This window comes from Phyllobates terribilis, unplaced genomic scaffold (genome assembly GCF_046119375.1).
Source record: "Phyllobates terribilis strain yellow unplaced genomic scaffold, ASM4611937v1 Scaffold_3__8_contigs__length_932513732, whole genome shotgun sequence".
Lineage (NCBI taxonomy): Eukaryota > Metazoa > Chordata > Amphibia > Anura > Dendrobatidae > Phyllobates > Phyllobates terribilis.
The window spans coordinates 549,933,713-549,994,660 of NW_027362763.1; the positions used below are offsets into that span (position 1 = coordinate 549,933,713).

The 60,948-nt window shown below is 45.3% G+C and overlaps 1 protein-coding gene across 2 annotated transcripts; it reads left to right on the forward strand.

The window, feature by feature from the left end:
- Positions 1-23,943: 23,943 nt before the first annotated feature.
- On the forward strand, positions 23,944-60,516 carry FUCA2 (alpha-L-fucosidase 2). Of its 2 annotated transcripts, XM_073671373.1 has the most exons (7): positions 23,944-24,245; positions 35,930-36,117; positions 37,564-37,903; positions 38,163-38,373; positions 50,021-50,211; positions 56,505-56,610; positions 59,581-60,516. In XM_073671373.1, the coding sequence occupies exons 1-7, from the start codon at positions 24,058-24,060 to the stop codon at positions 59,764-59,766; spliced, it is 1,410 nt and encodes a 469-aa protein (XP_073527474.1). In that variant the 5' UTR covers positions 23,944-24,057; the 3' UTR covers positions 59,767-60,516. The 2 variants fall into 2 exon arrangements, with proteins under 2 accessions (XP_073527474.1, XP_073527475.1); XM_073671374.1 differs by lacking the exon at positions 56,505-56,610.
- The last annotated feature ends 432 nt before the right edge of the window (positions 60,517-60,948 follow it).

The following is a 60,948-nucleotide window of genomic DNA, read 5'->3' on the forward strand; positions in this document are numbered from 1 at the left end:
AACAGCTCTGCAGACTCAACCATCTGTTCTACCCCATACTCAGATGGGCAGCTGGAGACTAGGGAGCTGTGAGGAAGCAAGTGCGATTGGGGTGACACCTCTGAGGACTGGAGTATTTGTGATGTTGAAGTTGAGGTGGAGGAGAGCACACTTAAAGGAGCACTTGATATCCGTTGAAGCACCTGCTGTTTTTGTGCCTCATCTGGAATTTGTAGCGATTGGCGTGGCCGTAAGAAAGGGATCTTATCACATTGTCCGCTAAAAGAAGTAGACATCTTAGTTTGGCTGGAAGATGGTCTTTCTTCTGCAGATGTTACTGTTGCTTTAACACCTACCCCACGGACACAACCTTTTTTTCCCCTTCCCAACAAGCCTATTCCCCTTTCCACCAGCAGCAGGCCTTTTTCCACTCATTTTGGTGGTTAACTAATTGACAACTCTGGAGTTGTTTGCACAAAAAACAATGGATGGGAACCGAGCAGAGCTGAGTGGCCAAACTGTGGTATTAGCCCAAAAGTATTGGCTGGATTAGATGCAGATAAAAATTATATTGAATTTGCAACCTGGTGGAGGTTAGTATAGATGGACTAATAGAACAAGTCCCACACACTGCTACAAGCCGAAATATTTTTTCAGAGCTAGATGCAGAAAAAAATTATATTGAATTTGCAACCTGGTGGAGGTTAGTATAGATGGACTAATAGAACAAGTCCCACACACTGCTACAAGCCGAAATATTTTTTCAGAGCTAGATGCAGATAAAAATTATATTGAATTTGCAACCTGGTGGAGGTTAGTATAGATGGACTAATAGAACAAGTCCCACACACTGCTACAAGCCGAAATATTTTTTCAGAGCTAGATGCAGAAAAAAATTATATTGAATTTGCAACCTGGTGGAGGTTAGTATAGATGGACTAATAGAACAAGTCTCACACACTGCTACAAGCCGAAATATTTTTTCAGAGCTAGATGCAGATAAAAATGATATTGAATTTGCAACCTGGTGGAGGTTAGTATAGATGGACTAATAGAACAAGTCACACTGCAAGAAGCCAAAAAGGATTTGCTTTGCTAGATTTAGCCAAATGCTGTGAAAAAAAACTTGCACAGTACTGGCACAGACCTGCCTGGCAAGAAGTGATAGGAACTGATGTAACCTAGCCCTCAAAAGGACTGCAATTACAATTAGTCTTTACTCCCAACCTATCTATTTAAGAGCACAGACCTGCCTGATAAAAGTGATAGGAACTGATGTAACCTAGCACTCACAAGGACTGCAATTACAATTAGTCTTTACTCCCAACCTATCTATTTAAGAGCACAGACCTGCCTGATAAAAGTCGTAGGAAATGATGTAACCTAGTCCTTAAAAAGACTGCAATCACAACTATTCCCTACTCCCAAGCTATCTGTAGATTTGTGCGAAAAATTGGCTTGAAATTAATAAAGTATAGCGCACACAGCAACAGCGGTGCCGTCTAACACGCAGCTGCAGCAGTGAGAAAATGGTGGCGACGGGGAAAATGGCTGGGTCTTATAGGGCAAGGACATGTGACATACATTGCCAATGACACATGCCCTTGCTTGTGTGAAAAAAAGCAGTTCGCTCCGTGTGTGCGCTGCTGATAGACTGACAGATTGCACCTCCCCACTGTAAATGTGGGAAAGAGAAAAAAAAATGGAGATCTTCATTATTTCTGCAGAGATCCATCCCCTGCCCCTCCCCCCGCCCCGCTGTACACTCAAACTGCGTATTAACATTAATTTTCAGCATTACTGAGAAAAAAATCCAGTTATGATTTTGGTGCACGAACAGTTATCGAACATAACCTCGAACAGCCGAATTTTTTTCAAATTGTTCGTGTTCGCCGAACGGCTCGAACACCGCCCAAAACAGCTCGAATTTGAGATTGGCGAACAGTTCGAGTCGAACACCGCTCATCTCTACTCTTTACTCTATCAATAGAACAAAAGGCACCACACCACAGGACACATAATGCCTTCCTGCCTCACAGGTTTTATGACTCCACAGCACATGGTCAATCTCTTTGATGTAGTCCTTTGATGAACTTTAGTGCTATACAGGGTATGTGGATCAAATTGTAAGTTCAGTCATTCATATTACACGTATGATAGATATTGTCCCTGTTGGGTTCCAACATACGCCCCTTTGTGTCTGAATGACACACAAACTTATGACCAGGGCATGATAAAATAGCGCTCTGCTCCAGGATCATCATCCATTTACTCCATATGTAACTGCGCCAGGGCACCATCAATGTGAGATAACTAACAGGGACAAGGCATAGAAATCGCTGGACTCACAACATTCACACCTATCTAGATGCATTTTATACTTCAGCAATTATACAATTTGTGACAGATGTACAGGAGCACAAATATAAATAAGGTATAGAACAATAATAAAAAATATATATAACAATATATGAAAATGTCTACATGTAAAATGTGCATCCAATGAACACATCATAACTTCAACAGCTATACCTTTTAAAATAAAATTGGTGCTTTGATGTAGTTTCAAGCACTCCAAATTTATAATATATTCAAGAAATAATGGTCATGATATTTACTAGTTCCCACCTCCTATAGTAATATGTCAAAAAAACTGACCAGCACATCCCAAATGTGAACAGGTGCAAGCTGCAGAAACTGCATAAGATATATAAAAAGAAAGCGCAGCAGCACTCCATTATGGCCAAGATACATAAAGACAATAAAACCATTTAATTTAAACTGTGTTATTACTCAATAAGCTTTTTGACATATTACTATAGGAGGTGGGAACTGCCTCCTGTTTGACCTTGCACTCCCCCCATTTAACCAGCAGGTGATGTATATTCTATTCTACCAGCCCATTTAAATTGTAGGTGTTTTAGCCCAGAAGTGACATGTTCTGTCCAGAGTTATAGGCTTGTAGCCCAAGAGAGGCATGTAGGCAGAGTAGTACCCATCAGATGGGAGGTCACCTTGCAGCAGTTAATGGGCACACATGAATTGGCCAATTTATGCGCTAAGAACCTCCATTTTTTGTAAGTAAAGCTTATTAAGTAATAACACAGTTTAAATTAAATGGTTTTATTGTCTTTATGTATCTTGGCCATAATGGAGTGCTGCTGCGCTTTCTTTCTATATATCTTTTGCAGTTTCTGCAGCTTGCCCCTGTTCACGTTTGGGATGTGCTGGTCAGTTTTTTTGACATATTACTATAGGAGGTGGGAACTGCCTCCTGTTTGACCTTGCACTCCCCCCATTTAACCAGCAGGTGATGTATATTCTATTCTACCAGCCCATTTAAATTGTAGGTGTTTTAGCCCAGAAGTGACATGTTCTGTCCAGAGTTATAGGCTTGTAGCCCAAGAGAGGCATGTAGGCAGAGTAGTACCCATCAGATGGGAGGTCACCTTGCAGCGGTTGATGGGCACACATGAATTGGCCAATTTATGCGCTAAGAACCTCCATTTTTTGTAAGTAAAGCTTATTGAGTAATAACACAGTTTAAATTAAATGGTTTTATTGTCTTTATGTATCTTGGCCATAATGGAGTGCTGCTGCGCTTTCTTTTTATATATATATATATGTGTATATATATATATATATATATATATATATATATATATATATATATATATATATATATATATATAAACTCCGAATGTAGCTGTTAAAATAAATAAATAAATAAATATATAAAAATTAATAGTCCTGAACAGTGAGAATGTGAAAAGCAAAATATTGTGACTCAATGTATTGCACAGGATGACAAAAACAAAACAGACAAACATAAAACAATTAGGGGTAACTCAACTTTATATGTCTTATGATGAATAAAGATTTGTAAAGTGGTCAGTGATGGTGCTGTAGATCTCACACAGAAACTACAGCTTTGCATTGGTTGACATTATCATATAAATTATCTATCCAAATTCAGGTCCTGATTGAAGACTTTTACCTGTGAAACAAGATTAAGAACATACATAGAAAACAAACAAACAACCATTAAGCAAACACAATACGTTCATTCATCACAATAGGATGATTACTTGTTTAATTGTTTGCAAACAATTATTTAAACCCTTAACTTTGAGCTCATTGTCTAAACCACGTGGATTTTAATTACATATTGGCCATATCAATGTATACACAAAATTAATAGCTGTAGAGAGAAATAACCAGTTTCATCTATGGACACAGTACTGTATATGACCTGATGAACAAACACATTGGTTAGTCTCCTTGCTCTGATATCACGTGCTAAATGGTCTCCAGTCTAAAAAGAAACACAGACATAATTAGAACACAAATTCAAACCAAACACAAAACATAATTTTATCCGGTCCATTATCCGTATGCTATTGATTCACATCTACTATGACAGCCAAAGTCTCTCCGTGTTTACCCAACCATATTGGCGCATTGGGTTGTGCTATTTAGCAACAGGGGTAGGGCAATCTGTGACCAACTCCAAAATAGCCAGAATGGTAGAGTTACCCATGGATCAATCACAGGGATATTAGCACCTTCCTTTTGTTGTTTATAATACGGAGTATCCTGCTCTCTTCCCGTGTTGTCCTTATTAGCATTTGGGCTCTCCATTCTATGTCCTTTTGCTGCAGGTGTAGCAGGGTCAGCTTCTATATTACCTATCTCCTCACATGACTCTGTGAACTCTGTGTTATTAGAGGTAGATTCTTCCTCATCAAACTCAATACTATCAATCCCCTGGTGAAACAAATGGATATTGGGTTCTGGGTACATGTAAGGTGTATTACAATACCGTTTAATATGTCCAGGCCTCCCACATCCATAACAATACCTAACATATCCTCTTCTCCTAGGTCTATGTACAGCAGATATATTTGTGGATGTCTCATACTGCTCCTTAGGCTCATTACACCAGTCCTAAGTGTGATGAAATGCCGGCCGGTGGGTGCAGCTCTCCGGTGCCCCCTTACCTCTCAGGTGAGTCAAGGTACTGCACCTAGAGTAAGTAGTGCCAGAAAGCTGCTACCAGCGGGGGAAAACACAGTGGAGTGTTGTCGCTTACACATCACCAATCCATGACGCCACGATACAGGCACAACTCTCTGGCACCCAATTGCCTCTCAGGTCAGTCAAGATACTGCACCTAGAGTGAGTGGTCACCGGAGAGGCCGTCCTGTAGCCCACTGGGTATTTGAGGCCCTCTGCAGCGAGGGCGGTATATATATTTCCCTGGCTGCACCAGTAATATATATCCACACCTCCGACCATCACTGCCAGACTTCCTCAAATCCCCCAGATGGTATGCTGCCACCAGTTCTCGTTTGATACAAGCCCGGTCCGTTAATAGACTTGTATCGGGTCAGGAACCAACCCAGTAGCGTTTCATCCAAGCGTTTCCGGACCAATGGATTCGTATATGCAGTGTAAAGGATACAGCCCACGATTAATTTATGATTTAATCGATTATAAGAATACACTAGATTACAAGGCTATACAATTAACTATACAACGGTATTTGGCCAGAATAAGAGATATAACAATTAGAAATACAGAACACAGAAATAACAATGATAAATCAGTTACCGTTCTTGTGGTGCAAGGGAGGCTTTGCTATCCCACAGGTTCAAGCTTAGTTGCAGTCGTCCAAGCCTCAGTAGCACATGGCAAAAGTGCTCCTCCCACTCAGAGACCTGGACCCGACGTTAGGAGTTGTTCACATCATCTCCTGGGTCAAAACTGAAAGGGGTTTCTGGCTGTCGGCTATACTAGAGTCCTGTCACGCCCACTCTTGATGATTTCAGTTTACTAAGCCCCGCCCCCCTACCAATGCCAGTTTTGGCTCCATTTGAGAAAAGTACCCATAACTTTCCCTGGGGTGATCTCATCGTATCACCAGAGGTCTCGTCGTGATCCTACTCTTCTGGGGAAGCCATTGACTCTAAACATGCCTCCCCAGGGACCTTGTATATGATTCTTCTAAATATCTAGCTTTCCAGGCCACTCATGGATTTATAAGTCCCATGATTGTGTCCGCGGGCACCTTCCCCACATGATACATTTTGTTCGGGTTCCCTAACTTGTATCGTGTGGTTATGAATTGATAGTATATCTGTAGCTTTTGGCGGCCATTTTCCACAACGAAACACATGATTTCTTGAGACAATGGAGAGGTTTTCAGGCTTGCACAAATGGTTCACTTCTGGTTTCCAGTGACATCAAGGTGTTAATTACCCCCTAGGGTCTTGCTGACTCTGTCCTGCTCAGACACAACAAAGCTGGCCCATCTATTTACCATATCAAAGAAGTTCCTGGAGACTGATCTCCAGAGGTGGGGGGCGAATTGCTCTATTTATCAGGGGCTGGAGAAATGTGACATGGTAGGAGCTGTGTGATGGATTTTTAGAAATGACAATACGGAATATCTTCAGGTATGACGTATCATACCTAAGATGGCGGCTAACTTTCCTGACACCTCCCCCTATAAGATGGCGCAAGGGGGTAACACATTCCTGTGTTCTCCCATGCGTCCTTCTGCACCCTCCCTTGCCGGGATAACCCGTCAACGTTACCGTGGTCACGGCCTCTTCTGTGGCGAATGGAGAAGTGATACTGCTGGAGAGCGAGGCTCCAGCGTAGCAACCTTCCATTCGACCCAGACACCGTGTGTAACCAGCTGAGGGGGTTGTGGTTCATCTCCACAGTGAAATGGCTCCCGTACAAGTAGGGCTGCAGATGCTGCAGGGCCCATACAATTGCCAGGCATTCCTTTTCCACCGTGGAGTAGGCCACCTCCCGTGGCAGTAGCTTCCTGCTCAGGTACAAGACAGGATGTTACTGGACTGTCGTGTTGACCTGACTTAGCACAGCACTGAGGTCAAAGTCACTGGCGTCGGTCTGTACCACAAAAGGCCGGTCGAAGTCGGCAGCTTGAAGTACAGGGGAGCTACTTAGGGCGGTCTTGAGTGCCCTGAAGGCTGTCTCGCAGGCGACAGTCCTGTCGACTGCGACAGGCAGCTTCTTCTTGGTGAGGTCCGTCAGGGGCTTGGCCAAGGTGCTATAGTGTGGTACGAACCTCCTGTAGTACCCGGCAATCCCCAAGAAGGACAGCACCTGCTTTTTGGTCCTGGGGGTGGGCCAGGATGCGATGGCATCCACTTTTCCAGGTTCTGGCTTCAGAACACCCCTGCCTACCCCGTGACCCAGGTAGAGGACCTCACTCATGCCCAGCTGGCACTTTTCCGGCTTGATGGTCAAGCCTGCCCGGTGGATCCGGCCAAGCACCTGCCACAGGTGCTCTAGGTGATCCTCCCAGGTGGGACTGAAGACTGCAATATCATCCAAGTACGCAGCTGCGTACCCTCCAAGTCCCTCAAGCAGTGTATTGACCATCCGCTGAAAAGTGGCAGGGGCATTCCTCATGCCGAATGGCATCACCGTGGACTCGTATAGTCCAAAAGGGGTGATAAAGGCAGAGCGTTCCCTTGCCGCAGGGGTCAGGGGAATCTGCCAGTATCCCCGGCTCAGATCCATGATGGTCAGGTACTTAGCCCCGGCCATACGATTGAGCAGGTCATCGATGCGTGGTATGGGAAACGCATCGGGGACCGTCACTGCATTGAGCCCCCAGTAGTCCACGCAGAACCGTGTAGTTCGGTCCTTTTTAGGAACGAGGAGTACAGGTGAGGCCCACGTGCTGTTGGATGCCTGGATCACCCCCAGCTTCAGCATCTCGCCTATCTCTTGGCGCAGGTTTTCCTGCACCTCGAAAGAGACCCGATATGCTGAACGCCGGATCGGCGGGTGATCGCCGGTGACCACGTCGTGGACAGCCATCTCAGTCCTTCCGGGCAGGCTGCTGAACAGCTCCCGGAAGGAGTGCAGGGTGGCCTCCAGCTGGGACCGTTGGTCCTCCGTGAGCTGGTGGCCAACCCTCACATCCTCGATGGATCCACCCGCCTTGGCTTGGGCGAGCAGAACCAGGAGGGTTTCTACCTCTCCCTCCTCGGGAAGGTTGCACACTGGGTGGGCATACGCTTCTCGCTCATGATGAGCCTTCATCATGTTCACGTGGAAGGCCTTCCTCCTTCCACGGGCGTGGTCCAGGGTGACCAGATAGGTGACGGCGTTGAGTTTCTGGTGCACGAGGTATGGACCTTCCCAGGCTGCCTGAAGCTTGTTCTGTGGTAAGGGGACCAGTACCCACACTTTTTGACCCACCTGGTAGGTCCTCTCACAAGCATTCTGGTCTTACCACAGCTTCTGGTCGGCCTGGGCCTGGGCCATATTGTCCTGCACCAGCTTTGCCAAGGCCATCATCCTGTCCCGGTGGCATGCGACATACTCGATGACCGACACCTCCGAGGTGGCTAAATCCCCTTCCCATGCTTCCTTCACCAGAGCCAGGGGTCCCCGTACACGTCGCCCGTACAGGAGCTCAAAGGGGGAGAACCCCGTTGAGGCCTGCGGAGCCTCCTGGTAAGCAAATAGCAGGTGCGGGAGAAGACGTTCCCAGTCACTCCCGTAGGAGTCGGCGAACATCTTAAGCATCTGTTTCAAGGTGCCATTGAACCGCTCACACAGGCCATTAGTCTGTGGGTGATACGGGCTGGCCACCAGGTGTTGCACCTGTATTTGCTTACATAGGGACTCCATCAGCTCCGACATGAACTGGGTTCCCTGATCGGTGAGCATTTCCTGGGGAAATCCTACTCTGGAGAAAATCTCCAATAAGGCGGTTGCCACTTTGTCGGCCTTAGTGGACGACAAAACTATCGCTTCCGGGTACCGGGTGGCATAGTCTACTACAGTCAGTATGGAGCGTTTCCCGCGGGGGCTAGTGGGCAGGGGTCCCACGAGATCCACCGCCACCCTCGAGAAAGGCTCTCCAATGATTGGCAGAGGTATCACTGGGGCTTTGGAGCGCCGCCCCGACTTCTCCACCCTCTGACAGGTGACACACGACTTGCAGTATGCCGTCGCCTTGGCTCCCATCCCAGGCCAGTAAAGATGCTGAGCTATCCTGGCTTTGGTTTTAGCGATCCCCAGGTGTCCGTCCATCGGAATCTTGTGTGCGAGCCGCAACAATTCCGCCCTGAAAGGATAGGGTACCACTAACTGTCGGTCCCTGGGCCATGCCTCTGGTGAACCCTGCTGGACCGTCATCCGGTACAGCCGTCCCTGGTCCCAGACCACATGCTTGCCGTCTGAGTCCTGGGGAGGCTGTGCTGCCCGCTCCTTGAGCGCTTTCAGGCTGTCGTCGGCTTCCAATGCAGCCCGAAACTCCTGACTCGATGGGGCAAGAATCGAAGAAACTGCCACATCTTCCGTCAGCACCTCCTCCGGACATGTCTCCTGGCCGCTGTCTGACCCAGCGGCCACTTGGTCAGAAATGGGAAGCCTTCGGACCTTTGCGAGGCTCCTTGGGCTCCGGTGCTCCCACTCCTGGTGACAGCGGCTATGACCGCTGTGACCGTGGGTAGTGCCCGCTTTCCCTCGGTTTCTGACCAAGCCGCCAGATCAGGCAGGCTTCCTAGGCATGTCGACATCCCGGACGTGGGGAACTCCTGTTCTGGGGCCTTACCTGGCGGTTCCTCTCCTGGGACACCCCCACCCCCCATGGCTTGCCCCCCCCCCCCCCTGCAGAGGCCCTTGACTCAGCGGCATAGATTCTCCTGGAAGCCCTACACTGCCGGTAGCAACCTTCCTCTCCATCCCTGAGCCTCCCTCTACAGGATCCTGCCCCCCTCCTCCCTCACCGGAGAACAAGAGGTCCCTGTGCGCTGGCTGAGCACCTCTGGGGGCATCCTCACTTTCAGCACCTGCTCTCACTAACAACCCTGTTTGTGTTGTGTCTGTGTGTGTGTTACTCTCAGGTTCCACTCCCTCCTCCTCCGCAGGAGACACACTCCATACAACATTATTGGCGTTAGAAGCAGATAAATCAAGACATTCTGGGGAGCCGAACTTGAGGGTTAAGTGGGTCCATACTGCGACAGTAGCCACCCCAAGTCGGTCCCTAATAAAACGTTTGCAGGAATATTTGGTGTTACTCCCACCTCCCGCATCCCCCTCCCGGCACCCCAATACAAATACACCATGGCAACAGGAAGTGCCGGCTCCACGCCTCCAATCCCGGAGATGGAAAGGGTCTTTCCTGGTACAAAGTCTTGAGGGGACACCACCTCAGGCCGTACCAGGGCTCGTTCAGCGCCAGTGTCCCGCAGTCCCATGACTGCAGAACGGCCTATGGTGACGGGTTGGATATTGTCCAGGGACCTACCACCACCCCCTCCCACACACAGAACATTGGGCGCTCTCTGGGACTGGGATGGGGGCCCTGGGGACACTCAGCCCTAAAATGTCCTGGCTTGTTGCAATGATGACAACGTCTTACGTCTGTTCCTTGCCTGGAGAGGGCAACAGGGGGATACACCCCTTGTGTACTGGAGGCTGGGGAAACAGGGGCAGGATTGGGCTTACCCCCTCTCTAGGTGCTGCTGGCAGACTTCTTCGGCTCAGGCGCCCTGTTATTGGCATACTCATCTGCCAGGGTGGCGGTAGCAGAAGCCCCCGTTGGTTTTCGGTCACGGAGGAACTGTCGGAGGTCCTCTGGGCAGTTCCACAAGAACTGCTCCGTGACGAATAGTTCCTGGACCTCCTGGCGGGTAGTAAGCGCTAGACCCGAGGTCCAGTGCTCTGTGGCTCTCAACAGCACCCGCATATGATCGGTCCAGGTGTCCTTGGGGCCACGCAGCAGGTTCCGGAACTTCTGGCGGTACGACTCCGGAGTGAGGTTGCACTGCAGGATCAGGGCCCGCTTGATGCTTTCGTAGTCCTGTACCTCCCCGGCAGGTAAGTCCCCCAAGGCATCCAGGGACTTACCCCTCAAACGGGGGGTCAGGTATCTTGCCCACTGATCACGGGCCAGATAGTGTTGAAGGCAGGTCCTTTCGAATGCCAACAGAAAGGAGTCCAGGTCTCCATCTTTCTCAAGCAGGGGGAAGTCCTCGGCTCGGACTTTACAGGTCTTCGCCTCCTGCTGTGCTGGAGGTGCTGGAAGGAATCCATACTGAGCCAGGGCCAGTTGATGCTTGCGCTCCGCAGCTCGTTCTGCACGCTCCGCCTCTTCTATTCACCGGCGTTCATCCATGAGGAGCCGAAATGTGGCGGTGTCCCCAGACCGCTGACTGGCCAGGGCCGATTGCAGGAGGGCATCCATGCTGGACAGGCTGTGGTGGGCAGTCCACTGCGGGACCGCATACTGGGGACTGGCTCCTTAAGGTGCCCGAGCTAAGCTCCTCCCCGCCATGAGTAACATTGTCCTCCCCCACCTGCTCACCGACCAAAGCATTGGTCTTCTCCTTCAACTTGTTCCTGGTGCCTTCCGCCATCTTGGTAACCTTGGGTCACTGACACCGCTGCAACCCTGAGTTTGCACACACCTTGTTATAATTTTACTCTGACCGTCTAGTGTTGGGCTGACCTTAAGACTCCAGCAGTGGAAATTACCACTGGCAGTCTTTAGTGTCTGTGAGTAGGGATCCCACGTACACTATACTCTGCAATCCCACCACTCTGCCACCAATGTGATGAAATGCCGGCCGATGGGTGCAGCTCTCTGGCGCCCCATTACCTCTCTGGTGAGTCAAGGTACTACACCTAGAGTAAGTAGTGCCAGGAAGCTGCTACCAGCGAGGGAAAACACAGTGGAGTGTTGTCCCTTACACGTCACCAATCCGTGACGCCACGATACAGGCACAACTCTCTGGCACCCAATTGCCTCTCAGGTCAGTCAAGATACTGCACCTAGAGTGAGTGGTCACCGGAGAGGCCGTCCTGTAGCCCACTGGGTATTTGAGGCCCTCTGCAGCGAGGGCGGTAAATATATTTCCCTGGCTGCGCCAGTAATATATATCCACACCTCCGACCGTCACTGCCAGCCTTCCTCAAATCCCCCAGATGGTATGCTGCCACCAGTTCTCGTTTGATACAAGCCCGGTCCGTTAGTAGACTTGTATCGGGTCAGGAACCAACCCAGTAGCATTTCAGCCAAGCATTTCCAGACCAATGGATTCGTATATGCAGAGTAAAGGATACAGCCCACGATTAATTTATGATTTAATCGATTATAAGAATACACTAGATTACAAGGCTATACAATTAACTATACAATGGTATTTGGCCAGAATAAGAGATATAATAATTAGAAATACAAAACACAGGAATAACAAGGGAGGCGTTGCTATCCCACAGGTTCAAGCTTAGTTGCAGTCGTCCAAGCCTCAGTAGCACATGGCAAAGGTGCTCCTCCCACTCAGAGACCTGATCTCCAGAGGTGGGGGGTGAATTGCTCTATTTACCAGGGGCTGGAGAAATGTGACATGGTAGGAGCTGTGTGAGGGATTTTTTAGAAATGACAATAGGGAATATCTTCAGGTATGACGTATCATACCTAAGATGGCGGCTAACTTTCCTGACACTAAGTATATTCACAAAGTTTCCATAGGAGCTGCTATTCCTTAGAGCAACCCTTGTGGTGTAATCTACATTACAATGATTTGCCATTGAATAGAGAAAATTAGCATCATCCTGAGACATATCCAGACAGTTGTAAACAGTCCTATACAAGGCCAGATAATCATTACAGAAGAGCAGTGGATCATATCTCCTGAATCTGGTCATTGCTAGAACATTTTCACCTCTAGTGTCCCGTCCACCTATGATACGTTGCAATTCCTTCCTTCTTAACTCTGCACCTTTAAAATTATCACTCATATGTGCAGATGAAAGCTGTGCTGTAAGTGGCCCTGGAAGCCAAGCTTGGAACAGACACCAAGCATTTTTATTGTTCAGACTATACCGCTGGACCACAGCCTCAAATCTATTAGAAAGAAGGACTGTAGAAATATGTGAGTCAAACTTACCAAGAAGTTGACACAGATGAAGTTTGTCAGAAATGGTGAGCAATGGGGCACTATCAATCAATGGAGAACTACACCTGATATCCCTTGTATCCTCATTAGAAAGAGTACAGACATTCACTGTCTCAAGACTGCATTTCTTTGATGTAAGAAACTGTATATGTTGTTCTTGGTTATGCAGTTGACACTTAGCTTCACCCAGTTGTCTCTCCAGTGTTGCAATTAACTTCTCCATTTGACTATTTTTCAGTTCTAAAGAGAAAACCTGATTTACATGTGAAGTGACACTCAATCTGCACTCCTTCAATTGTTCTTCCAACTTCTCATTTCTCACAGCTAATTCATCCACATGTGAACGTAAACCGTCCATTTCACTAGTTGTATTATCAGAAATTTCAATAACAGACTCACTAATTTTGTCTATATCCTCCTTGATTTGTAACCTTTGCTTCCACCAACTTGCTTCTTTCATTTCACTCAATTCCTTCATCTTAAGCAACACTGAAATCTCATTGCTTAACTTTTCCTTTTTCAATTTCTTACTGAGAACTTTATTATTTAACTTATTATTATAGATCTTACATTGTGATACCAAGTCCTTGTATTGGACTTCTAAAGATTTATCTGCACTGACATGGTAAATAGCAGATGCATACTTCTTCACATACTTTTCCACAAATTCCATTTTCAGCAAACTGTAAACACTTACAAACAAAATTAAAACTGAAGCACTAGGCCTTACACTAGGAACTTCCCAAAGGTCTAAATTTTTCACTACTTCCACACTTTCCACACACACAATTCCAATCTGATTCTGATATAAACTATTCTATCAAATACAAATGATATTTCACTTTTACTAAATACATCCAACGACACACTGTTAACAAAACACAATACTTGATACCCAGCAACACCAAAATCATTAGGATCAGCATACAAAAAAGTTTACAAGGAAATTCTTAACTCACCAGTGTTTCCTTTTCATCCAAGATCTAGACTCCTTGGTTCTGTGATCTCCACGCCTTTTCCAAATGTAGACTAAAGCAGATTCATTTATTGTGGATTCTCTGTGGAATTTAATCACAGTCCCATCCAGGGTGCCATATGTAGAATCTGCTGAGTTTTGGGTGCCAGTTAATATTAATTAACAAGAGCTACTGGATCTTTAAAAGGGGATTTATTACAAATACGATATTTACAATAACATACATAAGGGAAACCTAACTAAGGGACAAGGGAACAGGTAAAAGGAGAGGGTGGTAGAAGATGGGAAGTGAGAAGAAGAAGAAGAATGCCTAACTAGTTTGATGTGCTACCTTTATATCAGTTACACAGTCAGACATGGCCCATACATTGCCCATCCCTGTAACACCTCCAAATAATGGTACCATCCAATCAGGTCACAGTCTTTGAAGTTCTCCAGAAACATGCACATGGCTGCTGATGTAGACACTCTTCTGAAGGTGGCGCTCTTAGGTTTAGAATGGGTAAGAGTATCAGAGGTCATACATGATTGCAGTGGTCTTTATCTTCCTGCTGATGGCGTCTGGTATATAGCCAAAAGGTCTTTGTATCAAGTGGCCCGAGGACAGGTTCAATTGCATTTTGCTTGGAGATAAGAGGTAATCCAAACACCACAGGGGTTATGTACCTTTCAAGAGGCCAGACAAGATGTCCATCCCCATGGAGGTGCTCTCTTTACTCTATCAATAGAACAAAAGGCACCACACCACAGGACACATAATGCCTTCCTGCCTCACAGGTTTTATGACTCCACAGCACATGGTCAATCTCTTTGATGTAGTCCTTTGATGAACTTTAGTGCTATACAGGGTTTGTGGATCAAATTGTAAGTTCAGTCATTCATATTACAAGTACAATAGATATTGTTCATGTTGGGTTCCAACACAGATATTTGTGTTTCTTCATATATTTGGTTAAACCATGCCTTTGAGACCTAAGCTGTCTCAAAGGCTTGCCTTGTAACCTCATTTATCTTATTTTTGTTAGCCATTAAAAGGTATCATAACTACAAGATTATCTTGTTTTCCCCCCTGAGAGCATTCCTGTCTCATATGAGCAATGAGCCTAGGAGAGCTTTTTCCCTGATGATAACGAATGCATATGTCCACTGATGCGTTTGTAAAAAGGACATATAGTGTTTCCTATGTAAAATCTCCCACAATCACATATGGCAGAATATACTAAATATGTATTCTGACAGGTAAAGAAGTGATAGTGTGAATAAAACTGCACAATTAAAATTTTAATAATAGCACCTGTACTCTTTCTCCAAATTCAATACCAGTCACACTCCTGCATCCTCAATGCCCCCCACTCTGTATCTCCCACTCCCCCGATTTATTATATTTACATGCCCCCCGTCCACCCCAATTCATTATATCATGTTCTCACTCTCTCCCAGCCCCACTCTCTATTCATTATCAACTGCTCTCCCCCACCCTCAATTCATCAATTATTTACTCTCCCCCACCCTCAATTTTTCATTATTTGCTGCTGCCCATCCCCCCAATTCATTATCATTTGCTGTCCCTCACCCTCCAATTCATTATCATTTGCTGTCCCTCACTCTCCACCCCCAATTCATCATCATTTACAGTCCCCATCCCCCAGACTAGACATAATTTACTCCCCCACACCATCAATTCATCATTTGCTCTTCCTAAGCCCCACTTTCAATCTATTATTTGCTGTCCCCCGTCCTCCACCTTCAATACATCATTTGCTGTCCCCCATTCTCAATTCAAAATTTGCTGTCCCCCACCCTCAATTCATCATTTGCTATCCCCTGTCCCCCACCTTCAATTCATCATTTTCTGTCCCGTCCCCCACCTTCAATTCAGCATTTGCTGTGCCCCATCCCCCCAATTCATTATTTGCGCTCTCCCACCTCAATACATCATTTGCTGTCCCCTGCCCCCTATTCTCAATACATCATTTGCTGTCCCCGATCCCCCACAGTCAATACATCATTTGCTGTCAATTAACCCCCACCCACAATAGATCATTTGCTCTTCCCTACCCTCAATACATCACTTGCTGTCTGCTGTCCCCCACCTTCAATTCATCATTTTCTGTCCCGTCCCCCACCTTCAATTCATCATTTTCTGCCCCGTCCCCCACCTTCAATTCATCATTTGCTGTCCCGTCCTCCACCTCAATACATTATCATTTGCTGTCCCCCACCCTCAATACATCATCATTTACTGTCTCCGTTCCCCACCCTCAATTCATCATCGTTTGTGTTATGCGCTGTGCAGAGGGACCCAGCAAGACTGACACCAAATCAGCAAAGGTGCAACCACAGATGCACTTGGCACAAGCTGCCCAGCTAGGCAAGCCCTTGAGGACCGGGAATACTCTTCATCCAGCTCCCAATAAATGGAAGGGGGACTGTGGCCGTACAGCTGGCGTTTGGTAATGCGGCTGGTGCCTAGTCAGGAACCAGTTGACTACCTCTGCAAGAACCCCAAAAAGTGTAACCAGAAGAGAAAATCCCTGAAAAACAGCAGCACTAATGCTAGCACCACTCAAAACCAAGCACATAGAAACTGCAATAAACTTCAAAGGACTGAGCAGGATTAAATAGGCTGCCTAATGATCAGGTGTTGAATACCTCCCAATCATCCCCAGACAGCCACTCCCTGCTAGTTTGAACAGCAGAATGGACAACATCCCACCATTGCATAGTGCCAGACACAGCAGCATCCTGTGTTGCCTGTCAACCAGAGAAATCAGTGAGAGACATGGTGACCCACAACCTCACACATCCTACAACATCAGAACACATCCTACAACATTAGTAGCTCTATCTCCAGGGTCAGGATAATGACGGCCCGAGTAGCATAGCACCAGACCTGCTCCATTCTCAGGTGGGAGCACAAAGCCACGATTCCTAACAATTTGCTCCTCCCTCACACCCTTTTAATTCATTTTATTTAAAAAACACCAAGGTTACTTACCGGTAGCCGGTTTTTCCTGAACCCATGACAGCACACCTTGAGAGAGGGATCCACCCCATCAAGGACAGGAAACCATCTGAAATAAAAGGGCGGTACCTCTCCCTCGCTGCAGTTGGATTACAGAGCATTGAGAGGACGTCCAGAAAAGGTTAGGCATATAACCCATACTTACAATATATATATATGATCACCCAAAATGTAAAGTGCTTCACCAGGGCGTGAGAAAGACAGGGGGGGGGAAACTACGGGTGCTGTCATGGGTTCAGGAAAAAACGGCTACCGGTAAGTAACTTTGGTGTTTTCCCCTCACCCATGACAGCACACCTTGAGAGAATTTTGGAGAATATGAGCACCTTAGGGAGGGACCACCGCCTGAAGTACCCTTCTCCCAAAGGTAAGGTCACAGGAGGATAGATCCAACCGATAGTGCTTGTAGAAGGTGGCTGGTGCCGAGCAAGTAGCAGCTTTACATATCTGGTCAATCGAGAAGTCTGCTCTTTCAGCCCAGGAGATTGCTACAGCTTTGGTGGAATGAGCTTTAATACCATCCGGTGCCGGAACACCTGTAGATGTATAAGCTAGACAAATGGCCTCCTTAAGCCACCTAGCAATAGTTCCCTTTGATACCCCGTGACCTTTCCTACTCCCCTGAAAGGCCAGAAACAAGGACTTGTCCTTCCTCCACTGACTAGTCTTGTCTATGTACTGTAGTAATGCCCTTCTAACATCAAGATTGTGGAACCTAACCTCCCCGGGGTTTTTAGGGTTACTGCAGAAAGAGGGAAGTACAATCTTCTGATTACAGTGGAATCTGGATACTACTTTCGGAAGGTATGCCGGATCTGTACGCAGAACGACCCGGTCTTCATAAATTTGGGTGTATGAGGGATCAGCAAAAAGGGCCTGCAGGTCACTCACCCTACGGGCTGATGTTAGGGCCACTAAGAGAATGGTTTTGAGGGTGAGGAACTTTGGAGAGATAACCTGCAGGGGTTCAAATGGGTCACCAGACAGTGCATTTAAAACCAAATTCAAGTCGCAGGGAGGAACTGTGAGAGCCCGAACTGGCTTAGCTCTGGAACAGGATTTAATGAATCTAGAGACCCATCTGTTCCCCGCCAGGTTACAATTATAGAGCACCCCTAGGGCGGACACCTGAACTTTAAGTGTTCCCGTAGCTAACCCCAGGTCACGTCCCTTTTGTAAAAATTCTAGGACTTCTTTAACTGGAGGTTTATCCGACAATGGGGAGTCTATAAAATCCAGGAATTTTCCCCAGATCCTGGAATAAATCTTAGTTGTTATGGGCTTCCTACTACCCAATAGGGTAGAAACTAGGCCTGGTGAAACCCCCTATAGCTCAGTAACAACCTCTCAAATTCCAAGCCGCCGGATGGAAACCTTTGGCTTGTGCATGGAATATCGGCCCCTGGATAAGAAGGTCCGGCCTGTCTGGCAGGACCGAGGGATCCGAGATCGACATTAGGCGAAGCAGGGAGAACCAGGGTCTATTTTGGCCAAAAGGGGGCTATCCGAATTATCCTCGCCCCCTCCTCCCGAATTTTCCTCACAACTGCCGGGATCATTACTATCGGTGGAAACGCATAGGCCTTCCCGAACTTCTAGGGTATCTGGAGAGCGTCCACAGCATAGGGATTCTCTGTTGGATTTAGTAAACAGAATCTCTCCACCTTCTATGTCCGGTAACCCCCATAGCTGGATAATTTGTTGGAAGACTATCGGGTTTAGAGCCCACTCTCCTTGTCTTAAAGTGTGGCGACTGAGGAAATCTGCCCTTGAATTTTCTACCCCCCGGATGTAAAGAGCACTGAGGGATGGGAGATGCTGTTCTGCTAGATGCAGGATTCTGTTTGCCACTACCATAAGGGAGCGAGATCTTGTTCCTCCCTGGTGATTTATATAAGCCACTGTCGTCCGATTGTTGGACCTGATCTGGACATGGCGACCCTGTATGTGGGGAAGGAAGCCTATCAGGGATTTCTCCACTGCCAGAAGCTCCTTTACGTTCGATGATGCTTCTATTTCGTGACGTAGCCAGAGCCCCTGAACTGAGAGACCTGCTAGATGACCCCCCCAGCCGGAGCCACTGGCATCTGTTGTAATTGTATGGTCGACTGGTCTGGACCACTGTAAGCCTGAGGTCAGATTCTCCCTGTTTGTCCACCAGGAGAGGGAGTTTACTGTCTCCAAAGAAAGAGATAGTCTTTTTTCTAAATGTCCGTTGAAGGATTTTTGTGCTGACAAGACCTCCCACTGAAGAAGCCTCATATGACTCTGGGCCCATTTGACTGCCGGGAGACAGGAAGTCATGGAGCCTAGTAGGGACATTGCTTCTCTCAAGGACATCACGGGAGACTTTATGGCCCTTGAGACCAGGCTGATTATTTTGCAAACCTTGTCTTCAGGGAGGAAACAGGATTGGAGTTGGGAATCTAGGGTCAAGCCCAGAAAGATCTGAGTCCTTGAGGGGGATAGTTTTGATTTTTGCATATTTATCAACCACCCTAGCTGATGTAAAGCTGTCCTGACCTCTAAAAGTTGAGAGGAACAGTGGTCCTCCGATTTCCCTATTATCAGAAAGTCGTCCAGATAGGGAACAATCACCACGTTTTTGATTCGGAGAAAAGCTGTCATCTCCGCTATAACCTTTGTAAACACTCTCGGTGCTATCGAGAATCCAAACGGCAGGGCAGTAAATTGGAAATGTCTCAATTCCCCTTGGATGAACAGGGCTACTCTTAGGTACTTCCGGTAGTCTGGATGGATTGGGATGTGATAGTAGGCATCTTTTAGGTCGATAACTGCCATGAAACAATTGTGGTGTAGGAGTTTTACTGCAGAGTTCACTGATTCCATCTTGAAAGTCTGGTTCTTTATCAGCTGATTTAGACTTTTGAGGTTGATAATGGTCCTTAAGGACACATTTGTTTTTTTTATCACGAACAGGGGGGGATAAAATCCCCATCCCCATTGTGAATCTGGAACTTCGTGAAGGACCTGCTTGCTGACTAAGTCTAACACTTCCGATTCTAGGGCCATCTGCTCCTCCCTGGACTTCCTCCTGGAGGTGATCATGAAGGTTCGGTGAGGGACCTGACTGAAGCGTATCTTTAGGCCGTTCTTTATGATACTCAACACCCAGGGATTTGAAGTGATGACTTCCCAAGCTGGGATAAAATGGGAAAGCCTTCCCCCGACCTCTAGCCTCGCATCATTGGGGAGATTTTTTGGTACTGGAGGATGGTCCTCCAAACATGTAACGAGAGTCCTTTTTAGATCTGGGCTCCCATCTTTTCCTTTCTCCCGGAGGGCGACCCCGGTTAAATCTCTTCCTCAGAAAATAGGACCTTTTTGTGTCCCCCGTGAAACCTCTCTTTCTGTCGCCAGCCTTCTCCAAAAGCTCGTCCAGTTTTTGGCCAAACAAGAGTTTACCATCACAAGGAAGGGAACATAGCTTATGTTTAGATTGTAGGTCTCCTGGGCAACCCTTGAGCCACAGGGCTCGTCTGGCAGCATTAGACAAATTTGCAGACCTGGCAGCGAGTTTAACTGAATCCGCTGAGGAGTCGGACAGAAAAGCGGATGCTGCTTGTAGCAAAGGCAGATTGGAGAGGATTTTATCTCTGGATATCTTTTTATCCTTGAGCTGGTCTCCTAATTGCTGAAGCCACACCATAAGTGACCTAGCGACACAAGTGCCTGCTACCGCTGGCTTCAGGCCCCCTGCCGCTGCTTCCCAGGTGTGACGCAGGAAGGAATCTGCCTTCTTATCCAGAGCATTCTTTAGACTGCCCGAATCTTCCAGGGGTAGGGACGATCTTTTGGATGATCGGGCGACAGACCCGTCAACTTTAGGAATTTTGTCCCAGGACCCAGAGACACTATCCTTGAAGGGGTACCTCCTTTTAGAGGATGAGGGCAACACTCCTGATTTCTCCGGCTTCCTCCATTCCCGGTCTCTTTTTTTCCTCCAGGCCTGCGAACATAATGTCTTCCAGGGACCTGGCTGCCTTTTCCTCCCTCAACCCCATGGTAGATCTGACCGCTCTGACCAACTTGTCAGTATCCTCAATAGGGAAACAGGGCCTACCACTGTCTGATGAAGAGGAGGATGCTGAATCACTGAGGCAAAGATCCTCTGACTGGGAGGATAAATCATAGTCGGAAGAAAAATCTTTATGGGTTCTGTTTTACCCCTTCAGTAAGCCTTTCAGGGAATCCTGAACCTCTAAATGGATTACGGATCTCAAATTAGAAGCAAAATCCGGGGTGCTCTCCGCTATGGTTTGGTTAATACAGCTAGCACAACGCTGTTTCTGCCAATCTATGGAAAAGGGGGCTTGGCATAAGGTGCAAACCCTGTGCTTCTTTTTGGCGCTACTCTTCTTAGGTTCCTAAGGAATGAAGCACATAATAACTTTCCATTACTATTAAGTGACATTCACGAAGATTACTCACCCCTGAGGTCACAAAAGGGTACCGGATTTGGAGGCTGTGGCGGGACATAAGATGAATCCCTTCTGGATGGCCCTGAAGCGTGACACCTTACTTCTCCTGCTGCCGCTGCGGTTGCTGGAGCGGTCGTCCGTGTGAGAGGTGTCCGACTGCTTCTTCTGCTGGCGTTGATGAGATGGAGGGGTCAGCTGTTGCTGCTCTTGGCTGTCCTGGTCTGCCATAGCTGCTACACCACAAGAGTATAGGCAGCGTTTGACCAGGACAACCCCTCCACCTTAAATAGGGCACATCTGGAACCTCCTCCGGTTCTTGTGTCCTCCCCCCTCCTGGCACCCACCGGCCTATGTTTGAAAAAAGCCGGCCGGCAAGTGCTTACAGGGCGCCGCCATCTTGGATTCGGGTGCCACCCTCCGACATCATCGGGCAAGCCTCTCCCAGCGTGCACCGCGCCGTCAGGCGCGTCACACCCGGAAGACGCTGCTCCCGGCGTGCGACCAGTCAGGAGCCTGCGGCAGGGAGAGGACAGTGCAGCGGTCTGCGGGGAGCTGGAGCCCTCCTCACCGCCTGCGCACGCTCGGACACGGCTCCAGGGAACCGCGGACGGCGCTTCTGGAACCCGGTGCACCGGCTGGTGCCCGCTCTTCCACACTGGAACAGGCCCAGGTAAGTATGGACACCTTTCTTCAGACAGGTTCCCATCAAGGACAGGAAACCAACTGAATCGAGGGAGAGGTACCGCCCTTTATTTCAGACTGTTTCCTGTCCTTGAAGGGGCGGATCCCTCTCTCAAGGTGTGCTGTCATGGGTGAGGGGAAAAAAACGTTTTTCATACTTACCTCTCGTGCGATCCCCTGCAGCTCCGTTCTATTTTGATGGCCATGGAGCTCCAAGAAAGCTCCCTGCGCCAGCACACAATGCATTATTATACCCTGGGGCCCGGTGAAGAGAAGCAAAAGAGAGGGGGCACGGACTGAGTCTGGGTCCAACTCTTTGCTTCTTCTCAACGGACCCCACACAGCAGTAAGGACAGTAATGCCCAGATGGCAGCCCTGACCCCAAGCACAGTACGATGGTCCCACAGTAGTCGCCATCACACAGAATAATGCTCCTCTGAAGTGCTGAGTCGCAAAATAAAAATAGCCCACTATATACTCACCTAACCCTGGCAAGCCCACTGACACAGTTAGCGTCCAAGCATGGGAGAAGCATCACGGTGATATCATCATGACATCTGTGCCGGGAAGCTGAAATCTTGTGAGTGCTTTTGCTGGCCGCAGGCCTAATGTAGCCTGCACACTACAGAAGAGTGACAGAGCACCACAGCGCCATGCTCTACCGTCGAGTCTAACTGCATCAGAATGCTTTGCTCTGATACAGTTATAAATTGCAGTCATTGTGGGCCTCACCGTGTGAGTGGGTCCAACAGCTACGCTACTGCTGGGGGCCTTTTTGGGGAGGAGGCTCTGGACAATTGCCCAGTTTTCTCACCTCTCTCTTCCCCTCCATGGCCGGCGCTGATGTATGGTGTAGGGCGTTATCATTTGAGGATTGTCTAGCAATGTTATTTCAATATTGTCTAGTGCTGGTACTTCTGCTGTGTATGGCTATGTGCACACTACGTCTTTTTCTGGCAGATTTTGTGGTGGAAACCACCTGTAAAACCATCAAAAAGCCGGTCAAAAAATAAGACATGAGCAAGTCTATGTAAAAATGACTTGCGATGCATATGTTTAGGCTTTTCAACGTCTTCTAACCACTTAAAGCTTCTAAAAACGCCAAGAGGTTAAAAAAAAAAAGTAATATGTCCATTTTGGCATCTTTCACTCAGAAGATGCTCCGTGCTTTACAGGTCAATAGGAATAATGAAAAGAGGCCCAGACGGTTTTTGGAGCATTTTGCTAAAAACTACTGAGAAAACAACAAAAAGACGTTTCAGCAAAAAAATTTCAGTGTTTCCTCAAGCGTTTAATGCTTGAAATACTCGTCGGGTTCACCCGAGTTCAGTATTTTACCTCAGTATATGTAAGCCAAAATCATGAGTGGAACAATCAGAGGAAAAGTATAATAGAAACACGTCACCACTTCTGTATTTATCACCCACTGCTGGTTTTGGCTTCCAAATACTGAGGTAAAAAACTCACCAAATACTGAATGTGTGAACGTGGCCTTAAGCGGTGGTGTGCACATAGCCCGAGTTATGTAATGTGCATGGCTGTTTAACAGCATTACTTAAGTGGTGTATGGCAGTCACAAGCAGATACTTTACTAGCCTGCTGCCATCTATTTCCACATTCATTTATGAAGACAGTAGTTCCCAGTATGAGGAGATATGAGGCTGCACTTGTCCTTCACAATGCCGTGTCAGTTTTCTTTCTGCCTGCACAGAGCCATTACATCGTGTGAGGTAACTCAGGCAGCCTGCACAGAACCATTACATCGTGTTGTGAGGTAACTCAGGCAGCCTGCACAAAGCCATTACATCGTGTGAGGTAACTCAGGCAGCCTGCACAGAGCCATTACATCGTGTGAGGTAACTCAGGCAGCCTGCACAGATTCCTCACATTGTGTAGCAGGAGTTTCCTCATGTCACAGTCGGAGGTCATGTGACAGGGCGTCCAGGAGACAGGAAGAAGCTGCTCTACGCTGAGGGTCTGCAGACGTTGGACATGCTCCTTCTGCTGGCCGCTCTGCTTCTCGTCCCCGCTCAGCTGGGGGCTGCTCGTGTCACCTATGAGCCCACCTGGGAGTCTCTGGACGCCAGGCCGATTCCTGACTGGTTTGATGAGGTGAAATTCGGTATCTTCATACACTGGGGAGTATTCTCCGTCCCCAGCTTCGGCAGCGAGTGGTTCTGGTGAGCCGGGGAATGAAGGGTGCTGGGGCAACATGGAAACATCTGGGGCATAGAGGGCAGCAGCCACTATGGAGGCTTTACTAAGTGGAATAGGTGGGATCAGTAATAAACCCAATTATATGCAGGTCAGTCATATTTCTGGAGACAGACCTGAGCCCAGATATAATTGTGTAAACCTTGCTCTTGGGGTTATTCATTAAAAAAATAAGTCCCTATTTACATGGCTTGAAAATTCTTCCTGCGGACTGGGCAGTATACATATATTGGGGAGACGAGTCCCCATTCCTCTCCAGCCCCTGTATACTGGTGCGTCATCCAGTCCCCACTGTTCAATATTACGGGGCTATGGATAGAGTGCTATCGTCTGGATCAATATAAACAGTGCTTAAAGGGATTGTCCAGGACTGAACAATTCATGCCCTGTCCATGGGCTAGCTCATCAATATCAGATCAGTGGGGGTTTAACACCCGGCAGCCCCACCAATCAGCTGAACTCTGTTTCGTATAAGCGATGTATATGACGGAACACTTATGGACCCCTACATGGGACAGTGGCTGCTACCGAATATTGCAGTTTATCTCTCATTTAAGTGAAATTCACTTTTTTGTGTGATTGAAAAAATGGAAACTGATGTGTGAAAAACAATACTGACCACTTTGTTACCGGCAAAAGAAAAGACAGAAGCAGTGAAAAACCGCTTCTGTCTTCTCCCCAAGTTCCTCGGCTGTGTCAGACAGCAGAGGAGCGGACCTGCTCCTGTTCGATTGCATTTACTTCTAACCTGCTCCATAAATTTACCGGTGCCGGGTTAAAGCCAAGGACCAAGTGCCATAAATTTACAGGGCATGGGTGTTATCTGGTTAATGGAGTTGTCAATATGCAACAATATTTGTGATTGACAGACAAAACAGTTGTCTTCCTTTGCACTGATGAGATTCAAACACCCCAAAACATTTGTCTGCATAAGCAATAGAGGCAACTAAGACTTTCTCTGCTAGAAGCATTGTTACCATAGGATAACAGCTCAATTCAAATGGGACCTGACATGACCAGTTTTGGCACCACACAGATGCCATATGACTCTTTGCTAGGCTCTGCGACCATGTACATAATGCCCTAGGGTGCTCTGTTTTATCCTCAAAAGCAACTATAAAAGTTATTAGAAATTTTATAGATGTATAACTAATTACTGTTTTTGCTCTAGCAGTCCTGAGTTGCTGTCTGAACACTGGTGGCTGTTACTGAACACGATCAGTAATACACTTGTCTACAGTTAGATTCCTAAGGCCATGTTTATAAGTGGTGAACTTGTGCCTCTTAATTAAAAATAACCTGTCACCTCGTCAAAAATTGCCAACTTTTGCTCTTATTTTGTTCCTGCTGCTCCCCTAAGCATTCCAATTTTATTTTTGGTATAAATTTGTTATATGGTTAATGCTAATAGTGTATGTAAAGTGCTAAGTGAGTAAAATAAATAAATATGGTTCCACAGCTATGGGCCTTTTTATTTAGTGCTAATTTTTAAGGTATTTAGCAAAGGGCTGTGGCTCACAGGGTAATAAAGCAGAGCAGCCTAAAGAAATTCCCTAAAGAATCCTGTAATTCACGTCCCCTTGTAAAGACTGTAAAAATATCACTAAATAGGAACATATCTCTGGAACTGCGTGGTGGATTTGTTAAGAAACAAAAACTAAAAAAAAAGGGTTTACTTTGGCAGCTGGAATAAAATAAGACCAGGATGACAGGTCATCTTTAAGCAGGTTGGTGGGTGGCAAACAGGGCAATTGTCAAGGGCCCCCACTCCCTTGCCCTCATAGTTCACAGCAGAAACTACATTTATAATGTAGCCTGTACCCTGCGGGAGTCCAGAAGAACCAAAGAAGACGGGACAGACTGGTGAGTACTACAATATATATGTGTGTGTGTATATATATATATATATATATATATATATATATATATATATATATATATATATACAGTGCTGGCCAAAAGTATTGGCACCCCTGCAATTCTGTCAGATAATACTCAGTTTCTTCCTGAAAATGATTGCAATCACAAATTCTTTTGCATTATTATCTTCATTTAATTTGCTTGCAAGGAAAAAACACAAAAGAGAATGAAGGAAAAATCAAATCATTGATCATTTCACACAAAACTCCAAAAATGGGCCAGACAAAAGTATTGGCACCCTCAACCTAATACTTGGTTGCACAACCTTTAGCCAAAATAACTGCAAACATCCACTTCCAGTAACCATCAATGAGTTTCTTACAATGCTCTGCTGGAATTGTAGACCATTCTTCTTTGGCAAACTGCTCCAGATCCCTGATATTTGAAGGGTGCCTTCTTCAAACTGCCATTTTGAGATCTCTCCACAGGTGTTCTATGGGATTCAGGTCTGGACTCATTGCTGGCCACCTTAGAAGTCTCCAGTGCTTTCTCTCAAACCATTTTATAGTGCTTTTGGAAGTGTGTTTTGGGTCATTGTCCTGCTGGAAGACCCATGACCTCTGAGGGAGACCCAGCTTTCTCACACTGGGCCCTACATTATGCTGCAAAATTTGTTGGTAGTCTTCAGACTTCATAATGCCATGCACACGGTCAAGCAGTCCAGTGCCAGAGGCAGCAAAGCAACCCCAAAACATCAGGGAACCTCCGCCATGTTTGACTGTAGGGACCGTGTTCTTTTCTTTGAATGCCTCTTTTTTTCCTGTACACTCTATGTTGATGCTTTTTCCCAAAAAACTCTACTTTTGTCTCATCTGACCAGAGAACATTCTTCCAAAACATTTTAGGCTTTCTCAGGTAAGTTTTGGCAAACTCCAGCCTGGCTTTTTTATGTCTCGGGGTAAGAAGTGGGGTCTTCCTGGGTATCCTACCATGCAGTCCCTTTTCATTCAGACACCGACGGATAGTACGGGTTGACACTGTTGTACCCTCGGACTGCAGGGCAGCTTGAACTTGTTTGGATGTTAGTCGAGGTTCTTTATCCACCATTCGCACAATCTTGCGTTGAACTCTGTCGTCAATTTTTCTTTTCCGTCCACATCTAGGGAGGTTAGCCACAGTGCCATGGGCTTTAAACTTCTTGATGACACTGCGCGCAGAAGACACAGGAACATTCAGGTCTTTGGAGATGGACTTGTAGCCTTGAGATTGCTCATGCTTCCTCACAATTTGGTTTCTCAAGTCCTCAGACAGTTCTTTGGTCTTCTTTCTTTTCTCCATGCTCAATGTGGTACACACAGGGACACAGGACAGAGGTTGAGTCAACTTTAATCCATGTTAACTGGCTGCAAGTGTGATTTAGTTATTGCCAACACCTGTTAGGTGCCACAGGTAAGTTACAGGTGCTGTTAATTACACGAATTAGAGAAGCATCACATGATTTTTCAAACAGTGCCAATACTTTTGTCCACCCCCTTTTTTAGGTTTGGTGTGGAATTATATCCAATTTGGCTTTAGGACAATTCTTTTTGTGTTTTTTCATTGAAGACAAATTAAATGAAGATAATAATACCAAATAATTTGTGATTGCAATCATTTTCAGGAAGAAACTGAGTATTATCTGACAGAATTGCAGGGGTGCCAATACTTTTGGCCACCACTGTATATATACATACATGTGTGTGCATGTACAGTGGGGAAAAAAAGTATTTAGTCAGCCACCAATTGTGCAAGTTCTCCCACTTAAAAAGATGAGAGGCCAGTAATTGACATCATAGGTAGACCTCAACTATGAGAGACAAAATGAGAAAACAAATCCTGAAAATCACATTGTCGGATTTGGAAATAATTTTTTTTTCAAATTTTGGTGGAAAATAAGTATTTGTTCAATTACAAACAAGCAAGATTTCTGTCTCTCACAGACCTGTAACTTCTTTAACCCTTTCACCCCCGGGCCATTTTCCGTTTTTGCGATTTCGTTTTTTGCTCCCCTTGTTCCCAGAGCCATAGCGTTTTTATTTTTTGGTCAATATGGCCGTGTGAGGGCTTATTTTTTGCGGGACGAGTTGTACTTTTCAACTCCATTACTAGTTTTACCATATCGTGTACGGGAAAACAGGAAAAAAATTCCAAGCGCGGTAAAATTGCAAAAAAAGTGCAATACCACAGATGGTTTTTTTTTTTTACCACGTTCACTGAATGCTAAAACTGACCTGCCATTATTATTCTCCAGGTCATTACGAGTTGGTAGACACCAAACATGTACAGGTTCTTTTTTATTTAAGTGGTGAAAAAAAATTCCAAAGTTTGTTAAAAAAAAAAAAATGGTGCCATTTTCCGAGACCCGTGGCGTCTCCAATTTTTGGGATCTGGGGCCAGGTCAGGGCTTATTTTTTGTGCACCGAGCTGAAGTTTTATTGATGCCATTTTGGGGTAGATCTGATGTTTTGATCGCCCGTTATTGCATTTTATTGCAATTTTGCGGCGACCAAAAAATGTAATTCTGGCATTTAGAATTTTTTTCTCGTTACGCCGTTTACCGATCGGATTAATTCTTTTTTTATATTGATAGATCGGGCGATTCTGAACACGGTGATACCAAATATGTGTATGTGAGGTTTTTTTTTAATTATTTTATTTTGAATGGGGCGAAAGGGGGGTGATTTAAACTTTTATATTTTTTTTATATTTTTTAAAACAGTTTTTTTTCACTTTTTGCATGCTTCTATAGTCTCCATAGGAGACTAGAAGCAGCAACTGTCCGATCGCCTCTGCTACATGCAGGGGATCAGCGGATCCCCTGTATGCAGCAGAAATGGTCCTGTGCTATGAGCGCCGACCACTAGGTGGCGCTCATAGCAACCAGCTCATGACAACCACAGGCGTCTGCTGCAGACCCTGGGTTGTCATGCACGCCCATCGGTGACCCACGATCACATGACGGGGTCGCCGATGGGCGTGGCTTAGGACGCGCTTCCCGGAAGCGTGCGTTAAATGCCGCTGTCGGAGATTGACAGCGGCATTTAACATGTTAACAGCCGCGGGTGGATCGCGATTCCACCCGCGGCTGTTGCGGGCACATGTCAGCTGTAATAATCAGCTGACATATGCTCAGTTCAGTGCGGGCTCACCGCCGGAGCCCTCACTGAACCTGGGGTGATGACATAGGACGTATTAATACGCCCTATGTCGTAAAGGGGTTAAGAGGCTCCTCTATCCTCCACTCATTGCCTGTAGTACTGGCACCTGTTTGAACTTGTTATCAGTATAAAAGACACCTGTCCGCAACCTCAAACAGTCACACTCCAAACTCCACTATGGTGAAGACCAAAGAGCTGTCGAAGGACACCAGAAACAAAATTGTAGCCCTGCACTAGGCTGGGAAGACTGAATCTGCAATAGTCAAGCAGCTTGGTGTGAAGAAATCAACTGTGGGAGCAATAATTAGAAAATGGAAGGCATACAAGACCACTGATAATCTTCCTCGATCTGGGGCTCCACACAAGATCTCACCCCGTGGGGTCAAAATGATCTCAAGAACGGTGAGCAAAAATCCCAGAACCACACGGGGGGACCCAGGAAATGACCTGCAGAGAGCTGGGACCAACGTTACACAGGCTACCATCTGTAACACACTACACCGCCAGGGACTCAGATCCTGCAGTGCCAGACGTGTCCCCCTGCTTAAGCCATTACATATCTGGGCCCATCTGAAGTTTGCTAGAGAGCATTTGGATGATCCAGAAGAGTATTAGGAGAATGTCAAGTGCAGATGTGCTACTGATAACATGATATGTATGGGGACAGATTTTATTAGTGATTGTTCTGTGCCCATCATTCTTCGTCAGCCTGTGTAAAGGGGCCATTAAATAACGCTGAACAACTTGAATATTGTCAATTGAGCAGAGTTCAGGCTGTTAAACAGTTGCATGTAAATGCAACCTAAATATTTGAGTGTGATGATGCAATATGTTAGCATTTAGGACCACACCTTTAACTTTTGCCCAGGGCCTCAGTTTGTCTAAAACCAGCCCTGCTTGCAAGCCCCTATTTAATACGAGCAGGGGCGTACATAGGAATCATGGGGCCCCATAGCAGAAGTTCTAATTGCCCCCCCCCCCCCCAAAAAAAAAAAATGAAAATAATTGTTGGGGGCACAGAAGAGCAGATCTCACAACTTTCCAGCCTTTACATAGCAATTTTCTTCCTTGCTGAAGTCCTAGATTCCTCTTTCATTGCCCCATAAAATGTGATGCAAACAAGTGTCGTCGTCCCCCTTAACACAGTATGATACCCCCATGGTCCTCCACACAGTATAATGCGCTCCCCATGGTCCTCCACACAGTATAATGCGCTCCCCATGGTCCTGCACACAGTATAATGCGCTCCCCATGGTCCTGCACACAGTATAATGCGCTCCCTATGGTCCTCCACACAGTATAATGCGCTCCCCATGGTCCTGTACACAGTATAATGAACTCCCCATGGTCCTCCACACAGTATAATGAACTCCCCATGGTTCTGTATGCAGTATAATGCAGCCCCCCATAGGGTAAAAGGCAGCCCCCACCATAGGGTAAAATGCAGCCCCAGTCCTCCAGTATTATCAGTACTCACTGATTTACAAAAATAAAATAAATAAATACATACTTACCGCTCCTCGTTCCCCGCTGCTTCAGTCTCTGCAGCGCGTCTCTGTCATCACCTCAGCAGCTGCCAGCTCTACTGTCTGACACAGCGTGGAGCGTCATCACCCCACTGCGTCAGAAGCAGAGGAGTAATGATGGGAGATGGAGTGTCATATGACTATCCCTCCTCCATCATTGCTTTCAACCAGGGCCGGCTCCAGGCGAAAGAGTGTCAGTGGCCCCTTTAATACATACAGCATTCATGATGCACAGATACAGCGGAGAAATGTAGGTATACAACACAGGGCAAAGGCTGCCCCCTCATCCTTCACATATGCAGACATGCACGTACACGCACACAGCACACAGACATGCACACACACAGTATGCAGACATGCTCGCACACACACAGTATGCAGACATGCTCGTACACACAGTACGTTGACATGCTCGCGCACACACAGTACGCAGACATGCTCGCACACACACAGTACGCAGACATGCTCACACACACAGTACGCAGACATGAACGCGCGCACACACAGTACGCAGACATGAACGCGCTCACACACAGTACGCAGACATGCTCGTACACACAGTAGGCATACATGCTTGCACACACACAGTAAGCACACATGCACACACAGTACGCTGACTTGCACGCACACACAGTACGCTGACATGCACGCACACACACAGTACGCTGACATGCACGCACACACACAGTACGCTGACATGCACGCACACACACAGTACGCTGACATGCTCGCACACACAGTACGCAGACATGCACGCACACACACAGTACGCTGACATGCTCGCACACACACAGTACGCAGACATGCTCGTACACACACAGTACGTTGACATGCTCGCGCACACACAGTACGCAGACATGGTCGCACTCACAGTACGCAGACATGCTCGCACACACACAGTACGCAGACATGCTCACACACACAGTACGCAGACATGAACGCGCACACAGTACGCAGACATGAACGCGCACGCACACAGTACGCAGACATGAACGCGCTCACACACAGTACGCAGACATGCTTGCACACACACAGTACGCACACATGCACACACAGTACGCAGACATAGTACGCTGACATGCACGCACACACACAGTACGCTGACATGCACGCACCCACACAGTACGCTGACATGCATGCACACGGTATGCAGACATGCAGATGGTACACAGATATGCACACATACATATGCTGACAAGCACATACACAGATACGTACATATTTGAACACATTCTTAAAAACACATAAAACAGACAAATATATATATACACAGTCATACACACTGACATACACACAATACACATTACAAATATATTTAATATGGGGACTGGGGAATCTGGTGGCAAGCCTCACTTCCCTGCCCCTTGTCCTGTGTCCGGTCCAGCTGTGCAGGGCCGCCGGCATGTCTGATGGCCATCACAGGCTCTGGACCATCATAGGGGCCCTCTCGCCGTCGGGGCCCAGACCGCTCCCCCAGCATGTCCACAGGGATGACCTCCGGCGGTGTTTGATTGCCGGCACTTAATCGGGGCCCCCCTCCTGCACCCTCTGCTCCCCCGGCGCTGCTTAATTGCCGGCACTTCATCAGGGCCCCCCTTCGAGGCGTCCCTTCATCAAGGCCCCCCACGGGATCTCCCTTGAACAGGGCCCCCCACGGGGCCTCCCTTTATCAAGGACCCCCACGGGGCCTCCGTTCATCAAGGACCCCCACGGGGCCTCCCTTCATCAAAGACCCCCCCCCGGGCCTCCCTTCATCAGGGCCCCCCACAGGGCCTCCTTTCATCAAGGACCCCCACGGGGCCTCCCTTCATCAATGACCCACACGGGCCTCCCTTCATCAAAGACCCCCCCCGGGCCTCCCTTCATCAGGGCCCCCCACAGGGCCTCCTTTCATCAAGGACCTCCACGGGGTCTCCCTTCATCAAGGACCCCCCCCGGGCCTCCTTTCATCAAGGACCCCCACAGGGTCTCCCTTCAACAGGGACCCCACAGGGCCTCTCTTCAACAGGGACCACCTCGGTGCCTCCCTTCAACAGGGCCCCCCCTCCATCGGGGCCCCCCTCCTGCACCCCCCGCTCCGCTGTTTGATTGCCGCCGCCCGCCGACACTGTTTTCAGACATGGCCGCACGCAGTGCGCTGTGCGGCCGTGTCTGCTAGTAATGACGCGGCAGGGGCGACACAAGCACAATTAAAGGCGCAGTGTCGCCTCTCCCGTCATTACTGCAATACACAGCCGCACATCGCACGGCCATGTCTGAACACAGTGGCGGTGGCGGCAATCAAACAGCGGAGTGGGGGTTGCAGAAGGGGGGCGACTGCTACCGGGCCCCCCCAGCTCACGGGCCCCATAGCAGTCGCGTGGCCTGCCTCCATTGGCTTTACGCCACTGAATACGAACCTATGAAACACCCAATTTAGTAAATTGTCCCTGTAACTTTACGAACTCTCAGCATAGAAATGAGATCCGCTTTCACGTCTTAGAGTTGTTCATGAGTTTGATATTGATGGCCAATTCTTGGGATAGGTCAACAGCATCAGATCTGTGGGGGCTTGATATGCTGTTTCAGGTTCCACAGCAGCAGGCCCGGCTTCAGCACCCAGCGCACCCGGGCAAGTGCCGGAGCCCTGAGCAGGCGAGGGGGCCCAATCGCCGTCGGGCACCCCGGCGTGCTAAGGGACTCGTGAGCGGAGGAGAGCGGTGCCAGCGCCCGCCCCCCTTCCCTCCCCCCTGCTTGCTCAGGGCCCTGGCCGGGACAATACTTACCTTTCCCCGTGCCTCCGCAGCAGGTCCTGTATCCTCCACGGCTGCTACACTGTGACATCTCAGGTCAGAGGGCGCAATGACGTCTTTCCACTGCGCCCTCTCCTGAGCAGTCATAGCGCAGAGGAGTCCAGAACAGCGGCAGCAGGTGAGGAGAAGTGAGGTGAGTATTTGATTTTTTCTCTTTATGTATGGGGCCAGGGGTCATTATATGGGAGGGGGGTGACATCCTGCATGGGACATTATATGGGGGAGTGACATCCTGCATGGGGGCATTCCATGGGGGGGTGACATCCTACATGGGGCATTATATGGGGGGGTGACATCCTGCATGGGGCATTATATGGGGGGGTGACATCTTGCATGGGGCATTATGTGGGGGGAAACAGCCTGCATTGGGCATTATGTGGGGGGGAACAGCCTGCATGGGGCATTATGTGGGGGGCACAGCCGGCATGGGGCATTATATGGGGGAGTGACATCCTGCATGGGGCATTATATGGGGGGGTGACATCCTACATGGGGCATTACATGGGGGGGTGACATCCTGCATGGGACATTACATGGGGGGGTGACATCCTGCATGGGGCATTATATGGGGGGGTGACATCCTACATGGGGCATTATATGGGGGGTGACATCTTGCATGGGGCATTATGTGGGGGGGGGACAGCCTGCATGGGGCATTATATGGGGGGGGGGGACAGCCTGCATGGGGCATCATATGGGGGGGATGGACAGCCTGCATGGAGCATTATGTGGGGGGCACAGCCTGCATGGGGCATTATGAGGGGGGGGGGACAGCCTGCATGGGGCATTATGTGGGGGAAGGACAGCCTGCATGGGGCATTATGTGGGGGGCACAGTCTGCATGGGGCATTATGTGGGGCCGGTATACTGTATAGAGCATTATATGTGGGCCAGTATCCTGTATGGAGCATTATATGGGGGCCAGTATCCTGTATGGAGCGTTATATGGGGGCCAGTATCCTGTATACCTGTATAGAGCATTTTATGGGGGCCAGTATTCTATATGGAGCATTTTATTGGAACCAGTACTCTGCATGGAGCATTTTATGGGGTCCATTTTTCTGTATGGAGCATTATATGGGGTCCATAATACTGTATAGAGGACTATGTGGTGCCCATAATACTGTATGGAGGACTATACTGTCCGGTCTGCACTGTGTGCTTTGAGGATTCGCCGGTTTCTGAGCTATTGTAGAATTTACAATAGATATCCCTCATGTAATGTAAGAAATGAAATCTTTGGCATTATACTATATATATATTTCTCTGCGGTATCTGTGCATCATGAATCAAGGTATGTGTTAAAGGGGCCCACAGACTCTTTCGCCTGGGGCCCACAAAAACCTGGAGCCGGCCCTGCACAGCAGCCAGGATTAAACGATGTATGGAGCTGGAACAGCACAGCTTCATACACCGAGTAGTTGAAATTCCTGGGTACGTTCATTTTTGTGAGAGCTGAGCTGCAGTACTCTGCCACTACACAGCGTACAGAGTTCTGGGGTACCACTTCTTTGTTAAATAATTAATAGTGGATATTCATTTTATTCTCAAATTTTGAGTTTTATACACTGCACAAGGATTGCATCAGCCATCGTGTCTACTTGACATGCGCTATTTGTGTGTGTATTTTTGGTTCACTACCATATGTAGAACAGGTGTGCCATACGACTGGCTATAAAAGCCATGGTACAGAAAGGGGGGCTCTCTTGCTCTGCCCACCCCCCAAGACACAGAAGAATCTTCATGCTGAGAAGCAGCTGACATGTAGGCCTGAACACGTGCTGGACAAAGACATGATTTACCAGCCAGGATCCAAGGAAAGATGGGTGAATCTCAACAATTAAGCTAATTATGGACAAATGGACAATTACTTTATAACTATTGTATGTACCTGCTGCAATCTGATTCTTTTTAATGGACAATCCAAGAATAAATCGATACATTTTTTTATAAGAATATTGTGATATTGATACTTTGAGAAGTGCTCAGTAGAAAAAATAATACAGAAAAGAGTACTGAACCTGAAAACAGCTAGTCCCTGAGGGTCGGACCTCTACTGATCTGATACCGATGACCTACAGTAAGGATAAGCTACCAAAAAAATAAACACCTGGACACTCCCTTTCTACATATACTAAACTTAAAGGACTCGCCTCTAATTTTGTATATAATTATAATCTAGTGTTAAAAGCTAATTCTAAACTGATGGTAGGCTTCTATCAGTACACTTTAAAAAAAAAAAAGTAAAAATATTACATTTAATCTTTATTTTTAGGTGGTATTGGCAAGGACGCAAGTTAGAGCCATATGTCAAATTTATGTCAAGTAATTACCCCCCTGGCTTCCGCTATGAAGACTTTGGGCCTCAATTTACTGCTGAGTTCTATGACCCACTGCAATGGGCAAACATTTTAAAAGAGTCAGGAGCCAAGTATGTTGTCCTCACCTCGAAACATCATGAAGGTAAATATCGGAGGTTTTGCTAATTTTGCTTAAATTTTGTAGCCAGTTTCCAATGCATTCATGTAAACTATAAACTACAAGTATATCATAACAAAACTTGTGCAGCATATGCAGTGTATGTTGTTCAGTGCTACACTTGTTTATGCAGTACCAAAATATATTCTTAAAGGCTAAGCTCACCTTCTCAACCCATTTTGTTATTGCACCAATGTAACTAAAATGAAAAATGAAGCAACTTTGCAAGAGGTAGGGACAACTGGAAGGGAGTATGCTGCATAATCACAATATATGGTAGTAGTCTGTTACCAAGGAGATACACAGGTCAACATAGAAGATGTAGACAAAAAATAGGACATTTTGAATCGAGTGTTTGCAAAAGGGAATTTGTATTCTTTGTTTTGTTTTGTATTCTAAAGGCCTACACAATCATTTCATGGTTTGGGGAGGGTAAACATGTGCAGCACATGCAGGTTATGTTGTACAGTGTTACACTTATTTATGCAGTACCGAAATATATCCTTAAAAGCTAAGCTCACCTTCTCAACCCTTTTTTTTAATGCCCCAATGTAACTAAAATGAAAAATGAAGCAACTTGTTTTGTATTCTAAAGGGCTACACAATCATATTCATGGTTTGGGGTAAAGTTTCTACCTGGTTCTCTTTAAGATGCATTCTTAGCCTTTAATTGAATGGTCCGAAACGTAATTCTAAATCATTAATGTCTAATCTTTTTCTCTAATATACTTCAATTAAAAAGGCACTATAGTTCCCTCATTACTCATTTTGATTTATTTTGTTCCCTACAACTTCCTTTTTGACACTTCGTTTGAGAATGTCAGTGCATGCTGGGATGCTCAAATGAGTCGTCATCAGGAGGCAGACCTGTGATCACTACCGCAGCCTCTACCCCATTCCTAAAACATAGTATCATCAGTGACCTCCTTTTCAGGGGCTGGCTAGTCCCAGTTCTACTGGGCATGCGCTAGTTGTCAATTCTGACGGCTGCTAAGTAGAATTTTGGCACTGCACTGTTCCTCTCAGTATACAGTGACATTGCACTCTCTCGCCGGCTCTGATTAGAAGTGACGAGCCAGCAACAGAGCGCACTGTCAGTGCGCATTGTAAGTAAGGAACGAGCGAGCATAGGCCAGCGCCACCCCCGCGGATTAAAATACAATTTAGTTTTGGACCACTCCTTTAAGGCTAGTCAATTGTGGAGCTTCTGTATGCAGTTCAGCAAGTCATTCTGTACCAGTAGTTTGATCCCATCTCATTAGTCTACTTTTTGATATAGCCAATACGTGCAGCAAAATGTGCATGTGTGGGATGCTGATGACTGCAGATACAAAAAGTGAAATCCATGTTCGAAGTCTGTAATAAATCAACAACATATTAGAGCACGCTCCATATGTAACAAATTTTAGTAATCAGTATTTTTTTTAAAAGGTTACACCTTATGGGGCTCCAAATTCTCTTGGAACTGGAACTCCATGGATGTGGGATCAAAGCGTGACCTTGTTGGTGAGCTGGCCGATGCCATCCGGCGGAATACAGATTTGCACTTTGGACTTTACCACTCTCTTTTTGAGTGGTTCAACCCTCTCTTTCTGACTGATAAGCAGAATGCTTTTCAAACACGCTTTTTTCCACATAGTAAATCTTTGCCTGAATTATATGAAATTGTATTAAAATATAAACCAGAAATTGTTTGGTCTGATGGAGATGGTGAGGCACCAAGTACCTACTGGAACAGCACTGACTTTCTGGCTTGGCTCTACAATGAAAGGCAAGTTGAACCTTTTATTGTCCTTGTAAAGAGTTCTGTGAAATTTGTTAGACATATATTGCTGGTCCAAATGCTTGAACCTCCATTGTTACTGAGAACGATGTAAAGGTTGTCGTGTATTCTCGAATAATGGTGCTGAAATACGAGGAAATAGTTTTATATTGACAGTATTTTGGCTAACTATGAAGTTTCTTTTGTTTATTGCTGTGTTAATATATTGAAGTTTCATGCATATCCTTATATTCTTCACTCATTTCAGCCCAGTTAAAGATGTCGTAGTTACTAATGACCGATGGGGAGCTGGCTGTATATGCAAGCATGGTGGTTTTTACACATGTAGTGACCGCTATAACCCTGGCCACCTACTACCTCACAAATGGGAGAACTGTATGACTATTGACAAGCGCTCCTGGGGTTATCGGAGGAATGCATTAATATCTGAATTACTGACAATTGAAGAACTGGTACAGGTAGGTTTAAAACTAAATTAAAAATTTTTACATGATTGACGGGCATTTAAACATTATGGGTAAATGTACACTTAGTGTATATACATGAATATTATAGTTTCAGCCAAGTAGATGAGATATTAAAACTCTGATCTACACGTTGGGAAAAATTGCGTAAATTGACCCATGGTGTGAATTTGCAATGCGTAGGGTTAAATATATGGCAAAACTGCAACAAAATGGACATGTACCGTAAAGGGGTGATCTGAAGGCAAAAGTAAATTTAATCTAAATCCCTGTCTATTTTATGCCATAATCTAAACTATTTTCTAATTGTTTTTAAAATTCCCTACCGTACCCTAACTACACTATATAACTGCTAGTCTATTTGTGTTTTTTTCACTTCATGTCTGAAGACGAATCGTTTGAGAGCCACAGTGTATTCTGGCATACTCAAACAAAGTATCATCTGAGCAGGGGGTAGAGGCCCCTTTCCCCTCCCTGAAACGAAGCATCATCAGTGACAGGGGCGGGGCTGGTCCCAGCACTGTGCGATGTGCACAGTGACTGCCTCCGCTCTATTGTCGGCTCAGTGCTGCAGTAATGAGCTGGCAACATAGCGGTGTTACTATACCTGGCAGAAATCAGTGACATCACCTGCGGGGCGGCGCCAATCTCCTGCATGCCGGGTATAGTAACACCGCTGTGGTCGCCTTTGGCCCACCACTTTAAGGCCTCTTTCAGATGTCTGTTTCTCACGTACATGTTCTATCCCTGTTTTTCAGCCATTACAATCAATTGAATTGTTCACGTGAGCATGTTTTTTTTGAGGCCATGTGTCCAAACAGCAGTTTTCGGTGTTCAGGAAAAAAATATTTACAAGTTAGCGCATACATTTTATCCTATTATCCCTTGTAAAAATGCTTTGGGGCTAAAACATAATTTTGCTTGAAAAAAGTAATTTTTCTTTTCCACATCCCAGTGTTATAACATTTTTTTCGTGAAACACCTGTGAGTCCCAAAGGGTCACTACACCTCCTGGATGAATTTCTTTTTGGGATGTAATTTCCAAAGTGGGGTCAATCGTGAGGTGTTTCTGCTGTTTTGGCACTTTGCAGGGTCTGTGAATCCAACATGGCATCCACAATCAATTCCAGACAAAATTACACTCCAAACGTCAAATAGCACTCCTTCCCTTTAAGAACCCTGCTGTATGTCCAAACAATAATTTCTGACTACATATGAAGTATCGGCATACTCAAGAGAAATTAATTTACTAATTGTTTGGTCAATTTTCTTCTTCCTTTGTGAAAGGGAAAAAATGGGGACAAAAACAACATTTTTGTGGAAAAATTGTAATGTTTTATTTTCACTTCCCACTGTTACAAACTTTAGTGAATCACCTTTGGGTCCAAAAAGATTATCTATGGGGTTAAGGTCAGGCGAGTTTGCTGGCCAATCAAGCACAGTGATACTGTTGTTTTTAAACCAGGTATTGGTACTTTTGGCAGTGTGAACAGGTGCCAAGTCCTGCTGGAGAATGAAATTTCCATCTCCAAAAAGCTTATCGGCAGAGGGAAGCATGAAGTGCTCTAAAATTTCCTGGTAGACGGCCGCGCTGACTTTGGTCCAGATAAAACACACAGTGGACCTACACCAGCAGATGACATGGCTCTCCAAACCATCACTGATTGTAGAAAGTTCACACTAGACCTCAAGCAGCTTGGATTGTGTGCCTCTGCACTCTTCCTCCAGACTCTGGGACCTTTATTTCCAAATGAAAATTGGAACTCTGGGACCTTGTGGAGTGTGTCAATGGCTGCCTTCTGGACACTTTACATGTGAAGAAGGGGTATACATACAAAAACAATTACAATAATCTTGAACACAATGTGACGGCGACTGGTACAGGAGGAGCGAGGACCCTGCCCGCGAGGGCTCACAGTCTACAAGGGATGGTTGAGGATACAGTAGGTGAGGGTAGAGCTGGTAGAGCATTATTTGTGGAGTGGTGGTTACTGCAGGTTGTAGGCTTGTCGGAAGAGGTGGGTCTTCAGGCTCTTTTTGAAGGTTTCCACGGTCGACGAGAGTCTGATGTGTTGGGGTAGAGAGTTCCAGAGTAGAGGGGAAGCACGGGAGAAATCTTGTATGCGATTGTGGGAGGAGGAGATTAGAGGGGAGAAGAGAAGGAGATCTTGTGAGGATCGGAGGTTGCGTGTGGGTATGTAGCGGGAGACTAGGTCAGAGATATATGGAGGAGACAGGTTGTGAATGGCTTTGTATGTCATGGTTAGGGTTTTGAACTGGAGTCTCTGGGCAATGGGGAGCCAGTGAAGAGATTGACAGAGAGGAGAGGCCGGGGAATAGTGGGGGGACAGGTGGATTAGTCGGGCAGCATAGTTTAGGATGGATTGGAGGGGTGCAAGAGTGTTGGAAGGGAGGCCACAGAGCAGGAGGTTGCAGTAGTCAAGGCGGGAAATGATAAGGGCGTGCACTAGTGTTTTTGCAGATTCATGGTTGAGGAATGTGCGGATCCGGGAGATATTTTTGAGTTGGAGTCGGCAGGAAGTGGAAAGGGCTTGGATATGTGGTTTGAAGGAGAGTTCAGAGTCCAGGGTTACCCCAAGGCAGCGAGCTTGATGGACTGGGGAGAGTGGGCAGCCATTGACTATGATGGATAGGTCAGTTGGGGGGGTTGAATGAGATGGCGGAAAGATGATGAATTCTGCTTTGTCCATGTTAAGTTTTAGAAATCTAGCAGAGAAGAAGGATGAAATAGCAGACAGACATTGTGGGACTTTGGTTAGTAAGGAGGTGATATCAGGTCCAGAGAGGTAGATTGTGTCATCAGCATAGAGGTGATAATGAAAGCCATGAGACTCTATGAGCTGTCCCAGGCCTAAGGTGTAGATGGAGAAGAGCAGGGGTCCTAGAACTGAACCTTGGGGGACACCGACAGATAGGGGGTGAGATGAGGAGGTGGTCTGTGAGTGAGACACACTGAATGTCCTGTCTGTTAGATATGAGGAGATCCAGGATAGGGCCAAGTCTGTGATGCCGAGAGATGAGAGAGTTTTAAGTAAGAGGGAATGGTCCACTGTGTCGAAGGCAGATGACAGGTCTAGGAGGAAGAGGACAGAATAGTGTCGCTTAGATTTGGCGGTTAGTAGGTCATTGGTAACTTTGATCAGTGCAGTTTCAGTAGAATGGTGCGGTCGGAAACCAGATTGTAGGCGGTCGAAGAGGGAGCAGGAGGAGAGGTGGGAGGACAGCTCAGAATGGACGTGTTGTTCCAGTAGTTTTGAGGCATAGGGGAGAAGTGATATGGGGTGATAGCTAGACACAGAGGATGGGTCAAGGGAGGGCTTTTTGAGGATGGGTGTGATTGAGGCATGTTTGAAGCATGAGGGGAAGACACCAGTTGTTAGTGACAAGTTGAAGAGGTGGGCTAGGGCTGGGATGAAGATAGTGGTAAGGTTTGGGATGAGGTGGGACGGGATTGGGTCAAGTTTACAGGTGGTGAGGTGTGATTTGGAGAGTAAAGAGGAAAGTTGATCTTCCGTAATGGTGGACAATGTGGTTTTGGAGGAGGAGGGTTGAGTAGGTGTGGGGAGGGGCTGTGGGGGCTTTAGGTAAAATCTTTGTCTGATGGTGTCGATCTTCTGTTTGAAGAATGAGGCAAAGTCTTCGGCTGAAATAAGAGGAGAGGAAGGAGGCACTGGGGGACGGAGGAAAGAATTGAAGGTGTTGAATAGTTGTTTGGGGTTGTGAGACAGGGAGGAAATGAGAGATGAGAAGTATGTTTGTTTTGCTGCAGTGAGTGTGGACTTGAAGGTAGTGAGGGACTGTTGGAATGCGATGAAGTGCTCATTGGAGTGGGACCTTTTCCATCTACGCTCAGCAACCCTGGAGGCCCGTCGCAGTTCTTTAGTTAGGCTGGTGTTCCAGGGTTGTCTGTTGATTGTGCGAGCTTTGGTATGTGTGAGGGGGGCAACCGAATCGAGAGCTGCAGCTGTTGTGGTGTTGTATAAAGTGGCAGAAACATCTGCATCATGTAAGGAACTAATGTCTGTAAGAGGGAGAAGGGATTCAGAGAGTGAGTGTAGGTCAAGGTGTTTGAGATTTCTGCGAGGGTATGCAAGTGTGTGAAGTGGGGATTGTTGCCCTGGAGAGTAGAGGGTAGAGAATGTGAGTAGGTTGTGGTCAGAGAGAGGGAGAGGTGAGTTAGAGAGGTTAGATAGGGAACAGAGGCGGGTGAAGATGAGGTCCAGCGTGTGGCCATCTTTGTGGGTGGGTGTGGAAGACCACTGGGTAAGACCAAAGGAGGAAGTGAGGGATAGAAGCTAAAGGCAGCTGAGAGGGAAGTGTCAATGGGGATGTTGAAGTCGCCCATGAGGATAGTGGGGATGTCAATGGAGAGGAAATGAAGTAGCCAAGTGGTGAAGTGGTCAAAGAAAGTGGTGGCTGATCCTGGGGGGCGGTAGATGACAGCCAGTTGGAGGTTGGAGGGGGAGTAGATGCACACGCAGTGCACTTCAAAAGAGGGGAGAGTAATTGAGGGCGGCAGTGGGATATGGGTGAAGGAGCAGTTTTCTGAGAGGAGGAGACCTATTCCTCCACCGTGCTTGCCGGTGGAGCGGGGGGTATGGGAGAGGTGGAATCTGCCGTACGAAAGTGCAGCAGGAGAGGCCGTGTCAGAGGGGGTGAGCCAGGTTTCAGTGATGCCAAGGAAGGAAAGCTTGTTGGTGATGAAGAGGTCGTGAATGTAGGAAAGTTTGTTGCAGACGGAGCGAGCGTTCCATAGAGCTCTTGTTAGGGGGATTGGGGAAGCGGCGGCTGAGTGGATGGGTATAAGATTAGAAGGGTTACGAGAGTTTGGGATAGATCGTGGGTAGGAGGTGGAAGTGACTGTGGGGATGTGGTGAGGAGGGCCAGGATTTGGAGAGATGTCGCCGGCAGTGAGGAGGAGCAGAGAAAGCGTTAGTAGGTGGGAGCAGGAGAGGGCATGAGGTGGCTGTCTGTGTTTGGAGGCCAAGGATTGTATGTTGAGGAATAGCTCTGAGGAGGAGGTGAGATGGGTGGGGAGAATGGAGGGAGAGATGAAGAGTTCCTTACTAGGTGTAGGGATTAGGGGTGGTTGGAAAAGGTGAAGGATTAAGGGGGTGAGAGTGAAAACAAACACAAACATTGTTTACTGTGACTTAGTATCCAGTTACCTTCAGTTCACTTCAGATTCAATTCAGAATTAATTCATATTTCTCACACTTAAGCAATGGACACTTAAGGTGATGGACACAGACTAAAGTCTGACACAGACTCCTGGCTCACAATATATTTGTAACAGAATGCATTCAGCTGTGAACCAGGTGGGAGTGGTCTGTGCTCATCTTGATCAGCTTATTAAGGCTGAACCAGATGCTGGCTACTCAAAGGTTGAGTAAACAAGGTCATAAATGAAAGTGGGGGGTGGCTGGTGTAACTTGGGTCACGTACCATTAGTATATAGTAGGAGCAGAGAGATATAGAGAAGGCTGCACGGAAATCAGGATGGCAAAGTTGGGTCACGTACCATTAGTATATAGTAGGAGCAGAGAGATATAGAAAAGGCTGCATGGAAATCAGGATGGCAAAGTTGAGTCACGTACCATTAGTATATAGTAGGAGCAGAGAGATATAGAGAAGGCTGCATGGAAATCTGGATGGCAAATTTAGTGAGATGCACCTGTATATTAGAAAATAGCTTAGATTATGGGACTGAATAGATAGGGAAAATGCTTTGCCTTCGGACCACCCCTTTATTGGTTGTCTGAGGAATGTTCTGCCACGTTGACTTCACTTGGGCACACAAATTATCAAGATCCACTGCTGTCAACTCTCTTTGCAATTACTGACCAATGATTTCACAGATGTGCTTAATGGGAGACAAGCCTGGAAATGATGCAGGCCATGGTAGCATGTTTAGGCCATCACATTGGCAAGAGCAACATGCCACCTGGCGTTGTCATGTTAAAAAAACGGCTCCTGGGACACTTTGTGCTTTTTACTTTTATGAAGAATTTGGTTTTAGCCTTTTTAATTCTTTTTATATTTTATTGGATTTTTTTGTTTTACTTTTTGTTACCAATAAGATAACTTGAGAAAAGAACCACGTTCTCTGCATTCTGTTAACACAAGATGACAGCGCGAGAGTAAAAAATCATTTTTCTACTATTGCAATTCATCAGTTTGATATTGATGGCCTACCCTAAGAATAGGTCTTGGATATTGTTGTCCTGGTTGGGCTTTTTAATAACGAACATCAAATTGACTAATAAAATGCTACATATTTAAAGATAACTTCTCATTAAAGTAAGAAACTCAACAGCAAATGTAAGTTCTTGCCTTTTTCTTTCCTGTCAATTTGTTGAATATATAATTGCCCGACGCATATGCTCTTCCCATAGGGGCCGGTGTATTGCTGTGAGCGGAGTTTGCAGAGCAGGGTGAGCGGCTTCCGGTGGCCGCGGCCATGTTCCTGAAGCTGTGCTCTACAGGAAAATGGCCGCCGGAGCCGGCACATGCGCTCTGCCGAGTCGGCGGCCATTTTCCTGTAGAGCACATCCTCAGGAACATGGCCGCGGGTACCGGAAGCCGCTCACTCTGCTTTGAAAACTCCGCTCACAGCAATACACCGGCCCCTGTACCCGGCCAGGCCCGGTCTCCAGCCAGATACCGGCCTGCCTCACCTCTTCTACCGCCGCCGCCATGCGATCCCGCTCCACCACCACAGCAATACACCAGCACCAAGCCCCCAGCACCCCAGGCCAGGCCACCAGCACCCCAGGCCAGGCCACCAGCACCAGGCCCCCAGCACCCCAGGTACCAGGGCACCAGGCCCCCAGCGCCAGGCCCTCAGCCACCAGGTACCAGCATGCCTCCACTTCCTCCAGCTTCATGAAGGACCCTGCCTCCTGTGACCCCAGCTCCACCGCCCCCCCAGGTAATATACCTATTCAGACTATGAGACGGACCCCCATCTTATAAAAAATATTTTTTTTCCTATTTTCCACCCTAAAATTTGGGGTGCATCTTATGGTCCGGTGCGTCTTATAGTCCGAAAAATACGGTAAATACTTGCCTGTGGTCAATCAGGATGACACCTTACGTCAAATAGTTGCTACTGGTTGCAGATGTGTCCCTAAGAGGGGACTAACTCTTGGTAACTATCGCCAAGCCTTCTCAGACATCCTTCCAGTTCAAAGAACTGGCTAACTGTTAAAGGGTTCCACAAATGCGGGAGTTCAAGGTGCAATGTATGTATCTATGCCTTAGACAACATTCAATCTATTCCCATTTTTCCAACTATTCATCATAACATCTCCACATTTATCAATTTTGATACCAAATTTGTTGTATACTGTATCTTCTGCAAATCTTGCCAGATTCGTTATATTGGTTGTACAACCCCGCAAATTAAAGGGAAGGATAGCGGAACATGTATCAAGCATTAATAGCAAAAATAGTACTTTGGAGCATCCAAACCCTTTGTATGTATTCACAAAGGTGATCTTACATCCTTTGTGTTTTTTGGTTTGGAAAAAGAGAGTTATCCCAAATGTGGCGGTAACTGGCAAAAATGCCTTATGATAGAGGCATATTGAATATTGCGCCTTGATGCTAAATATCCCATGGATATGAATATTAGACACAATCTATTCTATATATATATATATATATATATATATATATATATATATAGTACAGACCAAAAGTTTGGACACATCTTCTCATTTAAAGATTTTTCTGTATTTTCTTGACTATGAAAATTGTACATTCACACGGAAGTCATCAAAACTATGAATTAACACATGTGGAATTATATACTTAACAAAAAAGTGTGAAACAACTGAAAATATGTCTTATATTCTAGGTTCTTCAAAGTAGCCACCTTTTGCTTTGATGACTGCTTTGCACACTCTTGGCATTCTCTTGATGAGCTTCAAGAGGTAGTCACCGGAAATGGTTTTCACTTCACAGGTGTGCCCTGTCAGGTTTAATAAGTGGGATTTCTTGCCTTATAAATGGGGTTGGGACCATCAGTTGTGTTGTGCAGAAGTCTGGTGGATACACAGCTGATAGTCCTACTGAACAGACTGTTAGAATTTGTATTATGGCAAGAAAAACGCAGCTAAGTAAAGAAAAACGAGTGGCCATCATTACTTTAAGAAATGAAGGTCAGTCAGTGCGAAAAATTGGGAAAACTTTGAAAATGTCCCCAAGTGCAGTTGCAAAAACCATCAAGCGCTACAAAGAAACTGGCTCACATGAGGACAGCCCCAGGAAAGGAAGACCAAGAGTCACCTCTGCTTCTGAGGATAAGTTTATCCGAGTCACCAGCCTCAGAAATCGCAGGTTAACAGCAGCTCAGATAAGAGACCAGGTCAATGCCACACAGAGTTCTAGCTGCAGACACATCTCTACAACAACTGTTAAGAGGAGACTTTGTGCAGCAGGCTTTCATGGTAAAATAGCTGCTAGGAAACCACTGCTAAGGACAGGCAACAAGCAGAAGAGACTTGTTTGGGCTAAAGAACACAAGGAATGGACATTAGACCAGTGGAAATCTGTGCTTTGGTGTGATAAGTCCAAATTTGAGATCTTTGGTTCCAACCACCGTGTCTTTGTGCGACGCAGAAAAGGTGAACGGATGGACTCTACATGCCTGGTTCCCACCATGAAGCATGGAGGAGGAGGTGTGATGGTGTGGGGGTGCTTTGCTGGTGACACTGTTGGGGATTTATTCAAAACTGAAGACATACTGAACCAGCATGGCTACCACAGCATCTTGCAGCGGCATGCTATTCCATCCGGTTTGCGTTTAGTTGGACCATCATTTATTTTTCAACAGGACAATGACCCCAAACACACCTCCAGGCTGTGTAAGGGCTATTTGACCAAGATGGAGAGTGATGGGGTGCTACGCCAGATGACCTGGCCTCCACAGTCACCAGACCTGAACCCAATCGAGATGGTTTGGGGTGAGCTGGACTGCAGAGTAAAGGCAAAAGGACCAACAGATGCTAAGCATCTCTGGGAACTCCTTCAAGATTGTTGGAAGACCATTTCCGGTGACTACCTCTTGAAGCTCATCAAGAGAATGCCAAGAGTGTGCAAAGCAGTCATCAAAGCAAAAGGTGGCTACTTTGAAGAACCTAGAATATAAGACATATTTTCAGTTTTTTCACGCTTTTTTGTTAAGTATATAATTCCACATGTGTTAATTCATAGTTTTGATGCCTTCAGTGTGAATGTACAATTTTCATAGTCAAGAAAATACAGGAAAAACTTTAAATGAGAAGGTGTGTCCAAACTTTTGGTCTGTACTGTATATATACATGCACTGTGTTCCAAATTATTATGCAAATAATATTTACTCAGATTTTCCCAAATTACCTATATGAATTGCAGTCATTGTAATTTTCCAGTCAAATAACTATTAGAGTACAATTGAAAAGGTTTTTGTACAAACTGCCTATGATAACAGTATATTTTTTAAAAAATAAAACACTCAAACTGCACTCAAAATGCATGTTCCAAATTATTATGCACAGCAGAGTTTTCAACCTTTTCATTTTAATAAAGAACAAAAAAATGGTCATTTTTGCAATTATAGGCATTAGCAGGTTATTACAAACTGATATCAAACAGTTTTCAACTCAAAACTTGATTCTAGGTGATGTCACATTTGCACATAGGACCCCTTGTCCGAAAGGAGCTTCTGAACTCTCTCATTCATTGAATTTGTCAGGTTTTGGATGGTTTCTGCTTGAATTGTTTTGCATGAGGACAGAATACCCTCCCAGAGCTGTTGCTTAGATATGAACTGCCTCCCGCCATCATAGACACTCCTTTTGATGATGCTCCAGAGATTCTCAATGGGGTTGAGGTCAGGGGAGCATGGGGGCCACACCATAAGTTTGTCCCCTTTTATGCCCACTCCATCCATCTGGACCATCGAACTGTTTTGTTCACCCATGAGTGCCGTGCAACGCTCGAAGGTACAGATGGATGGAGTGGAGGATGGCTGGTTGATGGACACCCCATGCAAACACGGCTACGGCGCCAACAAGGAGGAGGTGGAGTAATGTTTTGGGCTGGAATCATGGGGAGAGAGATTGTCGGCCCCTTTAGGATCCCTGAAGGGGTAAAGATGAACTCCATAATGTATGTGGAGTTTCTCAAACAGAACTTCCTGCCATGGTTCAAGAAGAAGAACCGTGCATTCCGCAGCAAGATCATTTTCATGCATGATAATGCACCGTCTCATGCTGCACATAACACATCTGCATCTCTGGCTGCTATGGGCATAAAAGGGGACAAACTTATGGTGTGGCCCCCATGCTCCCCTGACCTCAACCCCATTGAGAACCTCTGGCGCATTATCAAAAGGAGTGTCTATGATGGCGGGAGGCAGTTCACATCTAAGCAACAGCTCTGGGAGGGTATTCTGTCCTCATGCAAAACAATTGAAGCAGAAACCATCCAAAACCTGACCATTCAATGGACGAGAGAATTCAGAAGCTCCTTTCGAACAAGGGGTCCTATGTGCAAATGTGACATCACCTAGAATAAAGTTTTGAGTTGAAAACTGTTTGATTTCAGTTTGTAATAATCTGCTAATGCTTATAATTTCAAAAATGGCCATTTTTTTGTTCTTTATTAAAATGAAAAGGTTGAAAACTCTGCTGTGCATAATAATTTGGAACATGCATTTTGAGTGCAGTTTGAGTTTTTTATTTTTTTAAAAATATACTGTTATCATAGGCAGTTTGTACAAAAACCTTTCAATTGTACTCTAATAGTTATTTGACTGGAAAATTGCAATGACTGCAATTCATATAGGTAATTTGGGAAAATCTGAGAAAATATTATTTGCATAATAATTTGGAACACAGTGCGTATATATATATATATATATATATATATATATATATATATATATATGATTTGTTTGCACTGCATTTTCTAGGTTGCTGGTTTCGTCTGCACAGCTGCCGTTTATTTAACCCTCCGTAACATACAATATCGGTTCTAACGAGTTCACATACAATGTGACTGTCAGGCGCAGGCTAGAAAAATACCTATAATATCTAATGTTTGCAATTTCAGTGCTCTAAAAGTGATCAGTGACCTTCATAGGGATGTAATAAAAGAGACTACACATAATCAGGTGCAAAAAAAAACATTTACTTAACATAAAACTAATAACTCTGAAATACAAACATTTCAAAACTCCCGCCAAATAAAAGAGATGTGCCTGTCAGGCCTATTGTATGTGACGGAGGGTTAATGAGATTTATTTTCTTTACATGTGATTGCATAACTTCCTCTACATCTACTTCCTTTATTTCTGGTCTTAACATGCTATGATTAAGGGCGCAACTAACGTGCCAGAAATGCCTTAGAAGGTTTTCATTTTTCTTTGTTTTAATATGACCTAATAAATTTTGGAATTTTTATCGAGTCAGAGTGCCGACTCCATTCCCTCTTCCTTCCCTACTATTTGGCTGTGCTCACCAGCGGGACCGGCACCCTCCAGTGATCGATTTCCACCTCAGACTGAATTCAGCGTGGCAGCTCCCTGATCCTCTCTCCTGTCCCTAATCGCATGCTACTTGCATTTTAACAGGAGTTAGTTGAAACTGTATCATGTGGTGGTAATCTACTGATGAATATTGGACCCACTCATGATGGTCGCATCCCTGTAGTATTTGAAGAGCGTTTACAAGAGATGGGAAAATGGCTGAAGGTGAATGGTGAGGCTATCTATAGTACAAAGCCTTGGAGAGCTCAGAATGATTCGATTACACCGGGAGTTTGGTAAGAGTCACGGTTATTTAACAAATTTGACTGAGCTCATCATAAACCATATTTATGAAATTTGTATTGTGCCTCTTTAAGGTTCATCGATACAAAAAGAATTCATCAAACACTTTGAGCCAGAAAACTGGAGTATAAATGTTCAATTTTTTTGTTCTTAGACAAGCTCCAACACTTTTCTGAAAGTAATCAGAACTTGGCAAGAGAGGCATGGTTAGATTTACTATCATTTACACTGCAAAGTGCCATAAATTGTGAGACTTGCACAGGCGGCCTAAAAAATGTGCCAAATTTTGAAGAGGCATGTGTCTTAATGAATCTGGCGGATATTAGTCCAGGGAAATTTGTATGAAGAATATAAAATAACAATTTTGTTGAATTCCTCCCTTAGTCTGTTTTTGCTTTTTGGCTACTGGCGTATTTCTGTGGTTCCGATTTTATAATGAGATTTTGTATAACTGAAATCTTCTCTACAACTTATGGTTTTCCCCATTATTGTCAGTAGGGGAAAATAGCTGCATTAAAACCATAAGTAGAAACCATGGTCATTGTACTGGCATTCAGTTGCACAAGGAATTTTTCTTGGCACTTGCTGATTACTACGGGCCAGCTGTTTGCCTAAACTTAAATACATTCGGCCCAATTCATTGCATTTGTGCATTTTTTTAAATCTACAGTAGTTAAATTTTGCCACATTCAAGCCCAGAAAAGTTACACAAAATAAAGATCATTTTATACATAAACTATGTGTGCCATCTTGAAGAATTTGATGCAAAAATAGTTAAATGCCACAAGGCAAAAAAAAGATAATCAATACAGCATTGGAGAGGTAGGTAATGGTTATTTCTGCATTTTGTAACATTCTCTTTTCTTGGGCAAGTTCTGTAAAATCCAGAAAAACTCTTTTTATCTTTTTTTTTTATTATTATTTATAGCATTACCATTCTGACTTCAGAAATATTGAAGGATTTCCCACAAATATGATTAACAAAAGACGCAGCCTACAATGGGAGCCATATGCATTATATGTACTTTTCTACCACAAGTCGGCATTTAAACAGGGTATTGGTCTGCAGAATATTCCTGTCAATTTCACTGGGCGGATTTGCCTGTATGCAGGTCAACACCTCAGCATTGCATAACCGCCTTCAGGCTGTGCTTAGTTCGTTTTACAATGTTCTCTGCTGATGGGCACACTCCCGTTTTGATTCTAAGAACAGTGCAGCTAGGGATCCTGAGTGTATATTAACAGCGTTGATCCTCCCCTTTTGATCCTATGACTACTGCAGCCATTGCTCCTGACACCTTGAAGACCTTGGTTAGAATATACATTACCTGGACTGAACTTCAATACAGGTAATTATTGTCTATACACGCTTCCCAGGGTGTCAGATGTACTTGTTCCAAGATTTACTAACCAAAGAGAAGTACAGTGTAAGCAATATGCACGGTCTATGCACTCCCCAGGTTGTCAGGAGCAATGGCTGTATTGTTCATAAGATCAAAAGAGATATACGTACAGTACTAGCAATAAACACGGTCTATGTACTTCCTAGGGTGACTGACAGGAACCCTTTCTGCACTGTTCTTAGGCTCAAAAGACTAGTATCAGTGCTGGCAATATACACTGTCTATACAATCTCTAGGGCAGGGGTCTCAATCTCAGCCGAGTAAATAGGCCGCACATAGTAAAAATTTGAATATGACAGACTGCGTTCTTTGCGGGACAAGATGTTTTCAGTAATACCATTTTTGTTCTATGTGACTTTTTGATATTTTTTTTACTATTTTTGGCTTTTTTATGGTGTATCACTTGTGGTATGGTAGAAGTTTTCTTTTTTTACTTCAGTTTTTACATAAAACATAATTTTATATTTTTACTCTGAATTTCTTTTTAAAATGTTTTCCTTTTTTTTGTCCCCCAATTGGCCCCATACAGTAATAATGTTTAACAATTCGCCCAACATAGTAATTCTGGCCCCAATTCTGTAATAATGTCCCCAATCCTGATCTCCATTTGGTAGTAATATCCCCCATCCTCTAATAATGTCCCCAATCTTGTAGTAATGTTCCCATCCTGGACCCCATTGTAACGCTGGTGGGTGTGGACCCACTGTGCTACAAGCCGGGTTTACTCTGGAGGGGCGTGTCTAAGTGACTGCCTGGTTTCCGCTAGAGCATCTTGTGAGGATAGGCTTGGCCGCAGGTAGTAGTTGCCAGTTACTACTCCGGAGAGTCCTCGGGACTGCAGCAGTAGACCAAAGGGTCAGAGGCACGGGTGCGCGGTACACGAGGGCAAAGACCAGACGTGCTCAGACAGTCTGAGGTCGATGCAGGCAGCAAAGGGTCAGTAAACATAGCCAAGGGCAGGAGCGGAGATGTCAAGCAGGACGGGTAAACAGGCTGGGTCATTAACGGGAATCAGAATGCAGGAGAATGTATAAACATGTGCTACAAGGTAGGAACCAATGTTCGGGCGAGGAGTGGATGAAGGAGCTGCCTAATAAAGGCCCTGCTAGCACAGGATAGGCCGGGGAACCTGATCTCTGCCGGACACAGCAGGGTAAAATTCCTGCAGAGACCGGCCAAGCCCCCTAAGGCTAGATGGATAAGACATCTAGATGCAGCAGTGCTGAGGAGTGTAAGAGGAAACAAACTCATTGAAGCAGCTTGCCATGAGAAAAAAACGCACAGTAAGTGGGGTGGTGCTTAGGAGGCATGCGAATTGTCGCCGTGGCACCCATCTTGTAGTAATGTTTCCATCCTGGTCCCCATCTTCTAGTAATGTCTCCTTCCTGGTCCCCATCTTCGGTAATGTCTCCATCCTGGTCCCCATCTTGTGGTAATGTCCCCACCTTGTCCCATGTTATAGCAATGTTCATATCCTGGTCCCCATCTTGTAGTAATGTCTCCATCCTGGTCCCCTTTTGTAGTAAGGTCCCCATCCTTGTCCCATCTTGTAGCAATATTCCCATCCTGGTCCCCTTCTTGTAGTAATGTTCCCATCTTGGTCCCCATTGTAACACTGGTGGGTGTGGACCCACTGCGCAACAGGCTGGGCTTACCCTGGAGGGGCGTGTCTAAGCGACTACCTGGTTTCTGCTAGAGCCTCTTGTGGTGAGGATAGGCTTGGCCGCAGGTAGTCGCCAGGCACTACTCCAGGGCAGTCCCAGGGACTGCAGCAGTTGACTGGAGGGTCAGAGGCACGGGTGCACGGTATAGGAGGGCAAAGACCAGACGTGGTCAGACAGTCTGAGGTCGATGCAGGCAGCAAAGGGTCAGTAAACATAGCCGAGAGCAGGAGGAGAGAGGGGTCAGGCAGGACAGGTAAACAGGCTGGGTCATTAACGGGAATCAGAATACAGGAGAATGTATAAACGTGCTACAAGGTAGGAACCAATGTTCGGACGAGGAGTAGAGGAAGGAGCTGCCTAATAAAGGCCCTGCTGGCACGGGATAGGCAGGTGAACCTGATCTCTGCAGGACACAGCACGGTTAAATTCCTGCAGAGACCGGCCACGCCCCCTAAGACTAGATGAATAACACATGTAGATGCAACAGTGCTGAGGAGTGTAGGAGGAATCCAACTAACTGGAGCGGCCTGCCACGAGGAAAAAACGCACAGTGTGTGGGGCGGCGCTGAGGAGGCATGAGAATTGTCGCCGTGGCACCCATCTTGTAGTAATGTCTGCATCCAGTAAGGTCATGGAGTGGCCTAGCCATTCTACAGACTTTAATTCCATAGAAAACTTATGGAGGGAGTTGAAGCTCCAAGTTGCCAAGCAACAGCCTCAAAATCTGAATGATTAGAGATGATCTGCAAAGAGGAATGGACCAAAATTCCTCCTGACATATGCTCAAACCTCATCATCAACTACAAAAAACGTATGACTGCTGTGCTTGCCAACAAGGGTTTTGCCACCAAGTATTAACAGTTGTTTGCCAGATGAATCAAATACTTATTTCTCGCTGCAAAATGCAAATAAATTTACACAATGTGATTTTCTTGATTTTTTTTGGGATATTCTATCTCAATGTTAAAATTAATTTACCCTTAAAATTATAGACTGTTCATGTCTTTGTCAGTGGGCAAATTTACCAAAAAAGCGAGGGATCAAATAACTATTTCCTTCACTGTATATGTACAGTACAGACCAAAAGTTTGGACACACCTTCTCATTTAAAGATTTTTCTGTATTTTCATGACTATGGAAATTGTACATTCACACTGAAGGCATCAAAACTATGAATTAACACATGTGGAATTATATACTTAACAAAAAAGTGTGAAACAACTGAAAATATGTCTTATATTCTAGGTTCTTCAAAGTAGCCACCTTTTGCTTTGATGACTGCTTTGCACACTCTTGGCATTCTCTTGATGAGCTTCAAGAGGTAGTCACCGGAAATGGTCTTCCAACAATCTTGAAGGAGTTCCCAGAGATGCTTAGCACTTGTGGGCCCTTTTGCCTTCACTCTGCGGTCCAGCTCACCTCAAACCATCTCGATTGGGTTCAGGTCTGGTGACTGTGGAGGCCAGGTCATCTGGCGTAGCACCCCATCACTCTCCTTCTTGGTCAAATAGCCCTTACACAGCCTGGAGGTGTGTTTGGGGTCATTGTCCTGTTGAAAAATAAATGATGGTCCAACTAAACGCAAACCGGATGGAATACCATGCCGCTGCAAGATGCTGTGGTAGCCATGCTGGTTCAGTATGCCTTCAATTTTGAATAAATCCCCAGCAGTGTCACCAGCAAAGCACCCCCTCACCATTACACCTCCTCCTCCATTCTTCACGGTGGGAACCAGGCATGTAGAGTCCATCCGTTCACCTTTTCTGCGTCGCACAAAGACACGGTGGTTGGAACCAAAGATCTCAAATTTGGACTCATCAGACCAAAGCACAGATTTCCACTGGTCTAATGTCCATTCCTTGTGTTCTTTAGCCCAAACAAGTCTCTTCTGCTTGTTGCCTATCCTTAGCAGTGGTTTCCTAGCAGCTATTTTACCATGAAGGCCTGCTGCACAAAGTCTCCTCTTAACAGTTGTTGTAGAGTTGTAGAGATGTATCTGCTGCTAGAACTCTGTGTGGCATTGACCTGGTCTCTAATCTGAGCTGCTGTTAACCTGCGATTTCTGAGGCTGGTGACTTGGATAAACTTATCCTCAGAAGCAGAGGTGACTCTTGGTCTTCCTTTCCTGGGGCGGTCCTCATGTGAGCAAGTTTCTTTGTAGCGCTTGATGGTTTTTGCAACTGCACTTGGGGACACTTTAAAACTTTGCCCAATTTTTCAGACTGACTGACCTTCATTTCTTAAAGTAATGATGGCCACTCGTTTTTCTTTACTTAGCTGCTTTTTTCTTGCCATAATACAAATTCTAACAGTCTATTCAGTAGGACTATCAGCTGTGTATCCACCAGACTTCTGCACAACACAATTGATGGTCCCAACCCCATTTATAAGGCAAGAAATCCCACTTATTAAACCTGTCAGGGCACACCTGTGAATTGAAAACCATTTCTGGTGACTACCTCTTGAAGCTCATCAAGAGAATGCCAAGAGTGTGCAAAGCAGTCATCAAAGCAAAAGGTGGCTACTTTGAAGAACCTAGAATATAAGACATATTTTCAGTTGTTTCACACTTTTTTGTTAAGTATATAATTCCACATGTGTTAATTCACAGTTTTGCTGCCTTCAGTGTGAATGTACAATTTTCATAGTCATGAAAATACAGAAAAATCTTTAAATGAGAAGGTGTGTCCAAACTTTTGGTCTGTACTGTATATATCTATCTGAATACTCCTGAGAAACCACAAGTTTTAAATACTGTTACAAAATTTAAATGAGTTGTTTGGCCTTAGGGTACAAGTCTGCAGTCGCTGTGACTGCAGCCTTTTGACTCCTCACATTGTGCACACTGTGAGGATTCTTCAGCGGCCATTGCATTGGGTGCGTGACCGCAAGTATGTGATTTGCATACTTCAGGTCATGAGCCGACTAGATGGGCGCGGCCTTGCTCAATGCAAGTTTATTGAGCGAAACCAGACACAGTCTAGTCGGAATGTGGCTGAAAGTATGCAAATCACATATTTGCGGTCACATTACAGTCTGCTCCCAGCACCAGAGAATCCTCACAGTGTATGCAATGTGAGGATTCACAAGTCTGTGGTCACATAGAATGACTACAGACTTGTACCCTAAGGCCAGACAACCCCTTTAAGGTAATCACATTTTTATATAGAAAGGTATTATTTTTTGAAAATCCCCATTAATGCAATGTTTATTCAACAGGTATACATGTAGCTCTCAAGAGCAATCTGTGTATGCTATATTCCTGGAGTGGCCCACAAATTGGAAAATAATCCTTGGAGAACCCATACCTGGTGGGAAGACAGAGGTCAGTTAACTTTTAGGGATATTAGATTTTTTTTTATTAGCATTTGTCATACCCTTTTCTTTATCAGATCAAGTGCTATGATTTATGCAAATGGTTTAGAGGTTAGAAATGCAAACTAACCATAATATATGTAATACAAAATATACAATTAATTAAAAAAAATAAATTATAAACAGGTACATTTTTTAACTGTAGTAGTGCAGCAATAAGAAAAATGGTAATACTACATTGTGAGGTCTAGTCCCAGTTAGTAAGTTAGTGTAGTGTTAGTGTAGAAAGTACAATCGGGGGAGGAACGTTGAACTTGATGGACCTAGGTCTTCTTCAACCTATGTTACTAGATGTGATATTATAATAAAGGATTATATTAAATCATATCCTCACATTATAAAACACGTTTTATTTATGATTTGTCTATATTTTGCGTTTTTTTGTGGCACTGCGTTTTAATATGGAGTTGGGATGATTTGGCCACCTTTTTGTGGGCTTTCTAAACAAAAAAAAAAACCCACACAATTAAGGGTATGTTCCGACCGAATGCGAAGATAGTAAATTATCCAGCTGGATTTTCAAATGAGATAATTTAAAACAAACAAAATGCAAATTGTCTCTTTAGAGAGGAAGAGAAAACACAAAATTTGAGCTTGGTTTAAGTTGCTATACATGCAGCACATAAATATGTTTCACAATGGCCATAAACCAGAAAAACCTACAAGAAGCAAAATGAACATAAACCCTGCTGTAAATAAATAAAAAGCAAGAGTGCATTTAAATAAATTAGGGTTCTTAGTAACACCGTTTTTTATCAAAAATAGTATAAAAGCTTTCCCACCGCGAGAAGGTGAACCCGTTCGGGAAAGTCCTACACTGTCTAATATTAAAAACCTTACCAAGTGTCAAAACTGACCTCTGTGTGAATAAGGGCAGACAAAGGACTGAGTCCCGAACTGTGGAAACCAGCCAAGGGAAGCTTTTTAAATATATTATCCAGCTCTCCGAAGGGAGGCCTAGAGATGAGATGATTTAAAAAAACAAAATGCAAATTGTCTCTTCCGAGACTCTGTGGCACTAGAGTTTTAGTCCTCTTCCTCTCTGAAGAGACAATTTGCATATTTCCCAGAGGAGCATTGCGGCTTCAAACCAGTTACACTTGTTTCTGTTTTTTTTTTAACCTCCATTTCCTAACTTGTCCTAGAAAACTGAAAGCTATAAATTTGATAGTGTACTAATACTTCATCATTATTTATGAAGTAGTTTAAGTAAACTCATACTAATGTCCCTCCTATTGCAGTTTTAAAGAGACTATAACTGTCACTGTAACTGCACAATAATGGGGCATACTCATTCACAGGATATGCCAAAAATGTGTGGTAGTTGTGGGTCCCATCACTGGTAACTGCATCTATCTCCAGAATGGAGGCCCATCATGCACATCCATTAGTGGAGAAGTAGTTATAATTCCCATACAAATTATTAGGGAGTTACACATATTTGAATTCTCTGCACAGACGGCTCTCGTTGTGACACGTTCTCTAAAAAAAGGTCATGTTCATGGGACCCGGGTCTACCATACAATTATGCATATTGTCTAATGGAACTATAAAAAAAAAAAAGATTCTCTTGGTAACTGAGCATTTAAGTACAAGGCCACTGATAGGGTATTTTATAATTAAAATAAATATAAAGATGAGCATATGCTAAAAAAGCTACACATATTTGCACTGTATTTTTTTAATTTGCTTTGTAAAGTCCAAATATAGCAACTGTGTTAAGCTGTCTGTGACACAGAGCGGACAGCACACTCGTCCTGGCTGTAGTCGGGTCATTTTGCACTCCCTTTACAATGACCCAGTATCAGCAGGGAGGGGGAAGGAGGTTGTCCATGGCGGATCAGAGAGGGAAGGGAGCAAAGCATCCGCGTTTTCAGGGAGGCAGATCTCACAGTCTGAACTGATTCCGTGTAAATGAGAAAAAGCACAGGTTTTGTAAGAAGCAAGGTGATTAGTTATGAAAGTTCCATGATGAACCCTTCAAGTTGTCATGTAAGGCTACTTTCCCACGTTCAGGATTTGATGCGTTTTTGACTCTGCGTATTTATGCATCGTTAAAACCACAGCGGCCAGATGTTAGATGTTACAGCATAGTGGATGGGATTTCTAGAAATCCCATGTGCACTTGTGGATCACTCGCGGAAACTGACATGCGGGGCGTCTTTCAGATCTGCAGCATGTCAATTTCTCTTGCTTGTACGCATGTGGATTTTCCCCATAGACTTGCATTAATGAGGAAAATCTGCATGTGTAAAAAACATAAAATGCATGTCCGCTAATTTGCATAATGGGTACGTAAATGGGGCGGATATTCTGCATCATCAAAACTGCAGCAAATCCTGAACGTGGGATTGTATTTTTAAAGTCCTAAATAATTGTGGTTACAGCCACGCCATCAATGATGGGTTCACTTTTTAAAAGGGAACTCAGTTCCTGGTTGCAATATGTAATGTAATATGACATATCTGGACCTTGGTACTCTGATTTTAATAAGTTATCTCCTATCTGCAGGATAGGTGAGAACTGTTAGATTGGTGAAGGTCCAACTGCTGGGCCCCACAGCAATGCCCAGAACTGGGGTCTCATTTCTCCTATTTTGATAGAGCAGCATGTGCACTGCCGGACTATTTAACTATGGGGCTGACAGAGGTAGTTCAGCTATGTCAGTCCCATAGACAATAAATGTTGTGATAGCGTACGAGTGACTACCACTCTATATGAATGGGGGCTGTGGGATCTCCTTTCTGAACAGTGGTGGGAGTCCTAGTAGTTTAGCAGTTATGACTTAAATACCCCTTTAATATAATACACCTATTTAGTTAATTTCTTTTTGTATATATTGTTTTCACCAATAGTTTGACTTGTCCCTAATAAGAATACTATTAAAATTGTGTGATGAAAATGCTATGGTCTATTTCAGGTTCAGCTGGTTGGATATGAAGGAAAACTCACATGGTTGCCATTGGGAGAGAAAGGAATGATTGTATCCCTGCCAGCACTTGGTCCTTCACAAATGGTAGTCCAATGGGGCTGGGTACTGAAGATCACTAACCTGAATGAAGCTGTTGTAACGCCTAGGCACCAGAGAAAGCGTGGAATTATGTAATTGTTTATGAATCTTAATTCTGCAGTAACACTTAAGTTATTGCTAATTATTATCTAGACACAGAATGTGTTTGGTTCAGTTTTTTTTTTTTCAACCCCTTTACGACCTTGGGATTTTCCGTTTTTGCATTTTCGTTTTTTGCTCCCCTTGTTCCCAGAGCCATAGCGTTTTTTATTTTTTGGACAATATGGCCATGTGAGGGCTTCTTTTTTGCGGGACAAGTTGTACTTTTGAACGACATTACTGGTTTTACTATATCATGTACTGGAAAACGGGAAAAAAATTCCAAGTGCGCTGAAATTGCAAAAAATGCAATTCCACAGTTTTTTTTTCCTTTCCACGTTCACTGGATGCTAAAACTGACCTGCCATATTACTATTCTCCAGGTCATTGCCATATTATTATTCTCCAGGTCATTACGAGTTCGTAGACACCAAACATGTATAGGTTCTTTTTTATTTAAGTGGTGGAAAAAAAATCGAAAGTTTGCTAAAAAAAAAAAAAAAAATGGCGCCATTTTCCGAGACCCTTAGCGTCTCCATTTTTCGGGATCTGGGGCCGGGTGAGGGCTTATTTTTTGCGCGCCGGGCTGACGTTTTTATTGATACTATTTTGGGGTAGATATGATGTTTTGATTGCCCGGTATTGCATTTTATTACAATGTAGCGGCAACCAAAAAACGTAATTCTGGCGTTTGGAATTATTTTTTCGTTACGCCGTTTACAGATCGGATTAATTTTTTTTTATTTTGATAGATCGGGCGATTCTGAACGCGGCGATACCAAATATGTGTATGTGGGGTTTATTTTTTATTATTTTATTTTGAATGGGGCGAAAGGGGGGTGATTTAAACTTTATATATATATATATATATATATATATATATATATTTTTTACACTTTTTGCTTGCTTCTATAGTCTCCATAGGAGAGTAGAAGCAGCAGCTGTCTGATCGCCTCTGCTACATAGAGGTGATGAGCAGATCACCTCTATGTAGCAGAAATGCTCCTGTGCTATGAGCGCCGACCACTAGGTGGAGCTCATAGCAATCTTTACATGACAACCACTGGGGTCTGCTGCAGACCCAGGGTTGTCATGCCCACCCATCAGTGACCCGCGATCACGTGACGGGGTCACTGATGGGCGGGGCTAAGGCCGAGCTTCCGACGCAGTGCTGTTAAA

Excerpts from the sequence above, each read along its gene's own strand:
- FUCA2 (XM_073671373.1), top strand. The coding sequence starts at position 24,058 with ATGCTCCTTCTGCTGGCCGCTCTGCTTCTCGTCCCCGCTCAGCTGGGG. Across the intron at positions 37,904-38,162 it reads GCTTGGCTCTACAATGAAAG|CCCAGTTAAAGATGTCGTAG; the intron begins GCAAGTTGAACC and ends CACTCATTTCAG. Across the intron at positions 50,212-56,504 it reads TCGATTACACCGGGAGTTTG|GTATACATGTAGCTCTCAAG; the intron begins GTAAGAGTCACG and ends TTTATTCAACAG.